The sequence below is a fragment of the Camellia sinensis genome, chromosome 13, assembly GCF_055761805.1.
Source record: "Camellia sinensis isolate YWXY chromosome 13, ASM5576180v1, whole genome shotgun sequence".
In the NCBI taxonomy this organism is placed as follows: Eukaryota; Viridiplantae; Streptophyta; class Magnoliopsida; order Ericales; family Theaceae; genus Camellia; species Camellia sinensis.
Window position 1 is genome coordinate 127081402 of NC_138973.1, and position 72089 is coordinate 127153490.

Here is a 72089-nt window from a genome sequence, read left to right on the forward strand (position 1 = left end):
TACAAATGTATATGAATTGGAGAAAAATGGGTGAATGTTGGAAAGAGGTGTGTATCACCAAAGTAAGTTGGACTGAGTGTCCAGGGTGAAAATTCGAAAAAACGCGCATATACATCGGTGCCAATTTCCGCGGAAAAATTGTTCGTAAAATGGCAATACTAGCGCTTAAATAGGTTACGTTTACATGGGTATCGTTTGACGGCTTCTTGCGGACGAAATATCCGTGAAAGGTTTTACCGGTTGAGAATTTCCCCCTTGTTTTTCTACGGTAATGAACACGATTTTGAAATTGTGATATGAACTAAGCATGGCATGGTTTTGGGAAAGAAAGATAAAACGTTTTGGCATGAGCATTGCATATGCATTTCATCCTTATATCTTTGTTAAGCTTAATATATTATGTTAGATTATTTCTACTGGCCTTTGGCTCACCTTATTTGAGGAAAACTATTTTCAGGTGCTGGTGATATGCCACCACCAAGGACTTAGCTTGGGAGGACTGTGGAGCTAAAGTCTCAGTTTTGTTATTTTGTATTCACTTTTGTATAATGTAGGACTTTATTTGAATTGAGCTTAAGACTTACTTTTGATGTATTCAAGCTTTGATTGGAAAAGATGTAAGCCTTTAGGGCATATGATTACCTGTTTAACTTTTATTTCTTCTTACTATTTTGTAACAAATGCTGTAGATTCATGACATACTATTTATGAATGTATATCACATGTGTCACCTCCCTTATACGGCTGCATCTTATGTAATAGAAAGATAGTATACTTTGATTTATTTGGTTATTTAATTATCGTTTATGGATGGTTTATTGAATTTGTTTCGGTTACATTCTCTTTATTTTCAATTAAAGAAATAAAAAAGTTAACACCTTAGAAGGACAAACATTCCAAGAGAGAGTCCAAAAACAAGTGGGGAAGAGGTTGGCAGAAGGACAAATTATAGTTTGCTCCTAGGTAAATTGAAAGAATAATGTTTTAGAGCACTAAATTGGGAGTTCTAGAGCATCACTAATGATGTGGCACAGTGGCCCCCACCAAAATGATGTAATGTTTTGGCTTGAGTTTGTTTTTAAACTCATTAGAACTATTTGTGGTCTAAAAATTAATAAGATGAATCACCACTCAAATTTAAATGGTGCTCCAGCATATAATTTATTGACTAAAATAATAGGTCTCATCAATTTTTTATATCTCATGTAAAAGGCAACATAATAAATGCCATGATTTATGAAACAATAGTACTGAACCACTAATAAGTTCTCTAGCAGAAGGGGTAGGGTGAGAGATGAAATGACATGAAATGAAATAAATGCTTATAACAGACATGACTTTGACATTTCAGATTCTTCCCACAGCCCTTCTTCTCCATCCAGCTCCCAACCCAACCCCAGTGTACTGTTCTTTTCTGAGAAAAAAAACAAAAACAATTTCCTTTGGATTTATTGTAAAAAACCACTGCAACACATACCTTACCTGCAGATCCCTACGACATTTAGTCATTCAGTGTTTCACTATCTCACCTCTTCAATTCAGCATCTTTGAAAATAAAAACTAATTCTATTGTAAAAAAATAATTGAGAACATTAAAAATTGTGCTTTAATAATACCATTAATAATGTAATAGTGAACTCTGTCTATTATCTATACCTTGTTTTTTTTTTACATTTTCAATGCATTAATATTATTAATATATTTTTTTTTAATGGTATGAATGATTATAGTTCTATCGGGTATCCCAACCCAACCCCAGTGTACTGTTCTTTTCTGAAAAAAGAAAAAAACAAAAACAATTGCCTTTGGATTTATTGTAAAAAAGCACTGCAACACATACCTACCTGCAGATCCCTAGGACATTTAGTCATTCAGTGTTTCACTGTCTCACCTCTTGAATTCAGCATCTTTGAAAATAAAAAACTAATTCTATTGTGTATCCAATTTATTTTACTCGTCTAGAATATTAGTCATTTATTTTATTTATTTTATTATTTTAAAATATTATTCATTTAAAAAAAAATTAAAGAATAAAATAATATAAATTTTTTATTTTGTTATTTTTTAAAATTCATTAACAGTATAAAAATTATAATTATGACAATTGATATTTTTTAAAAAATATACTATCAAAAATAATTTCGAAAATTTAATATTTTTAAACTCTAATAATTGTACTATAAAAAAAAGTTAAATTATCTAAAAAAAATTATTATATTGAGACGGATGGAATAATTAAATGAGTTTTCAAGCATAAACTACATGGTACTAGACATGAATATTGTCATTTGCTCTGTTTGGTTGTGCATATTATTTTTTGTTTTCTATTTTCATAGGGGAAAAAAAAAATTTGTTTGGCAAATTATATTTGGAAAGATTTCTGAAAGCAGCCACTTTTGTTAATGCAAACATAAAAACAAAGCACGATTCTTTGTATTTTTAACCAAAAAAAAAAAAAAACCAAAATAGTATATCGTTTGTATAGTGCTAAGTTTGGGTAAGGTAAACCCAATTGTTATCTCTTCTTGTTGCAGCAGCGTTCATACTTGAACCCACAAACTTTATGTATAATACCTTTTATTTTCATTTTTATTTATTTTATTTATTTTTTATTTTTTGAAGTAGAGTTTTGGTAAACAAACTTAAAGATTGCATATATTTTTTTTTATACATAATTGTGTGATTTATTGTGGTTGTTTCATTTATAAACACAAGGCCAATCTTTAAGAATATAATTTAGGGATAATTTCATTTCAGTGTATATTTAGAAAAATAGTTACAGATTAATGATGAACATTATACATATTAAAAAGTAAAATTATAAGCTTTACCATGCATTTGTAATTAATTTTTACAAAACCTCTGACATGATATTTTCCCTATTATTCACAAGTATGTCAATATCAAATTATTTTAAAAGTATATTATATGTATAAAATTTTTAGTTGTATAGCATTTTTCTTTCAAATAACACCACATCAAACATAATATTCGTATTATATATATATATATATATATATATATATATCGATTAGATACTTGTGTCCACATGATGCGTGTGCAAAACATGATTTGTAGTGGTCGAAAGTAAAAAATTGCATTAGTTTGCAACATCAATTGATTGTGTATTCTCATATTTATATTTATTTTTATTGTTATTTATTTTTACTTATTTTTCATTGCAAATGGAAACATTTGTAAAAAATGTGAAAATTAATTTTTAACTTAACAATTTTGGCATTAGATTTTGTGTTACGTTATTTTTGATTACATTAAACCACATGTAGAATTCCTATCACTAATGTATAAAAGAATATTATGAATTGAATAGCTTAATCTTGAATGGTGGTTAGCCTGTATATATACACTAAGGAAGGATTGTGCAGAGGGTCAAAAGTTAAGGTCAAAATTAAGTATGAATCTAAGTACAGATGTCACCCTGTTAGGCAACCATAAATGATTAAAGGAGTATGGGCCAAAAGCCTAAGGAAAGTGGGTTAACAGTAAACCGGAGTAGGTTTGACTAACCAAAGGTCAGAACAAGCTCCATGAAGAAAAATGTCCAAGTCAAGTTGTGGAGGCAACGCTTGCAGAGGTCAAGTTGCTAAGACACTTTGTCTCAGCGCTGTCATTCTTAGTATTATCGGCACCACCATCTCAAGTATTGTCGGCGCCGCCATTTGAAGTTGTTGAGGGAAAGAGAAAATCGGAACAACCAAGTTGTAGAGGTAGCACTTGCAGTAGCCAAGTTGCAAAGATACTTTCTCGGTGTCACCATTTGAACTTGTTATGGGAAACAGCCGCGGCAACAACTATAACCATTGCAACCAACTTGCGGAGGGAATGCTCCACTAAGGTGATAGTAGTCTTTGAGAGAAACTTTCCCTCCACAAGTAGAGGCTAATGCTTGGTGCTGATAACAGGCCCCAAGGCATTACTAGCCTAGGGCTGATAGTAGACCCCTAAAGTTATCACTAGCTCGACGTTGATAGAAGGCCCGAAGCTCACTAGCTTGGCATTGATAGCAGGCCACAAAGCTTACTGATTGGAGCTGATAGTAAACCGAAAAGCTGGTCGGCCGACCAGTTTCTGCCCCTGGTTTCTGGTTTTTCTGCAACAAAGGCAAGAGAGACAGAAGGCAAGGTATTTTCAACATATGTGTGCATGACCACTCCCCCCATCATTGCATAAGCTCTAGGGAGCGCAGTCCTCGATCCTCGAGCCACCAATCACGCATCCCGATGCATGATGGCCGAGGAGTCGGATTGCACGACTCAATGTGAAATGAATGCACATATGAAGAAAATAAATGCCTAAACTCCATCATGTGTTAGTCAAGAGTGTCGGCGACCGGGAATCGGGGCACGTTTCATCACTTGGAGTATGAAACGTCCCTCATTTCCCGTGTTTGGACTAACTCCTATTCCAAACACAATGCAACAAGTAGAATGGCATGCACAGTGCGACCTCAAACATGCAATCCTAAGGCGATGCAACCAAGTCATGCAAACATGCAAAGGATGACGTGCAAACATGCAAACTAGCATGTGCAATGCTACGAACTAACAGTGGCATACTCAATGCACATGATACTATATGTCATACACAATGCACATGTGAAGACTATCATACACAATGAAGTGAACAAGGCATGCGCAATGCAATGATCAAACATGTGACAACGTGGCATACTCAATGCTATGAACTTCAATGGCATACTCGATGCAAAATGGACTTAAACCAAGATGAATGAGCCTCAGCCACACCCAAATCAGTGGCCATACATGATGAAAATGAGGCAACCAAACACATGCAAACATGCAAGATGCAAGGGCCCAAAGTTTAGGGCACAAGATACAACTGTGTGAAAGCATGGAAATGATGAAATATGGCATACAACAACACATGTTCCAGCTCTGAAATGACATACAAAATGGTCCCGAATCATGCAAACAACTCATGTTATGCATGTTGAATGACTCAAATACCGAAACTAGTGAAGTCCATTATAGTAAAGGTATGCAAAGCAATGCCCAAATGAGAAAACAAACCCCAAAGTCCCTATGAAGGCCCAAAACAGTGGCAAAATGGACTAAGATGATGGCTTGAAGTGCACAAAAATGAAGGTCATGCAATGACCCATAAATGAGGTATACAAGCACAACTCTCAAACGCATTTAAAGAGTGAAAAACATGGGAACATGGCACACGTATAGGCTCTGAAATAACATTCTCAATGATGCCAAGATATGGAAACACCTCAAGTTAAGCATGCAAGGGGCTCCAAAACTCAAGGCCAGGCAAGGATATTACACTACAAGTATGCATGGCAAGCATCATTCAACCAAGTGGACTCAAAATAGAGCTAAGGCAGCCCAAAATATGAATAAAATTAGTTTGAAGTATGGCCAAAATATGTTAGAATCAATGGCCAAAACAACATGTAATGTAAGCTAGTGAGCATGGTTTACACTACAAGCATGTGAAGCATTGAAGAGGCCATTAAACCAGCCAAAGGAAGAGCAATGACATGCCAAGGAATGACCAAAAACCCACTGAAACATGACCAATACATGCAAGAATGACATGCTCCTTTGATAAGCTATGAAGAGGATTATTCTACACATGCAAGAGGCAAACATGAGGTGACCAAACCAGTCTTAGGCAGAGTCTAGGCAAGTCCTAAAAGTCACTAAAAATGGTCTGAACCAAGGCTAGGAACTATGAAAATATAGGCTCCTTGGAAAGGCCAAATATGCAAACAAATAAGGCCAAAAGAGAGAGGGTCTCCCCTCTCTGATTTTGGCCCTCAAAACTACATTCCAACCCCTGAAAATCAGCTGGATTTCAGTGGCTGAAATTCCAAGACAATATCAATAGAAAGGCCTCATGGCATGGCTCAAAACAAGGCTAAATAGAGCATGCCAGAGGGTAGATGACTCTCAACACTAAAATAGAATTAAACAAACATAAAAATACTTAAATATGAACCTTTTTTCAGTTGACAACAAAGCTCAAATAAGCATGCAAATGAGGCTATGAGAAGGATCAAAATAGTGCTTAAAAGAGGGAAAATTGATCACCCTTGAAGCTTAGCAAAACCATCTTACTTTGGGACCAAAAACTAGACCTTTAACCTCTGAAAATGACCTCCAAGGACCTCAAAGCAATGGTGGAAGTGTATGGCTATGAGGTGTAGTGTAAAAAGGTCAAGAACCATGCACTTTTGGAGCCAAAATGTAGAGACATAGAGAGAGATATATTTTTTTTTGCCTTAGAGGAAATCTGAACCCTCACAAAGGAGGGGGAGGCCTTCCTTTATAGACAAAGGAGGCCAAAGCTTCTCAAAAAACCTAAAAACCAAGGCCAAAGACCCTATGGAGGATGCAGTCTGTGCCTTCCAGCTGGCATAGCTGGCAACAACTCACAGAGACAAAACAGGAGGGAGCTGGCCGACCAGACAGGGTGGTCGGCCGACCACTTCCCCTGGTCGGTCGACCAGGGCAAGTGGTCTCCCAAGACAAAGGGTGGTCGGTGGCCCCATTTGGTGGTCTCCACCTTGAAAGCAAGCTAGTGGTGTGGTGGGAGACCAGTAATTGTGGCTCAAAGATCAGGGAGACCAGTTTCCCGACAAGAAAATCAGCCGGCGAGGGAAAAGTGGTCTACCAGGAGAAAATGTGGTCTCCCACCCTTGTACCACCTTTCAAACAATGAAAACAAGGTTCATGCCAAAAATGAACCAACACCGATGCAAAACGAGGGTTCGGAGGGCAAAACGCGCGGCCGGGTGCCCCGAAAACAGACTATTAAGCACCAAAAGTTGCGTGCGACCACAAAGGTGGTCTCCCGAGCCACAGTGTCCCTCTAGACAGAGGAAACAAGGTGTGTGCCAAAAACCATGCCAAACGGAGAATATTAAGCGATCTCGAACTGAGGTGCGCGGCCGACGGCTCCGAAAATCGAAAACTAGTCTCCAAATGGGAACAGTGGCCTGCGACCACGAAAAGTAGCCTACGGCCACTGAGAGATGGTTTACAAGACCTCTTCCTCCCTCCAGGAAGAGAAAGCAAGACTTGGTCCGTAAACCGAGGCAAAGCATAAAAGGGTCTCGAGGTCCGGGAGGTAAGGACCTCAGCCGAAACTCCGAAACCTCAGAATGAGCACAACATGCGCAATCACCGAGCGCTCAATCATTGACGTCTGAGTCTTAAGGTCGGTCAAAAATGTGGTGTCCACAATTGCCCCTCTTTGACAGAACTTGAAAGTCATAAGTGATGGGAGTGAATGTCAAAGCCCAGAGACGACCTATTTTTGACAAGGCCGAAGACCTAGACAAACATGCAAGATAAACAAAGAGATATGCCCGCTGGCAGGGGAAAAATGTAAAAGGGTATGTTCAAAGCCGAACATAACTTATGATCATGCAAATCACGCTGTATTGAAGCAAATATACACAATAAATGCAACAGTGTAAGCGAATGTTATACAAAGCAAGTTAACACGAGCCAAACCACATCTCATGCACAAAAGATGTAAGAAAATTATACAATTCTCATTGCGTCCCATGCGGAGAAGGCTAAAAGTGACTACTGAGAACACCCGGAGTCTCAAACGAAACAACTCTCAACGTATCAAACGCAAAAGGAGAAAGCGAACAAATGGACACCGAAACGCATCTGAGTGCTCGAAACCGAAGACGTCCTAACGCACTACATGCGTGAGGAGAAAAGGTATGAAAGAACACCGAAACTCATCCGAGTGTTCGAAACCGAAGATGTCCTAACGCACTGCATGCGAGAGGAGAAAAGGTATGAATGAACACCAAAACTCATCCGAGTGTTCGAAACCGAAGATGTCCTAATGCACCGCATGCGAGAGGAGAAAAGGTATGAAAGAACACCGGGACTCATCCGAGTGTTCGAAGCTGAAGATGTCCTAACACACCGCATGCGAGAGGAGAAAAGGTATGAATGAACTGAACCGGAACTTCTCTTGAATGAACCGTACATACAATATCGTGCCTGTAAGAGAAAGAAACTTAATAGGTACAATAAGTTAGCAACATATGTTCAAAGCTATATCAAACGCGGACACGTATGGTGCCGATGGAAAAGTGTATGACGATGCAAGTGAAACGTGCACGACGACGCATGCAAAGCATGGAGGCATGATAATACCAATGAAATGTGCACAACAATGCAAGTGGTGTGCATAACAACGCAAGATAAGTACAACTTCAAAAGCATGCTTGAAACAAAATGCTGAGTAAAGAAGTACAAGCCTCAAAGAGAGCAACTCAAATGCGACCTCCGATTTACCTCTCGGAGGGGTTGCAATGTACTCGAAAAGGATACACCTTGCTCTTGGCGATTAACAATGAGCCATAGGTCGAAGACTTGAATTGAAGTTCCGGCGGAGGCATTTCGTGCCGAAAAGTGCACTTTTCTTGTACTTTCTCGAGAGCCGAGGACTCCAATCATCACCAAAATTCACAGGGAGAACAAAGGGACCTGGGAGACCACCAAGGAGGGCCACCGACCATCTACCAGTGCCACCGACCAGTTTTTGCCCAGGGGGTCGTCGGCCTTCCAGAAAACCTGGTTGGCCGACCAGTTTACCAAAACTGGGGCAGTTTGGTCCTTTTATACTCGGTTCTTTAAATACACAACTCCAAAACCCTTTTCCTCACACACCCACTACCGAAATCACCTCCTCTTGCTCCCTAGACCATTTTCCCCCTCAGATCTGTGCTTTATACGCGTTTTCCAACGCCCTACGCAAAGTTATTTTGCGAAAACTTTCGATTTTCTTCACTTTGAACCGATTAAAATTTGATTTCGGAGCTTCTTTCTCCATTTTCACCACTTGAGGTATGTTTGTCTCGAAGTTTGGCACATTTTCTCGGGAGTTGACTTTTGTTGACTTTTTCCTTTCCCGAGAGTTGACTTTTGTTGTCTTTTTGCAATTTTGGCTCATTTCGTTCATTCTTGCTCATTTTTGCCGATTTCTCTGGATGGTGGATCATTTCCATCACAGGGGAGGTTCTCCACATGTCTGCGGCGAGCCAGACATTATGTCATTGCCTCCGAGGATTCGGTCTTTTGACCCCGAGAGGTACGACCCTCCAGAGCATGTCTTACCTCCTACCACTTTTTATCATTTTACTGACTTCGAGCGGCGAGCACCTGCGGACCTATTGCTGCGGGAGCCAGAGTCTCATCTATCCCACCAGGCGCGAGAGGTACATACTTCCTTTTATGTTTTTCGTAATGTATTCTGCCTTTCCTGCACATTTCATGCCCTTGCAATATATTTTATCTGCTCGTTCTGAACACATTCATATGCACAGTGCTTCTGCTTATTCTGGCACACGGCTCACAAATAGCACAATATTGATTTGGCACACAGTTCACAGCACAATATTCTGTTAATCTGGCATACAGCTCACTCTGAACACACGGTTCATCCTGACCACACGGTATATCTCGAGCACGCAGCACATTCTCGGGCACACAGCTCGTTTTTAGGCACATAACTCATGCTTTGGGCACGCAGCTCATTTTTAGGCACACAGCACATTCTTTGGGCACGCAGCTCATTCTCGGACACATAGCTCGTTTTCCTGGCACACAGCTCATTCTTTGGGTATGCAGCTCATTTTCGGGCACACAGCTCATTTTCCTGGCACACAGCTCATTCTTTGGGCACGCAGCTCATTTTCGGGCACACGGCTCGTTCTTTGGGCACACAGCTCGTTTTCGGGCACACAGCTCGTACTGAACACGCAGTCCATAACACCCTGTTTGATTTGGTTTGCACACAGCTCATATTGAACATGCAGTCCATAACACAGTGTCTGATTTGATTTGCACACAGCTCATATCGAACACGCAGTCCATATGTTTCCTTCATTTCTGAACACACAATTCATCTACTTCATTTGCACGCAGCTCATACATTTCATTTTAAACTGAATGCATTTGTTCATTCTGAATGCATGCATCTTCCCATTCCACACGGGGCTATGGGTCAATCCTGGCTAGGGAGTGGTATGCGAAGCTCCCAGATGCTGTACACCACATTGTGGATGAGGTGGGATTTGGACCTTTCTGCGCGGGGATATCACGTTACCCGGTGAGCAGGACCCTTATGGGGGGCACTCGTGGCAAGGTGGTGGGACACCACCAACTCATTCCACTTTTCAGCTACTGGGGACATGACGATGACCCCATTTGACTTTGCCATGCTAACTGGCCTTGACGTAGCCGGCTGACCGGTCCCTTATGATGCAGATATGGGCGAGTGGGAGGCGGCTTGGATTTATCTACTGGGAGTCCGCCCGCCGATTGACAAATCATCGGGTAGAGTCAGGTACACTTGCTTTCCCATGCAGTACAAGGGGACTTTGTAGACGTCCCCGAACGCCCCGGGAGGAACGAGCTCCCGTTCTGTTCATATTGGGGTCACTACAGCTCAGGACTCTCAAATTTGTCACGGTTCTAAGTCTGAACCAAAGAGTCCAAATCCGACAAATCGTTTTGAGAAAACAGATTTTTGAAAGAAGTGCCAAACATGGACTGCTTTGCCAGATGCAGAGTCGCCACCTAAATGTTTTTTTTTAAATGGGAAATTTAGGAAACCCTAACTCGGTGCCAAAGGCCACGTGTCCGTCATCACCAAAGTTGCCTCGGCTCGGGAACTTGGGTACGATTGGGGAAGGTCACTTCGTGAGCACCCCCGCTCGCCCGATCAAAGATCGGCCTCTACTAACCATGATATCAATTTTTGAAAACTTTATGTGTCCTTATTTCGGTTTATTAGCCTAGGTTACTATGTGATGCACACAGCATACAAGTATAGACCAGGTCGCCTGGATTGGAACAAAACATCTCATGTTTGTTTATTTTGAAAGGTGGTTTGCTACTCGCAAGTAGGCTTAAAATGCAGATTTTGCCACCCTCGGGTGGGCTTAGAGAAGATGGTTTTGCCACTATCTAGTGGGCTTAAAACAAATAGTTGATGATTTATTCCAATCCAAATAACCCAACCTTCACCCACAGGCATTCAGGCAGTTATATCACATAAGCAATTAGTCTCATGGTAAGCATGCTATTCATGGCAGTCACTCACACGCATGCAAGGATGCTAAAGCATAGAACTTACTGAGTACTCCAAGCTAAAAAAGGAAGTTTATTAGAAATCATGCATGATCCTAAGTATACAGAAATGCCTAATACAACACATGCAAAAATGCGACTATAGCAGGCTCGGCTATTCTAAACATGGCACATGAAATGCTACAACTAACATGTATTCAATTTGGAATTGAAAGTACGATGCAGTTAGTATGGTGCGCCGAGCCCGGTGCATGCAATATAGATGAATGAATGCAAACATGCTATCATACTGTATGTTAATTGAAATATGCCCTGATCTAACCATCATAAGCGGATAAATAAAAGGGAGAAAGACGTGGGGTTGGAAGACATACAACACACACACGCACACTTATTACAGTTATGCCCTCGCGCAGAGGGTCCGAATAAATAATACAGTCCCAAATGAAAGAATAGTACAGTCCAAATATTACAGTCCGAAAAATATACAAATTCTTACTTAATTAACAAATTAACTAAGAAAGCTGTAAAACTGGCGTGCAAGCCAGGGACTGCCTCGCTTCTGATGAATGATGACTCTGAAAAGTTGTTGATTCTTTATTTTGCTGCAACAGAGAGCAGGAAAGGGGCATGGCAATGTATTTTCACAGATATATACATGCCTCGATCCTCGTGCCACCAATCACGCATATCAAGGCATGATGGCCGAGGAGTCGAAATGCACAATTCAATATAGGATGAATGCACATGAAAACACAGCTAAAACCTAACTCCATCATGGATAATCCGGAGTGTCGGTGACTAGGGAATTGAGATACATTCCGTCACTCGGAGTACGGAATGCACCTCGTTTCCCGTGCTCAGGCTAATTCCTATTCCGAACATGATGCAATGTGCATGACATGCATGAAATGCAACTAAGATACAATTCTAACATACACAATGTTATGCAATGAGATGCCTCGAAATGCATGCACACGGGCACGCAAACCGAGGAAATGCATGAATGCGATCTAAGATACAACCTAGTATGCACTATGCTGTGAAAATGAGATGCCTCGAAATGCGTGCACACGGGCACGCAAATCGAGAAAATGACATACGCAATGCAAATGACATGGAAATATGATATGGGCTTACACTAACATGAGAGAGCCTCAGCCACACTCACATAAGAGGCCGATAGATGAAAATGAAGTGCCTCGAAATGCGTGCACACGGGCACGCAAACCGAGACAATGGCATACGCAATGCAATGGCATGGAAATGACATATAGAATGCAACATGGACTTATACTAACATGAGAGAGCCTCAGCCACACTCACATAAGAGGCCGATAGATGAAAATGAAGTGCCTCGAAATGCGTGCACACGGGCACGCAAACCGAGGCAATGGCATACGCAATGCTATGGCATGAAAATATGATATGGGCTTACATTAACATGAGAGAGCCTCAGCCACACTCACATAAGAGGCCGATAGATGAAAATGAAGTGCCTCGAAATGCGTGCACACGGGCACGCAAACCGAGGCAATGGCATACGCAATGCAATGGCATGGAAATGACATATAGAATGCAACATGGACTTATACTAACATGAGAGAGCCTCAGCCACACTCACATAAGAGGCCGATAGATGAAAATGAAGTGCCTCAAAATGCGTGCACACGGGCACGCAAACTGAGGCAATGGCATACGCAATGCAATGGCATGGAAATGATATGAAAACATGCTAAGGGAATTTCAGCACTGAAATGTGGGGGAAAATAGCCCCGGGATGAGGCGAAAACACACCCGATGCATGGAATCTCTCCCGAAATGCAAATTTAGGCGCATAGAATGAACTACAGCTATACAAAGCATGCATAATTGGTACATGGAATGAAAAGACAGAAGCAAGGCAGCCTCAAAATAAGCATTTTTCCAGTACAAATCATGGCCAAACAGCAAGCAAGGATAGGGCAACAATGGCATGCAAAAATGGCCCTAAACATGAGGTTATGAAGCAACTCACGGCTGCTAACTCCAAACAGGTTAGGGCCAAAGCATGCAAGAAAATGGCATTCAAGGAGGATATTGAAGCAAGTGCAATATGGAGGGCTCAAACAGGGTTGAGCCCTTAATGAAACAAGAAAATGAGCTTAAAAGAAGGCCATTTTCAGTTTTGATCGGAGCTCAAATCAATAAGCATGTATGGCTTAGAAATGTTACAAAAATAAGCTCAAAAAGGGGGAAAGTGGACTTACCTTTGAAGGCTTGACTTTGGTTGCCTCTTGGCTTGAGTTTGTGGCTTCTTAGGCCTTGGAGAACACCTTCACACTTCTGGAATGGAGGATGTAAGGGTGGGGGGTGGTGGTGTAGAAGAAATGGTGGTGTTGGACTTGGAGGTTTTCAAGGAAATGAGAGAGATAGAGGATGAACTTTGCATCAAGGCTTGAAGATGATTTTCTCCAACCCCTTAATAAAACATGGCCTGCTGGTTATATGGACCAAAAGGAGAGGGAGTATGGAAGGAAAGGGTGGGGGAAAAGGATCAAGACTTTCCCCCACAAAATATCCCCCAGATACAGATATTTTCTGGGGGAAAGGGCTACACAGCTGTAAAGTGGAAGGAGAGAGGAACATGGCCGGCCACCTATTGGGCTTGGAAGTGGCCGGCCGGCCACCCCCCCTAGCCGGCCGGCTAGGGGTCAAAAGGGTCAACTTGAAATAGTGGCCGGCCACCACATAATGGTGTCCTCCCATGCTTCCTCATCACAACCCTGTGGTTCGAATTTGGAAATTCTAAAACAGGAGAGAGAACAAGCCAATTTTAGGAGGGGTTCAAAAGGGTCAAAAGGAAATAGTGGCCGGCCATATGATATTAGGATCCTCCCATGTGTGTACAACACAAATATGTGGTTCAAAGTTCAAGAAAAAGGGCCCAGGTTGTTCAACATTGGCTCGGAATGAGGAGTTCAAAAGGGTCAATTGGATTTTCTGGCCGGCCATGAACTTTTAGGGTCCTCCCATGTGTGTACATCACAAATATGTGGTTTGGGGTTGAAGAAAGTAGCTCCAAGGTGTTCAACATTGGCTCGGAAGTGCGAAAAGCGGGTGTCGGAGGGCGAAAATGGAATATAACTGGTTGCCAAGATAATTGCTGGCCTCCCACCCTCCAGTGACCTCCCTGGTGATAAAACAGAGGCACCTGCCAAGAATGAACGAAAACCGTTGCAAAACGAATGCTCGGGGGCCAAAACACGCAGTTTGGGGTCCCGAGAATGGGCTGCTAAGCACCAAAAGTGGCGTTCGGCCACGAAGTGGGTTTCTCAGACCCCAGTGTCCCTCAAAAGGGAGAAAATAAGATGTATGCCAAAATTTAGAGCAAACGGAGATGGTTAGGCGGTCTCGAACCGAGGCATACGGCCAACGGTCCCGAAAAACCGGAAACCGGGCTCCGAAATGGGAAAAATGGCCGAAAAACCGGAAACCGGGCTCCGAAATGGGAAAAATGGCCTACGGCCACAAAATGTAGCCCACGACCACTAAGAGATGGTCTACAGGACCTCTCCCTCCCCTCAGGAAAAGAAACAGAGAAAATCTAGTCTGGTTCGCAAACCGAGGCAAGGCACAGAAGAGGGTTCGAAAGTCCGGAGGCAGGGCTCACGGCCGCGACTCTGAAACTTCTGAACGAGCGCGATATGCAACATCACCAAGCGCTCAATCGGTGACATCTGAGTCTTAAGGTCGGTCAAAAATGGGGTGTCTACAGACTTCGCCCGAGACTGTCGAGGAGATAGAGCAGTATGCCCGGGGGTTTTTGATGTTCCTTCTCGGGACCACTTTGTTCTCCGACAGGGGGAACATAGTTGGACTTTATTTGTTTAGTGCTTTAGTAGACCTATCCTAGGTCAGTCAGTATGGCTGGGGCGGCGCCGGCCACGCTACCCTTTATTGTTATATGAGTGAGACCTCCCGCGGGTGGGGAAACATAGTCGGTGGCTATTGTAGAGCCTGGGAGGTACTTTCTTTCCTCTTGACTTACACTCCTACTTTTCATTATCTGTACACTGTACACACGACACATTTTTCATTCTATACTCTACATTCTGCGCTCAGCATTCTGTATTTTCCATATATTCTGTATTCGCATTATGCACTCAGCATTCTGTATTTTGTATACATTCTGTATTCTGATGGCCATTGTTCTGTTTTTCATAGCTATGGGTTTATGCATAATTGCCAACGTTGTCCCCAGAGCTCGAGGTGGAGGCACCTCTTGAGATCCCCTACTCTCACAGATTTGAGGGTTGGTGTCGGCCGAGGACTCGGGAGACTTTGCCCTTCCTTCGGCAATTCTTTGATACTGTGCGGGCGACCGAGGTAATCTAGAACTCTCAGTTCTTTGGCAGTGTTTTGGTTCATCTTGCCCATTTATGACATCTAATCAGTTTGTGAACTTGTTATCTGCAGATCATTTGGCAGCCATGGGCATCCTTGTCAGGAGATGCCTGGTATCGATTCCCTGAGGCGTGGACCTCTTCTCGATATAGGACTTTATTTGAGGGGCCAATTGGCAGGGCCTGGTATCTGGGGGATAGTTTCATGCGTCAGACGATGGTCATCCCCGATCAAGGTATCCTCTCAGCACCTCCAGATGACATGCGATCCACTGAGAGACTCACTCCCCGGGAGGTCGAGGTGCTCATGTTGGGTACTGACGCAATTCTGCTCTTGGAGGAGGGGGAGTACGCGATCTATCGCCATACATACTTGATGCCTCCGCTGTCAGATGTCTGTGTCCCCAGGAGGAGGGCTGCTGGCGTGCCTTCCTCGAGCCGCACCCGAGCTAGAGACATTTCTTCGACCAACAGAGCCGGCACATCGAGGGGTGGGGCTAGAGAGATCCCCCCGACTTATCAGTATGCTGGGCGGCCGGATCTTCCGATCGAGCTGACAGGCTGTCAGTATGGGACATCCTACCCGATTCCATTAGAGCCTCCATTGCCTGATCACCGATACGTCAGAGACCCTGACTCGCCATCGATATGCTTTACAGTTTTGATTTATCACTCAGATATTTGGGCATTCATTTATTCACTGATAACTTGCACTTGCATCTGCAGCCTCCCATAGAGTATCACGAGGGGTTACTCGGAGTGGTGGCTTCACTCGAGAGCATGGTCCTGCGGAGAGAGACGCAGCTGTTCATCGCCGGCGTCTTGGTACTTTTTGATTTCTTTACATTTATCATACTTCTGATGACATGCTGAATTTGACTATTTCACTGCATTGGTTGACGGTATGTGTAGAGCGCATCTGACACACACCATATTAATATATCGTATCTATATACACCCATTCCATGTAGCTTTCTTGTCTCTGCATCTGGTATACATGTCGGCTAATGTATTCAAATTGCCCTCTTTTTTCAGATGCCACCGCTACAGGCTGGGCCATCTAGGCCTTCTCGAGGAGCTGGGAGAGGGGATTTGACTCGCAGCCGAGGCAGGCGTAGAGCGCCTATCAGAGATGTTGAGGAGTCTAGCGAGGAGGAGGAGTTTGCGCATCCTCAGTCAGAGACATCTGCTGGCAGAGAGGATGACTCTGGGTCCGGTTCTGAGGACGGAGGTGATGCTGAGGAGGATTCCGAGGGCGGTGGCTCCGATTTGGATGGTGATGGCACAGAGGTTGCTCAGTCGAAGAGGACAAAGAGGGCCTCTCAGTCTTACGCTTGATAGCACTGATGCAGATGTTCTTGCTTTATTTTATTTTATTACTAGTAGTTGTAGCACATTAGCTTTTAGACAGTTTTATTTTCTTTAAAACTTGTACTCTGTTGTACAATGTTGTAACAAAAGAAGCTATGATGGAATGAAACAGCTTTTGTCCAAAAAGTATTGTCCTTTGTATTCTTAGCATCGCATCGCATCAGTTTGCACAAAAATGAGATTGAATGGAAATTGAGCACCGTGTATTGCCAAGTTAGGTAGTGAACCAATACAACAAACTGAACAACTTAACTTACTAAGAAATAACAAAACCTTAGCAAGTTTACAACTCGATAAGCAAAACACGACAATGTTGATTGAACAAAGAATAACAACTCGATGCCCAAAACTCGACAACTCGATAAGGAAACTTAACAACTCGATAAACAAAACTTAACAACAACTCGATAAGAAAATGCATTTCGGACAATCCGGGCGACGGAACGCATCCGAAATAGAGGTAAACGCGGACCTTCAATACTCCTAACACGCGGAAAGGCTAGGAGCTCTCTTCTAGAGACTAGGAAAAGGCCAAAACCCAATTTTCCTCCATGGCCGACCACCAAAGAACGCTGGCTGACCAGCTTTCTGCCTTGGAGACCAGTTGTGTGGTCGGCCGACCATAAAAACTGGCTAGCCGACCAAAAACAGTGGTCGGCCCACCAATTGGCCCGGCGACCTCCAGATTTTGACACATGTCTCCCGAACAGTGCCATATCCTCCATAAAGGTTCCAGCTTCGTGGTTCTCTCATTCCATCTCAGTTTCGTATCAAAATGGAGGCATTTCTCATCCAAAATCTCACAGCTTGGATTGCTACTTTACACGGCTTGGAAAAGTTAAACTTCTGGGGCTTCGGCATAAATGCATTATTCATGCTGAGTCGCTCTCTGCTGCACTTTCCATTTCTCCATGCCGTGGCAAGATTTTGGAATCTGGTAACTCATGTCTTTAGGTTTGGCGGGCAAGAGGTGTGTCCTACCTTTGAAGATTTTCAATCTTTGATGGAATCCAAGCGCAACGAAGAAATCTTGCCCCAGCTCTGCTTCGGCAACGCCCAAGCCTTAGGTCGAATGTGTGGGCTTACTATGCACGACGCTCGGTCTCTGATCCGTGACGGAGAATTGGACATCCTCAGCCTGATTCACCGCTTTTCTGATGCTGGTGACCGCGGTGATCACCATTGGCAAGGTTTTCGGCGACATGCCCTTTGCTTGTGCATGCTATCTCACTTTTTGCTTGCCCCAGGCTTCAGCGGGTCTAGCATTCGTCTGATCGAAGTTGCTCAAGGCTTGAAAGATGGAAAGAGCTGTATTGCCATGACATTGGCCGAGACATTGATGGGCTTGGATGCTTTCCATCGCCGAGAGATGACCAGATTCGCGGGGAGTTCACTGTTGCTGCAGGTAATGTTTCCCACCCTATCTCGCATGTGTGTTGCTCACACCACTCGGCCCTCAGGCTCGGTTTTTCTCACAAAACCCGTTTCTCACTTTTCTCTCAAGATACACCTCTCTATTCTTTAATCTCTCATTTTTCATCCCTCTCCAGGTGTGGTTGATGGACAAATTGCAGGTTGTGGACTCTTGCCCAACATACTCAGCTCGCGGCTACTTCTTCAAATGTCGCCTAGTCGATGCACATGATGAGGGATGGTGGTTTGATTGGATGTGCAATTTGTCTGCAGACCGCATTGCTTGGCGCTGTCCTTGGCTCAATCTACTGGCAATGAGCTATAGCATGTCCCGGCAGCCTGGGATTCAGTTGTTTGGCCTGACACACTGCGTGTTCTACTTTCCTTTCCGGTTCCAGCGCCAGTTTGGCCATGATCAGATTTTCCTGGCAGAGGGGATAGAATACCTGGCTGCATTTTCGGTCTGAGGCACGCAGCTTGCTCGGTATACCACAGCATGGAGGACTAGAGAGCTCTTGGCCCCCGCTCTCACTTTCAGTTGCACTTTGTCTGACGAGTGCGTAGATTGGCTCAATGAAGATGCACAGGTTGGGCCCAGCTTGGCATCAGAGGCTTTGACCAGCTCTAGAAGGGGGCACAGGAACACATGACTTATCTATGCCCCAGATTTATTGCTTAATCAGTACTCTCAAGTTTTCTTTATGAGTGTAATAAAAAGAAACTTCAATTTGTAATCAGGAGTAGGAGAACTCTATATTGAAATCAATGAAATTGAAGGTTGTGGGTACTGAAAAATTTTCGTTTGGTCCAAAAATGGTCTAAGTTGTAAAAAGATTAATTTGAGCAAAATCAACTTTTATTAAAACTTTTCAAAACCATTTTCAATATGGATCAAAACTGGACATGCCTGAGATCAGTCACTGAGATGCACAACCCCGGATCCCAACAACTGGAAAGTTGCCCCTAGTCTGAATAGCACTGCACCGGAGATGACAACTGAGCTTTTGAATGCAGAATAGACAAAGATGGCCAAACATGATCACACGGACAAAGTTGATCAGGGAAGTGTTTATGGCTGGACGTCAGAATGAAGTTGCCTACGTATCCCAAAGATGAGAATCAAGCCTTACGTAGTTCGGCTCAGGTTCACTCGTGTATTAACCCTCACCTTTTACGCTCTAACTTTTGCCAAGGCCGCCCTTTGCGGGTTTTCAACCTTGCGAGCTCAGTTTATATAATTTCGAATTTTCTGTGCTCTAACTTTTGCCTAGGTCGCCCTTTCGGGTTTTCGGCCTAGCGAGCCTCTCAGGGGTAATATTTCTTCAACTTGTCCATGTTGATCGTTTGTGAGAACTCTAGGCCATCTAGGTCCATCAGAACGACAGCTCCACCCGACCAAATAGACTTAATGATGTAGGGACCAGTCCAATTAGGTCTGAACTTGCCCCTGGGGTCATGGATGGGGGCTTGGTTGTCTTTGAGCACCAAATCTCCTTCCTTCAAATTTATGAACTTAACCTTCTTGTTGAAAGCCCTGGCGATTCTTCGTTGATAACCTTGAACATGGTACAGTGCTTTCAGCTTTCTCTCATCAAAGAGCATGAGTTCCTCAAATTTTCTCTGCTGCCAATCTGCCTCAGCTATCTAACACTCAGCCAGTACTTGTAATGACGGAACCTCAATTTCGATAGGTAGAACGGCCTTTATCCCATAAACCAATGAATACGGAGTCGCTCTAGTAGAAGTTCTAATTGAAGTCCGGTAGCCCCACAGAGCAAATGCCAGCTTATCTGGCCAGTCCTGGCAGGTTTCCACCATCTTCCGCAAAATGTGTTTGATGTTCTTGTTGGCGGCCTCGACTGCTCCATTGGTCTGCGGCCGATATGTGAATGACTTATGAAAAGCCACGTTGTATTTCTCTAGCAAGTCAATCACTTCCTTCTTGAAGTGGGAACCATTATCTGAGATAATCTCGTTTGGGGCCCCATATCGACAGATGATGTTGTTCCTGATAAACTTTGCAATGTGCGACGCCTTTAACACCGCATAAGATTGGGCCTCAACCCACTTTGTGAAATAGTCTATCGCGACCAGAATGAACTCATGCCCATTAGACCCCTTTGGAGTGACAGCCCCGATCACATCGATTCCCCAAACTGAAAATGGCCATGGCGAAGTCATATTGTACAGCTTCGATGGCGGGATGTTCATGCAGTTTGCATGGATCTAACATTTATGGCATCGCCGAACAAAGTCGATACAATCCTCCTCCATAGTGGACCAGTAGTAATCCTGTCTGAGGATTTTCCGGGCTAGCATCACCCCGTTCACATGTGCTCCGCATTCTCCTCCATGGATGGCCTCCATTAGGCGCTTCGACTCTTCAGTCTCAACACACAGCTTATGCATTCCCAGATGACCTCTCTTATATAGTTTTCCTCCGCAGATGATGAATTGAGCAGCCATTCATTGGATTGCCCTCTTGTCTTTGGCATTTGCCCTTGGTGGATACGCTTCTTTCTCCAAGAAGTTCCAGACATTGTAATACCAGGTGTTCTCATCTTGAACCTCTTCTATGGAAGAAATTGACTCATAGGATGGTGCAAACTTCTGGTCAATGATGATCGGACGCATCCGGACTCCAAAAGGGATGTCTATCATAGAAGATAGAGTTGCTAATGAATCTACGAACTTGTTGTTTTCTCTAAGTAGATGAGCGAAGTTCAGCTTCTCAAACCGAGGAATCATCAGGTCCAAGGTGTGGTAGTACATTCTCATCTTTTCTTCTTTGACTTTCCAATCTCCTTTTGCTTGAGACGCAACAAGGTTCGAGTCGCCAATGACGTCCAACCGCTTTGCCCTTAGTTCTAGGGCTGCTTCTAGACCGGCAATGCATGCTTCGTACTCTGCTTCATTGTTCGAGACTTTGAACCGGAGTTTGAATGCTAGAGGGATACGGGAATTGTCGGGTGCTATCAGCAACACCCCTATCCCATACCCGTACTAGTTTGACGCTCCGTCAAAATACATCATCCAAAACTCATCTTCGATATGCAAAATAGCCTCGTCTGGAAATAAGTACTCAACTGCTTCATCCCCCTCAACTGGATGATCGGCTAGGAACTCCGCTACCGCTCTCCCCTTTACTGACTTGCGAGTCACATACTTCAGATTGAATTCGGAAAGCAGAAGCAACCAACGAGCTAGCCTACCCGCAAAGGTCGGTTTCTCGAAGAGATATTTGATGGGATCTAATCTTGAAACCAACATTATGGAGTGAGCTAACAGGTAGTGCCGTAGCTTCCTGGTAGCCCATACCAAGGCCAAACAAGCCTTCTCGAGTGGAGTGTAGCGGGTCTCGTAATCCAACATCCTCTTTCTTGGATAGTAGATAGCTTTCTCCACTTTATCCTCTGATTCCTGCGCAAGCATGCAGCCCATCGTAGTTTCAGTCACTGAAGGGTACAAAATCAACGGTTTTCCCAGCTCAGGCGGTGGCAACACGGGTGAGTTCTGTACGTATTCCTCGATCTGTTCAAAAGTAGCTTGGCATAGACCGTCCCATTAGAACTTCTTTCCTTTCTTTAGGAGACCAAAAAGTGGTTCACAAGTCAAGGTTAGTTTTGAAATAAATCGTCTTATAAATTGCACTTTACCCATAAAGCCTTTCACCTCCTTTTCAGTCCTCGGTGGTGGCATTTCTAAGATGGCCTTGATTTTGGAAGGGTCGACTTCGATACCTCTCTGTGTAATCAAGAACCCCAGCATTTTCCCTGCTGTAACACCAAACGTACACTTCCGAGGATTCAACTATAACCGAAATTCTCTGATCCTTTGAAAAAACTTTTGCAAGGTGGTGTAGTGGCCCTTTCTTTCTTTGGACTTGACAATCATGTCGTCCACGTACACCTCAACCTCTTTATGGATCATGTCAGGAAATATCGTGGTTGCGGCCCATTGATATATAGCTCCAGCATTCTTTAACACAAATGGCATCACCCTATAGCACTAAGTCCCCCACGGAGTGGTGAAAGAAGTCTTCTCCCGGTCTTCAGGTGCCATCACTATCTGATTGTAGCCTGAGAATCTATCCATGAATGAAAGCAAAGCATGCCCCGCTGCGAAGTCCACTAACTCGTCGATATGAGGTAAAGGAAAGACGTCCTTCGGACTGGGTCTGTTCAAATCCCTGAAATCCATGCATACCCGGATCCTGCCATCCTTATTCGACACCGGAACGATGTTGGCCAACCAAGTTGGGTACTCAGATACCAGCAGGAACCCTGCGTCAATTTGCTTGGTGACCTCTTCTTTAATTTTGAGAGCCCAGTCCGGGTGGATCCTTCTGAGTTTCTGTTTAATGGGTCGGGCCTCTGGGTCAAGAGGGATCCGGTGCTGTACAATCTCAGGATCGATTCCAGGCATGTCTTCGTAGGATCACGCGAAAACATCTTTGAAATCTTTTAATAATGCGACTAAGCGCTCGCGCTCCTCCGAAGACAACGTGGACCCGATCTGGACTAGCCACGGGTCCTCCTCAGTACCCACATTAACTGTAGTGATTTCATCAACCAAGAGTTTAACAAATCTCTCCTGCTCTTGATCAATTAGACGTTGTAAAATCGGAGGAATTTCTTCCTCATCGTTTTCATCAAAATTTTGAATGTCCTGATTAATACAATAAATCAAAGGCACTGAAAAGTACTCAGAAACCACAGTGATTCCATTCTCATTAAGCATATCCAAATCGTCCGATTTCTCTGTTACAACAGACTCAAAAGAGAAAGAAAAAGACGACCTAGACAGGACTGTGATATCCGGGTTATCACCCCCAGGATTACCAGACTCAGACTCAGACTCAGACGAGCTGGAACCTGATTCCGACTCTACAGACTCGGTGGAATCAGATTCTGGCTCACTACCTGACCCGGTGCTACTTGACAAAAATCCTTTCTCGTATTGCCAGATGAGAGACGGTGCGATGGATGCATCCAAAATGCTTGAAGATGGGCTCGCAGCTGTTTCATTCCCAATCATGGACACCGAGAAGTTATCCCCCAAGCACTTCTGTATGATCGGAGGATCTGAAAGTAGACAAGCCAGTGCTACCCCCATTTCAATCTCGGTGTTCTCAGAATCTACTTCCTCATTCTACTCAACCTCAACTGATGGGTCTGTCTGCTCCTCGGCAACATCATCCCCGGATAACTGCAGGTCAAAGAAGATCTCAAACCCTGGCAAATGCCTCATCTCGGCATTCAGCCATGGCTCTGGGAAGCCATAAAATGGAAAGTCCTCTCACTCCCGGACGAAGCGTTCGTTTAGGGTACCCTAGATAGGTCGGTGCATCAACTCAAAAGGCTTCCCCGCCTGCTTCGCTCTGGCTCTCCCAGCCATCTCCTTACCTTTCCTCACCCAATCCTCTTTGGTGGGCAGATAAACCAAGCCAAAGGTATGTGGGCTGTGTGGCACTTCGTCCGATACTGCAATGCCTTTCCGACCACTCTTCCCTAATCCCATCCCGGGGATGTGTTGGAGCTTGTTCATGAGGTACACTGATTGAGCGCTAACATACAACCCCTCATCAACAGCCAAGATGTTTTGTACAACCCGAGCCTCGGCTAAGGTAAAACCCGACAAGAACACATCCTCCATACGATGCTCGGTTTCCAAAAATGGCAGAGATACTTCTGGCTGTGGATGAATCGATGAATTCCGAAAAACAATAGCCACCCCCTTCCCGTGAGGGTATTTCAACATCTGGTGCAAGGTGGAAGAGACTGCCTTTACCTGGTGCAGCCACGGCCGCCCCAAAAGTAGGTTAAAGGTTGCGGGAATGTCCAAGAGATGAAAGTCAATCTCGTGTTGTCTCGGACCAACCTGGGTCTAAATTTTCACAGTCCCCATCACCTCTCTGCTTGTGTTATCATACGCCCTTATCACCTGGGCTGTTGGCACAAAGTCCACGGGCTTCAACCCGATTGTATATGTCGTCCTTGACGGGCACAAGTTAATAGCGGATCCTGTGTCGACAAGAACTACCGGTATCCATTTGCTTCTACATTCCACGGAGATGTAGAGCGGTTTGTTGTGATTCGCGCCCTCAGGCAGTAATTCCTTGTCAGAAAAGGTCAACATCGGGGAAGCCCCTCCCGGAAAAACCAATCCCACTAGCTATTCGGGCGTGCTGTCTATTGAGAGTTTGGCCTTGTCCATTGCCGATAAGACAGCTTGTCTATGAACACGTGAAGCCATAAGTAGTCCCCAGATGGAGATGTTTACTTGTATCTTTTTCAACTGCTTTAGCACGACCTCTTCTTCAAGTAGCTTCTCTTTCTGCTTCTCCGACTCCTTGTCCTTCCTGGACGCCTCTGGTTGTTCTAGGTGCGGGGGCTTGAAATACCGCCCGCTCCTAGTCATATGATCAACTTCACCAATGTACCAGGTATTGTCCGGTCGGTTACTCCCCCAATCCTCATCTATGTGGGCAAGACATAAATCATCGTCTTCCCACCACATGTCATCGGCAGCCGATAGACACCTGTCCGGCTCCGTTGCAACTATCCTTGTACTCACAGTACCTTCCGTCCATGTGCTCGCAGCACGCTTTATCTTTGCGCACACAGCAGGTTCAGTACCCACAGGGGCCTTGGCTTTTCTGGCTCTCTCAGAGTCCTCGATTCCTTCCGGTTCTAACTACGTCAATGCAGCCTGCTGTTCAAAATTTCCTATATTCAAAATGCCCAAGTCCCAAGCAAAATTCTTGGCACCGGCGCTCTCCGGCGATGCATTCTGATCCCCGGCCCTTCCGGCCACAGTTGATGTCCTTGCCCCTGACGGGCCCTTTTCCAGTTGAGCTTCTTCAACAATATCTAGTTGGTCGTCAAGCCACCTTGTGACCTCTGTTGACTCCTCAAAATTGAACCAGTTGACTGTCATGTCTCCCGGATCTTGTTCGTTGAAAATTTAAAGGTCAGCAATGTCCCCTTCCAGAACTGCTAAGTCATCTATCCTCTGATCAAGTCTATCCCTCCGTAGTACACAAATTTCTGCTCCCACTGGCAATTCCACATTTGGCCTAATCTGACCCGCTGACACAATGTAGCCACTCGGACCATATACCTCCTCTGCACAGCTCCCAATTTCCTCAGATCCTGATTCAACAACCCCACTTTCCTCCGAAATTATCCCTGTTCCATCTTAAATGATCACCACCATTGGTTCAGGTTGGGCTCGGGAGATGTTTAACATGCAGAAGTCAGTGCTGTCAGGAATGAACACCTCCGGCTTCGGTAGGTGAGACGGGGTGATATATATGCTAGGATCATATGACACGACCCCAATTTGGATTGAGTTGATGCGTTTGGGAGGTAGGGCTTGGTTGTGTGGTGGGAAAGGGTTGGTTGTGACGTTCGGCTTCTCTGGAGGCACGGTCACCCTGTTGTCAACGAGATCTTGAATCTCGTGACGCAATCTAAAGCAATAGTCGGTGTCATGACCATGTTGCTGGTGAAAGGCGCAATATTTGGCTGGGCTATGGAAGGGGGGAAGTGTTTCTGGGAATGGCTGTGGCTCCAGGGGCTTCAAGTGCCCTTTCTTGATTAAAACCCCCAGAGCTTTGGATAGGGGCATATATAACGGAGTGAAGGTTCTTTGGCCTCGAGGTTGGTGTTTGGGTGTTTTCGAGCTACTTCGGGACGCACCAGAGAATGGTGTAGCCGCAAGGGTTTTTGGGGGAGTGGTGGTGACCAAGCTTACTTCTGAAGCTCTGGCAGTTGCGGCGTTGCTTGTGCCTGTATTGGTGTTACGGTTGAAGGTTCTCCTGGGTTGCTGTAGACTCGCCCGCATGAGGCCTGCGTGCTATAGTTCGGACTCTCAGATGTCACGGTTCTTAATCTGAACCAAAGAGTCCAAATCCGGCAAATCGTTTTGAGAAACAGATTTTTGAAAAGAAGTGCCAAACATGGACTGCTTTGCCAGATACAGAGTCGCCACCTAAATATTTTTTTATGGGGGAATTTAGGAAACCCTGACTCGGTGTCAAAGGCCACGTGTCCGTCATCACCAAAGTTGCCTCGGCTCGGGAGCTAGGGTACGATTGGGGAAGATCAGCTATGAGCACCCCCTCTCGCTCGATCTGAAGATCGGGCTCTACTAATCGTGATATCCGTTTTTGAAAACGTTATGTGTTCTTATTCCATTTATTAGCCTAGAATTACTATGTTATGCGCGCAGCAAACAAGTATAGACCAAATCGCCTAAATTAGAACAAAACATTGCATGTTCGTTTTGAAGATGGTTTGCTACTTGCAAGTAGGCTAAAATGCAGGTTTTGCCACTCTCAAGTGGGCTTTAGAAAAGATGGTTTTTGCCACTATCTAGTGGGCTTAAAACTCACAGTTTTTAGTGCATTATTCTAATTTAGGCAGTTCAACCTCCATCCACAAGCATTCAAGCAGTTATATCATATAAGCAGCTAGCCTCATGGTAATCATGCTATTATGGCAACACTCACACGCATGCGGTATGTGTAACGACCCCAAAATCCGTATCTGAAATTACCCTTATACCATTGTGGGTTAATGCCTTTTTAATTTAATGATATCTGTTTGAATGAAAGAATTATCTGTTGGGTCACGACTTTAAAATTGAAATTACCGACCTTTACAGGTTCAACAATCACAATTGAGTACTTGGGTATGTTAATGGGAATTTTTAGACCTATTTGGAAAAATTAATTGGAAATCCAACTTGTCTGATTCGTTTATGTACGTTTGGGTGGTTAACTTAATACTGCCAATTGAAGGCCTTAGAGGCTTCAGAAACCAGAACAGAGGACATGTTTATGATTAGCTCAATTTTTAGAGTAACCTGGGAAGTTTAATTGAAATTTGATTTTATGCGATTCGTAAGGGCGTGTTTGGCCTCCTTATTGTGAAGAGCTTAAGTGTGTGTGCATATTTATATATGGAGGCATGTTATTTGTGTTGGGGAACTCAAGATATTTGAGCCAAAAATATCTAAGGTAGAAGAGAAGAGAAACGTGAGAGAGAAAGAGGGAAAGAGACCAAGATTCTTGAAGAAAAGAAAAAAACAACCCAACAATCATTGGGGTTTGGAGATGATTAAGGGGAATTGAAGAAAGAGAAGGGGAATCAACCATGGAGGCTTGAGGAAATGGAGGAGATGAGAGGAAGACCAAGATTGAACTAAGGTATGATAATTTATCTTGAATCCTTGTGTTTAAGACATTAATTTCATGAAATCATAATGATATGGAAAGATTTGAGACCATTTAAGTTAAGGTTCTAAGCATGTATTTAATTGAATTCAATTTAAGGAATGAGACCATGGGTCTATGCTTTGTTTATGATTGGGGCTCAATCTTATGAATACTATATGAAATGCACTTTAGAATTGTCCAAAGAATAAAATCAAGCAAGAATTAAGTGAATTTGTTTGAAGACCCTTGAGGATTATGAAAGATTAAGCTTGAAGATTATGAAAGATTAAGCATGAATCTTGAACCTTGAAGCAAAGATTGATTTGTTTGAAATGAAAATACATTTGGTTAATGTTAAATTATCATGTTATGGGGCAATTTTACATGTTTTTAAGTGATTTATATTAGAAATTAAGCTTAAGAATGGAAGAACCAAGTGTTGGAGCAAAAATAGCCATTTTCGGACTCCAAACTGCCCAGAGCCGCACGTGCGGCGGGTCTTCCCGCACGTGCGGAGCTACAGTACCAAAACCAAAAATTGAATCTGCTAAAAAAGCACGTTCTCCCGCACGTGCGGCCCTGTTTCCCGCACGTGCGGGGAGACAGCTCTGTTCAGCCAACTTTGAACAAGCATATCGTTTGCATCCGGACTCCGTTTTGAGTGATTCTTGAGCCTAAAATGAAGCCCCGGAAGTCTAGTTTCCAATGGTGGTGGTCTCACTCCCAAATTCTAAATACAGAAATAGTTATGCCCAAATTAGTGAGAGTTGCTCACTTTCTATCTACCGATTTTGTACCGTTTCTTCGTCGGAACCTTTCTCCTATCGCTTCCTCTTATCTTGAGGCATGGATTATAACCTATGGAGGACTAATGAGTCTAGAACTACCATGGCTATTGATTAAAGAATAAGAAAGAGATTGGTTTTATTTTCATAATCTGTTATGTGCATTATGTTTGTAGGTCAAGACGAGGACATCGTTCCACCGCTTCAGAGACCTACCACTGTGAGTAATACTACGGAAATGTACATTTTATTTACCATTGATAATTATTGTCACTAATGCTCTGTTCTTCGTAAGTGATACATGAACATTTATGACGATTGGAAGTCAATGTGAACGTTGAAAGATTGGCATACATCGGTATGACTTTAAAATCATTATGTCCTGTCAATAGCTAATAAATGGAACTATGGTATTCTGGTATCTCTGGAATCCTTCAATCGGTAAAATGTGTTTACCTTTCGTTAATATTTATCAAGAACGTTCTGTTAAACTTAAGTTAACTGCATTAACTCAGGTGAATGATGCAATGGTTACCAGTAATACTCTGTTAGTTGCGGGTCAACCATATTAACATATATGAATGATTAAATAAAGGTGTATGTTACTGATTAATAGCTCAAGTGAACCATACCATTTCTTAATGAATAAAGAGACTTTGTGTTCATCTTCGAAGAATCAGAATAATTGGAAAGTTATGTAAATCCATATGAACTCAAAGTGATTTCGAATCTGCAACATGAATGCAAAAGTTTAGCATCATTAAGTGACCCACATGAGAATGTGAATTATTCCATTTTGTTAAGCGCACGATAATGACATGATATAACAAGAAATGCCCTATTACGTTATGAGTTAATGAATGATTATCCATATATGTAAAAGTATTCATGGCATCCTAAGCACAAGGCCCTTGCCCGGGGGTAATAATACCGTGGTTCAAGTAAGTTACGAGATATCTCTTGCCACCGACGGTCTTGTACGGGTGGGTTATGTTTTGCCATCGACGGTCTTGTATGGATGGTACCACCGACGGTCTTGTACGGGTGGGTTATGTTTTGCCATCGACGGTCTTGTACGGATGGTACCACCGACGGTCTTGTACGGGTGGGTTATGTTTTGCATCGACGGTCTTGTACGGATGGTACCACCGACGGTCTTGTACGGGTGGGTTATGTTTTGCCATCGACGGTCTTGTACGGATGGTACCACCGACGGTCTTGTACGGGTGGGTTATGTTTTTCCATCGACGGTCTTGTACGGATGGTACCACCGACGGTCTTGTACGGGTGGGTTATATTCAAGCATGAACTCTGATTTCTGTTTCTGATTCAAGCATAATTAAGAATATGTATGAATATGTTTCTATTTATCCATTCCGTTTATGCTATGTTATAACATGATATGAATTGATCGGTCTTTAAGACCTAATGATTTCTGGTATGGAACAAAGTGCTACACGGAACTAAATGCTACGACGTGAGTCACCTCTAGAATCCGTGTGAGACACCTCTTGGGTTCATACAAGTATGTTCAAGGGCTATATGCCAACATGTGTAAAGCTTAATGTTAATACGTTCAAGGGCTTAATGCCATTCTGTTAAAGGGCTTAATGCCATTCTGTTTAAGGGCTTAACGCCACTCTGTTCAAGGGCTTAAAGCCATTATGTTTAAAGACTGGGCCTAAGGCTGTCCTGAAATTAGTACAAAATCAGATTAACTATAAGTTCTCTATATTTATATACCTTCTGATTCAAGTCAGTTATTGGATTATCACGTACTATTATTCATTGAGCCTTGCTCACTCTGTTTTTATTCATGTTTATGTAGGTGAGCCATCGGGGATTGACACTAGAATTGTATTGGGGTCGACCTGTTTGCCAAGCCGCCTGGGGTACGCCTCCATGTTGAGGCCTTACTTTTGATTACTGGGAGTTATGTAATTTTTGGAGTCTTATTTAAGTTTGTGTGAGATCTGCATAATTTTGTGTTTGTATATGTAATTATAGGAATGTATGTAAATGCTAAATTAATTAAGCCATCATGTATGCACAAGCTCAATGGATGTTGCATTTTATTGTTATTGCTTCCGCTTAAGGCCCCATATGTGGTTAAATATTATTCTAAAATTTCTGTTTGAGGCCTACGTACAGGTCGTTCATGGACCAAACTATTAGGGGCGGGTCTGGGTCATGACAGTATGCTAAAGCATAAATACTTACAATGTACTCCGAGCCAAAATAGGGAACTCATTAGCAAATCAATGTATGATCCAAGTCCATGTTAAGTGCCTAATGCAATGCATACAAAATGTCACTAGAATGGGCTCGGCTAGTCTATGAATGACATGTGAAAATGCACAAGTAGCATGTATTCAAGTTAGATTTGAAATACTAATGCAGTTAGCATGATGCGCCGAGCCCGGTGCATGCAATACTGATGAATGATGCACGCATGCATAGCATAAGGTGCTAAATTAAACATGACCTATTACTAACCATCAAAGCAGGTAAGTAAAAGGGAGAAAGAAGTGGGGGTTGGAAGACATGCACACACTCACCCACACTTATTACAGATTCGCCCTCGCTCGGAGGGACCAAAAGAATAATACAATTCGAATAATGAATTAACTACCCTAGCTAATTAATTATTACAGACCGACTAAATTAATTAAACAAATTAATTAATTTAAGAAAGCAAGAAAAAGGACCTCGGGAAGAGGGCTCAATGCACGCGTGCTCGGGCCTTGCTCGGAAGTCCACTGCCATGCGTAGGCTGCCTCTGTTTTCCCTGCTCTGCCCCTCTGAAAACTGCCAAAGTCTTAGAATTGCTTCCCTGGACATTGGGAGACACCACCGGCTGAGGAGAATGGCCACCGGCCGCGGGGAATGATCACCGGCTACATTTTGATATATCGGCTGCAAATTCCTGGCCGGTCGGCACTATATGTAGCCGACCGGCCAAAACTTCCTACAGAACCTGCAATTGACAGCAGCAGAGGGCAAGCAGTGTATGGCATGGAATTTTCAAAGCAATGTACGCATGGCCACTCTCCCAATCATGTAATGGACTCAAGGGAGTATGCCCCTCGACCCTCGGGCCATCAATTATGCATGATGGCCTAAGAGGCCAAGTTTTGCAACTTCGATATCAAATGAAATGCAAGCACAAAACACATCAAAGGGCCCCAACCCCTATCATGATCAATGAAATGCAACCTAGGCATGGAGGCTAAGTATGCAACATGAACATGCAAATGAGCAATGTATACTAGGCGTGCAACCTAAACATGTAAGCAAACATGGCATGCAACAACATGCGATGATGGACTTAAAATAACATGGATAGCTCACAAGCATGCCAAAATCAGTGGCCATTAGATGAAAATGAGACACTCGAAATGCGTGCACGCATGCACGCAAATTAAGGACCGAACCTAAGGCATCAAATGCCACTCTACTAAAGCATGGCAAGGCATGGAATATGGTATGTAAACATGCAAATTTCAGCACTGAAATATAATACAAAATAGTCCTGAATCATGGAAATATGGCACCCGATGCATGAGATGAGCCCCGAAACTCAAAACTAGGCACATATGATGGCTAATAGCTATACAAAGCATGCATTATTTGACCATGAAGCATGAAGACAGAGTCAAGGAAGTCCCAAAACATGCATATTTCCAGTTCAAATCATGGCCAAAAGATGTTAGCAAGATGGACTAAAATAGCATGCAACATTGACTAGCAAACATGGGTTGTATGGCAAGTATATGATGCACATGGAATCTCACCAAACCATCAAAAATCAGTGAATAAAACATGTGAAAATAGGCCCAAATAACCACTGATATGCAACCATGGCATGCAAAAATGATGAGTTACTTTAGAGGGCCATGCAAGGAGTTATTAAGCACATGCAAGATAGACATTTAGCAAGACCAAATCAACTCTGAAAATGAGTTCCGAGGGTCTTAAAACCCACTGAAAAATGCCTGAACCGAGCTCAAGATGTGTGCAAACATAGGCCCCTTTGTAAGGCCAAAAATGCAAGTAATGAAGACAATAAGGAAAGGGTATGGTCCTCTCCTTATTAGGACCATAAGACACCCTCCTCACCACTGAAATCCCTTAAGATTTCAGTGGTGAGGAGGCCTAAACAAGGTGGTCCCGGAGCTCACAAAAAATGCATAAAAATGAGGCCAAACAAGGCCTAAGAGGGGGTAGACAACCCCAAACACAAAAATGTTCTTAAACAAACTTGAAAAGGAGCTAAAAGCAAGACTTTTTTCAGTTATACACTAAGCTCAAAACAGAGAGAAAGACAGGCTAAAAGTGTGTGCAAAAATGGGGAACAAAGAGGGAAAAGTGTGTTACCCTTGTAGCCAAAAGGTGACAGCAGCTCTTTGGCCCAGAAAATGAGCTCCTAGCCTCTGAAAATCAGCCTCAAGGTGTTTGAATGGATGGTGGAGGTAGTAGGCTTGGAGGTGTAGTGTAAAGGGCCAAGAACCTCACACTTTAGAGCCCTCTAACACACCCAAATGAGGAGAGAGAGGGAGATATAGAGAGAGAGGGGGATATATATCAGATACATATGTATAGGTCTGGTTTTTTGTTCAACCCATCAACCCTTAACAATGGAGGAGGAGAGGCCCGTAAATAGGCAATGGAAATGGCTCTAAGCTTATAAGACAAGCTTAAGAGAAAGGGTCAAGGGGGGCAAGAGGGCCAAGGCTTCTCACGGAAGCTAGGATAGCTGGTAAGCTTCTTGAGGAAGCCAAGATAAGGGGTCAAGGCTTCCTCAAGAAGCCTTGAGCAAAAGGTGCAAAAAAAGGGATCAAGGGCTCAAAACAACCACCTATGTGTATGGGGGGACGGGTTTGTGCATCCCAGCTGGCACAGCTGGCATGCACAATGCCTGGAAGGTGCAAAAAGGTCAAACCGGCCAGAAAAGGAGGTCGTCGGCCAAAATAAATGGCCGGTCGGCACAATAAATTGCCGGTCGGCTAAATAGATTGCCGATAGATGCTGCCAAGGTCAACAAGTGGCCGGTGGTTGTCCAAATTGAAGCCTCAGAAGTTAGCTTTCCAATGCCGCAAATCTTGCATTAAAATTCCTCCTGTGCAAAAAGTTATGCCCTTTTTGGTGAAGCCGTGCAGATTCGATCCCACTGGGATGATGCCCAACTTCAACCAACCATATCTCCCCCACCCAGACTTGGCTTTAGGAGATTCTTGAGTGCAAAACGAAGCCCCGGAAGTAAAATTTCCAACGGTGGTGGCCTCATAGCTAAAATCCAAGTATGCAGATGAATAACCCTGATTCAGCGAGGGTCGCTCGACTCTCTTCTACCCGGATCCTTGCCGAACTTCTTCTCCAACTTGTTTTCTCCCCTCTTCTCCTCTTTTCTTCAACTTCAAACCCCTAAGTAAGGTGTTTTGAAAGATTTTTCAAAGATTTCATCTCTCTTTCATTAATTTCCACTTTGTCCTTGCTCGATTTATCGAAAAGCGCATTATTTGTCAAAATGTGAGTCTTAGAGCATCGTAGGAATTTTATTTCAAAAATGTTTTGAAAGAGAGGGTTTTAAAGTCTAAAAACCATCCAAAATAGCTTTGGTCCAAAATGGGGTGTGAAGTTGAGATTTGGCTCTCTCCTTGCCGAAGAAACTGAACTTTTGCCCTGCACACCTTTCTCCACCAAGTAAACCATCAGTAACGCCCAAGTCTTAAGGGCGGTAAAAAATGGGGTGTCTACAGTTGCTCTCTGTCTTGGTCAATCAGACCCTGTTTCATAGCATCCTCAATTTGTACCCTCATCTCATGTAAAATTGAAAAGGTGGGGAAGGGGAGAACAATCAATTTCTGCATAAGCTTGGGCTGGAGATTGCGCACAATCATCCGAATCTGATCTTTGTCAGTGGGCCTAGTGGTCATCATTAAGGCCTCGACCCTTCACCGAGTTACGAAGTCAGAAAAACTCTCCTTAGGCTCCTGTCTAGTCATCTCGAGATCACGGGTTGTGATCTCGATCTGTGTATTATAGGAGTACTGAGCAACAAAAGCCTCGGCCATCTTATCCCAATTCCTCTTAACATCGTCTTCCAGTTTTACGTACCAGATGGCCGCCACACCCGACAGGGTCCGGACGAGTAAAGAAAGCTTCTGTAGTCTGGTGAGGCCCATCAGCCTTAATATGTCTGAAAACAGCCATAAGTGCACCATGGGATCCCCGGACCCGTCAAAGCAGTCAATATGTGGCATCTCAAATCTGTCCGGCAGCGTCACAGCTGCGTCGGTATACCCATCCTCGATGTCTGGGATGGACTTCACACCCTGAGATTTCTTGAACAGCTTTTCAAGCTTGCTCACTTTTAATGACGTGGGGTCCACCTCGAATTCAAAGGGAGAATCCGATTGATTGATAGGAGTGGGTGCCTTGGACAGTTGAGGTAGAATCGGGGGCAGAGCCGGCCCTGTTGGGATGTCTGTATCCTCCTAGACATTCTGGATATTCGCCGTCTCCCCGGGTATTGGAACTCTTGGTGGGGAAGGAGCTTGGTGTGAAGCTGATGCTCCGGCTTGCTGCTGTAGCCGGGTAATTAGCTCTGCCTGTTGGGCTATGACGACGGCCTGCTATTTGGCAAATTCTGCTTGATGAGCAATGTCTTCCTGCATGGTTCTCATGCTCTCCTGAAGCTGACGCATCATTTCTTCCATTCCTGCCATACTGCCTTGATCTATCTGAACTACCGGTATGTCTATCTCTGGAGTAACCTCGAGAATCCCAAACTGATTGTTCAAAGACCACTGATCTGGCAATCTCGGTACCGATACACTGTGTCTTCTCGACCTCCGCCTGACAACCGGTGGTAAGGAATAGAACACTGGTTGTCCGTCTACCAGATCCTCAGATCGATGGAGTCGACGACCTCTAGTCCAGAGTGCTTGGGGAATATCTGCTTGGTCGGAAGCAATTGTGCTAAACTACCTAGCAAAAAGATAAATAAAGCATAATAAGGAAATAAACAACCAGAAACGGACAGCATAACGACTTAAATAAACACAACACACAGTTGGCATGACAACACACAGTTGGCACGTGTAAGCTGAATATACTGTTCTCAAATACTGGTCATTGTTTCCCAAATCACTGCTCCAAATCTGAGTTTGACACCCGCAGATATACTGATTCTCAAAACATTGGTGCCCGCAGGCTTGATGCCCAAACTTGCAAACTGATACATGTATTCCTGTAGAGACACACTCTAAAGCACATAGCAAACAAGTGAGAGCCAAAACACCCCTATGGAGGGGTAGGGTTTCCCTGTCCTATTTTGTCTGGAGCTAAGGTTTCACTGCACATGCAGCAGTTTCAAACAACCTACAATCGGGTAAGCAACCTGTCATAGTTTGGAATGGTCATTATGGATTCCGAATATGCACTAGGTCGAATGGTCAAAAAGGGTGCCCTGGTAAAACTGGGGTTTCTGTTCCCATCGTGGCAGAGCCCGTAACTAGTCAGCCTTATGGCACACTTCTCAAAGCGAGCCTCCGGCAAACTATTTAGGAATAGCAGATGGCAAACACGGTGTCCTAAGCACACCAATGCAAATGCAATGCAAAGAAACACATAAGTGTAATCAAAACAAGATATCTTGAGTTCGAGTCAAGTTCTCTAAATCTCCAGCAGAGTCGCCAAAAACTGTAGACGTCCCCGAACGTCCCGGGAAAATCCCATTTTGTTCATTGGGCTCACTACAGCTCGGACTCGATGTCACGGTTCTGAATCTAATCTCGCAAAGTGCAATGCAAAATCGATAAATCACCAAAGAGTCCAAATCCGGCAAATCGTTTTGAAAAACTGATTTTAGAAAGAAGTGCCAAACATGGACTGCTTTGCCAGATACAGAGTCGCCACCTAAATATTTTATTTTGGGAGAATTTAGGAAACCCTGACTCGTGCCTAAGGCCACGTGTTTGTCATCACCAAAGTTGCCTCGGCTCGGGAACTTGGGTACGATTGGGGAAGGTCATTTCATGAGCACCCCCACTCGCCCGATCAAAGATCGGCCACTACTAAGCATGATATCTTATTTTTGAAAACATATGTGCACTTATTTCGGTTATTAACCTAGAATTACTATGCGATGCGCACAGCATACCAGTATAGACTAGATTGCCTAAGTTGGAACAAAGCATCGCATATCCGTTTGTTTTGATAATGGATTAAAGTTTGCTACTCGCAAGTAGGCTAAAACACGAGTTTCGATGAATTATTCCAATTCAAGCAACCCAACCTTCACCCACAGGCATTCAAACAATTATTATATAAGCACATAGCCTCATGGTAAGCATGCTATTGTGGCAGTCACTCACACGCATGCAAGGATGCTAAAGCATAAACACTTACCGAGTACTCCGAGCCACAGAAAGAAGCTAATTAGAAAACATGCATGAATCCTAACTATGCTGAGATGTCTAATGCAACACATGTAAGAATGCAACTAAGATAGGCTCGGCTATTCTAAGATGGCATATGAGATGCTACAGGTAACATGTATTCAACTTGGAATTGAAATACGATGCAGTTAGCATGATGTACCGAGTCCGGTGCATGCAAAACAGATGAATGGATGCAAACATACGAGCATAAGGATGCTAATTGAAACGTGCCCTAAAACTAACCATCGTAAGCTAGTAAATAAAAGGGAGAAAGACGTGGGGTTGGAAGACATACATCACACACACGCACACTTATTACAACATTGCCCTCTCTCGGAGGGTCCGAATAAATAATACAGAATCGAATTAACTAATTATTACACAACACTAGCTAATTAACAAATTAACTAAACTAGCATGCAAACTATGTAAAATGGGCTCCCTCAGCTCTTCTTTCGATGACAAAGGATGCATGCATGCGGGAATGGCATTGCTCGAAAAATCCATCGCAATGCCTCGACTCGCCTTTGTTTGCAATTGATCTCAAAAACTTGCACACAGCTCCAGAAAGGCTGAAACTACACCCTGGGAACCCATGGGAAGGCTGCCGACCAGCTCATGGCCTTGGAGACCACCTACCGACCACGTTTTGTGGGAGAAGACCAAAAGGGTGGTCGGCCTGCCCGAAAAGCTGGTCGGCCGACCAGTTTCTGCCCCTGGTTTCTAGTTTTTCTGCAACAAAGGCAAGAGAGAGAGAAGGCAAGATATTTTCAACATATGTGCGCATGACCACTCCCCCCATCATTACATAAGCTCTAGGGAGCATAGTCCTCGATCCTCAGGCCACCAATCACGCATCCCGATGCATGATGGCCAAGGAGTCGGATTGCACGACTCAATGTAAAATGAATGCACATATGAACACAATAAATGCCTAAACCCCATCATGTGTTAGTCAAGAGTGTCGACAACCGAGAACCGAGGCACGTTTCATCCCTTGGAGTATGAAACGTTCCTCGTTTCCCATGTTTGGACTAACTCCTATTCCAAACACAATGCAACAAGTAGAATGGCATGCACAATGCGACCTCAAGCATGCAATCCTAAGGCGATGCAACCAAGTCATACAAACATGCAAAGGATGACGTGCAAACATGCAAACTAGCATGTGTAATGCCACAAACTAACAATGGCATACTCAATGCACATGATACTATATGTCATACACAGTGCGCATGTGAAGACTATCATACACAATGAAGTGAACAAGGCATGCGCAATGCAATGATCAAACATGTGACAACGTGGCATACTCAATGCTATGAACTACAATGGCATACTCGATGCAAAATGGACTTAAACCAAGATGAATGAGCCTCAGCCACACCCAAATCAGTGGCCATACATGATGAAAATGAGGCAACAAAACACATGCAAACATGCAAGATGCAGTGGCCCAAAGCCTAGGGCACAAGATACAACTGTATGAAAGCATGGAAAAGATTAAATATGGCATACAACAACACATGTTCCAGCTCTGAAATGACATACAAAATGGTCCCGAATCATGCAAACAACTCATGTTATGCATGTTGAATGGCTCAAATATCGAAACTAGTGAAGTGCATTACACTAGAGGTATGCAAAGCAATATCCAAATGAGAAAACCAACCACAAACAGTCCCTATGCAGGCCCAAAACAGTGGCAAAATGGACTAAGATGATGGCTTGAAGTGCACAAAAATGAAGCTCATGCAATAGCCCATAAATGAGGCGTACAAGAACAACTCTCAAACGCATTTAAAGAGTGGAAAACATGGGAACATGGCACAAGTATAGGCTCTAAAATAACATGCTCAATGATGCCAAGACATGGAAACACCTCAAGTTAAGCATGCAAGGGGCTCCAAAACTCAAGGCTAGGCAAGGATATTACACTACAAGTATGCATAGCAAGCATCATTCAACCAAGAGGCCTCAAAATAGAGCTAAGGTAGCCCAAAATATGAACAAAATCAGTTTGAAGTATGGCCAAAATATGCTAGAATCAATGGCCAAAACAACATGCAATGTAAGCTAGTGAGCGTGGTTTACACTACAAGCATGTGAGGCATTCAAGAGACCACTAAACCAGCCAAAGAAAGACCTATGATATGCCAAGGAATGACCAAAAACCAACTGAAACATGACTAATACATGCAAGAATGACATGCTCCTTTGATAAGCTATGAAGAGGATTATTCTAGACATGCAAGAGGCAAACATGAGGTGACCAAACCAGCCATAGGAAGAGTCTAGGCAGGTCCTAAAAGTCACTAAAAATGGCCTGAACCAAGGCTAGGAAGTTTGAAAATATAGGCTCCTTGGAAAGGCCAAATATGCAAACAAACAAGGCCAAAAGAGAGAGGGTCTCCCCTCTCTAATTTTGGCCCTCAAAACTACATGCCAACCACTAAAAATCCTTTGGATTTCAGTGGCTAAAAGGCCAACCAAATATCAATAGAAAGGCCTCATGGCATGGCTCAAAACAAGGCTAAATAGAGCATCCAAGAGGGTAGATGACTCCCAACACTAAAATAGCCTTAAACAAACATGAAAATCACTTAAATATGAACTTTTTTTCAGTTGACAACAAAGCTCAAATAAGCATGCAAATGAGGCTATCAGAAGGATCAAAATAGTGCTTAAAAGAGGGAAAATTGATTACCCTTGAAGCTCAGCAAAACCAGCCAACTTTGGGACCAAAAACTAGACCTTTAACCTCTAAAAATGACCGCCAAGGACCTTAAAGCAATGGTTGAAGTGTATGGCTATGAGGTGTAGTGTAAAAGGGTCAAGAACCATGCACCTTTGGAGCCAAAATGTAGAGATATGGAGAGATATATTTTTTTGCCTTAGAGGAAATCTAAACCCTCACAAAGGAGGGGGAGGACTTCCTTTATAGACAAAGGAGGGCAAAGCTTCTTAAAGAAGCTAAAAACCAAGGCCAAAGATCCTCCATATACGTGTGTGGAGGATGCAGTCTATGCCTTCCAGCTGGCACAGCTGGCAACAACTCACAGAGACAAAATAGGAGGGAGTTGGCCGACCAGACAGGGTGGTCGGCCGACCACTTCCCCTAGTCGGCCGACCAGGGTAAGTGGTCTCCCAAGACAAAGGGTGGTCGGTGGCCCCATTTGGTGGTCTCCACCTTGAAAGCAAGCTAATGGTGTGGTGAGAGACCAGTAATTGTGGCTCAAAGATCAAGGAGACCAGTTTCCGGCCAAGAAAACCGGCTGGCGGGGGAAAAGTGGTCTCTCAGGAGAAAAGGTGGTCTCCCACCCTTGTACCACCTTTCAAACAATGAAAACAAGGTTCATGTCAAAAATAAACCAACACCGATGCAAAACGAGGGTTCGGGGGCAAAACGCGCGGCCCGGTGCCCCGAAAGCAGGCTGTTAAGCACCAAAAGTGGCGTGCGACCGCAAAGGTGGTCTCCCGGGCTACAGTGTCCCTCTAGACAGAGGAAACAAGGAGTGTGCCAAAAACCGTGCCAAACGGAGAATGTCAAGCAGTCCCGAACCGAGGCGCGCGGCCGACGGCTCCGAAAATCGAAAATTGGTCTCCAAACAGGAACAGTAGCCTGCGACCATGAAAAGTAGCCTACGGCCACTAAGAGATGGTTTACAAGACCTCTTCCTCCCTCTAGGAAAAGAAAGCAACACTTGGTCCGCAGACCGAGGAAAAGCATAAAAGGGTCCCGAGGTCCGAGGGTAAGGACCTCAACTGAAACTCCGAAACCTCAGAACGAGCACAACATGCGCAATCACCGAGCACTCAATCGATGACATCTGAGTCTTAAGGTCGGTAAAAAATGGGGTGTCTACACATACTTATTATATCTCACATCACACTTCATGTCATATGCCATAACGTTTACACACATACATTATATATACGTAACCTAGATGCAAAACTTATAACATTATAGACTATTCAAAACCCAAGCTTCTCAAGCTTGGCAAAAACACCACCATAGCCTCAACGTAGAGGTGCAACTTGGGTAGCTTTATAAACGGCTGACTTCGATGTGGTCTCTAATGTGGAACTCCCTGATGCTCACCTACATACATACAAATAAACAGAGTGAGCTGGAAGCCCAATGAGTAATCTCCATATAAGGGGTTAAATGAGTGAGCCTTATGTTTTATTTAATCAATATAAAGATCTTAGCATATTTAAAAATTGTTTCGAAAGCACATAGTATCAAATACCATTCATTGATCCTTTCATAGCTTGCCAAATAGCGAAGTTCATACTTTTCTTTTAATCACATTTACGGAACGGCCTCTGACCCAATGTATAACAAAATGGCCTCAAGCCCAACATATAACAAAATGACCTCGGGTCCAATATATCAAAATGGCCTCAGGCCCAATCATATATCACGGCATAAAAGAAACGACCTTTGGTCCACATTGCACATGTCATATAACTTTTACGAATTTCATCCATTTTGATCAAAACGCAATATTGGCACAATTTACCAATCATGGGTCAAAGTACACAATGAAGAACATATATGTACAATTGTGACACCCCTGTTCCGTAGTATGTTAATTGGTCCTTAACATGATGTGATTATGTATTTTGATATGATTTTGTGTTCCACTATGTGAAAATATGTGGTTTGAAATTTTATCTGTTCATCGTAGGAATATCTGTTTGAGTAGTCTGTTTTGGAAATTTAATTGAGGGCCTTATCGGCCACGGAACCCGAAATTGATTACGCCATTGTGGTTGGCATAATTTTTAGGGCCTACGGTGAAATTTAATTGAAATTTGATTCTGGTCAATTTAAACTGATTAAATTGAGAAATTAAGTACCCCATTATTTTATATTAAAATATTTGTTAGTGGGGCTTGTTGTATATTTGTATTGCACTCTCCTTTAGCTCTCTTAAAACTCAAAATCTGAGTTAGACAATTGAGAGTGAGAGAGAGGCCGGCCATGGAGAGAAAAAGGGAGAGATTTGTGTAATTTGGGCTCAAGACTTGGGAATTTGAAGATCTAGCTCAAGATTTGGCTAGGGCTTGAGTGTTGAAGCTCTTAGGTAAGTGATTTCATGAACTCTTACTTGTAATTTGTAAGTTCAAGGGTTGTTTGTGATCAAGAACATGTAATGAGTTGATTTTTGTTGAGATTGAAGTCTTAGAACTCATGCATGTAAGAAATTACTTTGAATTTGCATGTTTGAGCTTGAAACACATGATTCATGTGGAGTTTTGGGTAAAGCTCATATTGTAGTCACCATTTGTACCATCTAAGTTGAGAATGATGAGCATCTCCCACATGCATGTACAAATCATGGGAGTATAAGTCTTGAATGTTGAATTTGAGCATGTTGATGATGGGTTTGAGACAATTTGGGACATGCATGTAGATAATTCATGTAATTGAGCTTCCTAATGTTGTAATCTGCATTAGTAGCATGTTAGCATGTGTAAATGTGTAATTTGAACCATTGCATGCAAGAAATGTAGATGGAAAACTGATTTGGAGCTCAAGAACACGATCTGGGAAACCCAGATTTTTGAGGTCCGCTCGAGCGGGGTAATGGCCGCTCGAGCGGGAAAATCGTGCTCCCAGCATTTTTGCAGAGTTGGATGCCCGCTCGAGCGGGACATTTCACGCTCGAGCGTGGATTTTTGTAGACGGACCTTCAGCTCGAGCGCATCTTTTGTGCAACCAGTACCTTGCAGGCCTTAAGGGTCCGCTCGAGCGGAGAATCTTACGCTCGAGCGGGGACCCTGTTTCCTGGAATTTTGTTCATGCATTCTGTGATTCGTTTTCCGTTCTCTTTCACTTGTAAGCACTCCTAGGCATGTGTTAAGCATTGTAAATGAGTTAATGAGATAAGAACAAAGCCTAAAGAGGAATATGTGAATTAAAGAACGGATTGAACTGTTAGTGACCCTTTTGTATTCATGAAATGTGTAGGGTCAAGCTCCAGGGCGCATCCACAAGCCGATCACTGTGAGTAATATCAATATCTGAAAACTTGTCAATGTCCAATTGTTATTCCCCTATAAATATTATGAGTTGTTAATTGGGATTGTGGACAAAAGTTTGACATGAATGAATGGGCCAAAGGCCGTTTGACATGAATGAATGGGCCAAAGGCCGTTTGACATGAATGAATGGGCCAAAGGCCGTTTGACATGAATGAATGGGCCAAAGGCCGTTTGACATGAATGAATAGGCCAAAGGCCGTTTGACATGAACGAATGGGCCAAAGGCCGTTTGACATGAATGAATGGGCCAAAGGCCGTTTGACATGAATGAATGGGCCAAAGGCCGTTTGACATGAATGAATGGGCCAAAGGCCGTTTGACATGAATGAATGGGCCGAAGGCCGTTTTGCCATGAATGGAAACCCGGATGGGCCAAAGGCCAGAATGTTTGGAACTACAGTTACTTGACTTGCATTTCGTATAGTTATATATATATTTTGCTGTTAAACAGAAGTATGAATTGGGCCCAAGGCCGTTTGGAGCATGTTGTTCTACATATTGTTATGTAACTGTTATATTTGATATTATTCACTTGGCTATCGCTCACGCTCATTCATGTATTTGTAGGTGAGCCAAGGGAAGTCCAAACCCAGCCCCAGTGAAGTCTGCTAGGAACAACAGGAGTTTTGGGAGAGTCAGCCTTGTGCCTCGCGCATGAGACCATCCTTGCCCTTTTACTATGTACCTATGTTTTGTCTTGTTGGCAAGGACCCAGTGCATGTCTGTACGTAGTCTGTTATAGGTTGACTCGTTTTGGACGATCCTGTCTGTAATGAATTTTGTGAAGCTGTACTTTTGATGTGAGTTATTAACGTATTTGAGTATGGTTTGTTTGATGTGCATATAAGCACGGCTCTATGGACAAAGTTTTTAATTTTGCTTCCGTTTGGCCCCCATTAACTCTGTTAAAATACGTTTAGAACAGTTTGAGGCCGTAGGTAATCTCATGATTACTGGCCGGTTACGTCCTTAACCCACGGGGGCGGGTTCGGGTCGTGACAACAATACTATAGAAATTACTCACAATGATTTAGGCTTTAATTAACTTGTTGAATTACCATACAGGACAATCGTCAAAGATTCACTACAACAAAACTGACTTTTTATGGCACCACATTAATGACATACAATAAATGCACGCCATAGTTTCTCACTTTTACGACTTGCTTTTTTTGCACGTCGTAAATACTTTTCCAACCATGGTGTATCTATTGCGTAGGCCGTGAATGGTAATAAAGATGATTTTTTTATGGCTTGCAATGCATGCCGTAAAAAATAAAGCTTTCTACAACATAAATATGGTGTGCCGTTAATACAACAATTATACACGACGCACATACGCCAGCCATGAAAAGTGAAGACTTTTCACGGCGCACACAACGCTAGCCGCTAAAAGTATTGCACTTTTTACTATGCACACATCGACTGCCGTTAAAAATATTGCCTTTTTACAACGCACAATGCATATCGTGAATTGTATAATAAAAAAAAAAAAAGTGCCAAAATGAAATTTGGGGTGCCAATCATCAAAAATGAATAAATAAATAATAATAAAAAAATTAGAAATTTGAGTGGCAATAAAAAAACAAAATAAGTTACTTAATTTTTTTCCTCACATTTTGTCTATCTGTTTTCCTTCCCCCTCTCTCAAAACACACGCACAAGGCATGCAGTCAATATATCAAAATGCACAATCCAAGTCTTTGGCTTCTAATCAAAATGAACCTAGAAGGTTTCATTAAAATGGAGAAGGGTTTGAAGGGAGCTCGTCTCTCTGAATCGTATCATGAAGAAGGGTTACCTAGTACACACTGCTTTGTTGATTTCTATTAAAGTGATTACTCATTCTTTGTTTGATTTTGATTTCAGTTTTGATTTTGATCGTCTCATTGATTTCGATTTCAACTCTCTGGTGCAGATTCTCTTTCTTTTTTATGGTAAAATGTTACTACTTCTCTTTAACTCATTCTCTGACTCTCTCTCTCTCTCTCTATGAAGCTAGGGTTTCGAAACCACCACAGTCAAGAGGGGTTAATTGAACGAAGGTAGATTTTTTTTGTTTCTAGCCAAACTCTGTTCAGATTTTTCTATCACCATTTGTTCTATTTCATGTATAGGTATAGTGATTTGGGGACTTTAACTGAAAAAAAAAAAAATAAAAGTTTTGAGAAGTTAAGTTTTAAATTGAAAATTTGGGTTTTTTTTTTTTTTGGGGGGGGGGGGGGGAGGGGGGGTTTGATTGAAAAAATTAAGGTTTTGTTGTCATTCCCAATTTTTCAAGTAATTTTGATTTTTACTTCTAATGGTTCCTATTTTACTTTCACCATTTCTCTTTGTTCAAGATTTGTGCTAAGTTTTTGCTGGAAAGATTTTGTGTGATGCTTGCATATATTTGTATGTATCTAAATATTAACATATACCCAAAATCGTGACTCTCCATATCAAAATGATTTGTGTTATGTGTACGATGATTACTTATCTCTGTTTCTCTTTGTTGTTTTTGGCTGGGTATGTTTGTGAATCGATGTTTTCTTAGGTATCTCTATGTATCTCTATTTTATTTCTACTGTCCAGTAGAGAAGAAAACTATATATATGTTATTTATGCCTCCTAGGTGCTTGATAAAATGCCACTAAGAATGGGTGGCTCTTCCTATACTTTTATATTATTTTCTTGTGGGTGTTTTTTTAAATCTATCTATATCTATACTATTATTAAAAGTGAACACCTCACTTAATTTCTATGAATTCCTTTCTCTCCTTATGTCAAGTGTCAATTTCTCTATGCAAAAAGAGAAAAATAGTAGTTATACGAGGGTTATGAATTGGTGGGGTTTAGAGCTATGAATTGTACCTTTTTTTAGTGCTTTGTGTGTGTGGTGTAGAGGTAGTTGACCTGTGGGAGTGGAACTAATGGGCCATTTAGACTTAAGATGGGGTAGCATCAATTGTTCATGTATGGCTAGCTTCAGCTCTGTTTTGTTTCTCCTTGAGTGGCATGGACTTCTTTATTTCATAACCAAACCAAACCAAACCAAGCCTTAAGTCCCATCAAATGGGGTCGGCTACATGAATCCTTCTCCTCCACGTAGCCCTATCAAAGGCCATTTCATTAGTCAAATTAAGTAGATTCATATCTCTGTTTAAAATGCTAGTCAACGTTAATCTAGGCCTACCCTGTCCCCTAACACTTCCATCTACTGTTACAACATCGCATCTCTTCATTACTGCCACTATTGGTCTCCATTGAATATGACCAAACCATCTCAAATGATTCTCTCTCAACTTATCTTCTATCGGTGCTACTCCTACCTATTCTCGAATACACTCATTCGTAATCCTGTCTTGTCTAGTCTTACTACACATCCACCTTAGCATCCTCATCTCAGCCACACTCATCTTATCTACATGTTGTTTCTTGGTTGCCCAACAGTCTGTCCCATACAACATAGCTGGTCTAATAGCCGTTCTATAAAACTTAACTTTTAGTCTAGTGGGTATTCGTTTATCGCACAATACCCCAGACGCACTTCTCCACTTACACCATCCCGCCTTAATCCTATGGGCCACATCTGCATCAATCTCTCCCGCTGTTGTGATAATCGATCCTAAATAACAAAAATGTTCACTCTTACGCAATTCTTGGTTCTCAATCTTCACTTCTCCTCTGCTTTCATTGTTACTGTTACTAAATTTACACTCAATGTATTCTGTCTTAGTTCTGCTTATCCGGAATCCTTTAGATTCAAGAGTTTTTCTTCAAATCTCTAACTTTGTGTTAACTCCTTCTCTAGTCTCATCCACTAGCACAATATCGTCTGTAAAAAGCATGCACCATGGCACGTCATCCTGAATATTTATCGTCAACTCGTCCATAACTAACGCAAAAAGACAAGGACTTAAGGTAGATCCTTGGTGTAACCCTACTGTGATAGGAAATTCATTTGTCTCTCCAGCTGGCGATCTAATAGTGGTCACCACCCCTTCATATATGTCCCTAATCACGTCAATGTAACCTTTTGTCACCCCTTTCTTCTCTAACACCCACCATATTATATCCCGGGGCACTCTGTCATATGCTTTCTCAAGGTCGATAAACACCATATGAATGTCTCTTTTCTTTTCTTTATACTTTTCTATTACTCTCCTCAAAAGAAAGATCACTCCCATTGTTGACCTACCAGGCATAAACCCAAATTGATTCTCTGACACCTCTGTTATATCTCGCAATCGGTGTTCCATCACCCTCTCCCACACTTTCATTATATGACACATTAGCTTGATTCCACTATAGTTGTTACAATTCTGGACATCACCTTTATTCTTATAGATTGGCACTAAAATACTCTTCCTGCACTCATCTGGCATGTTCCTAATCAACAAAATTTTGCTAAACAACCTAGCCAACCAACCAACTCCCTTTTTACCCAAACACTTCCAAGCTTCAATAGGGATATCATCGGGTCCTAAAGCCTTATTTGAATAGTTATTAAATTAGATGTCATTATCTAATGACTCATAATTTTGAAATTGAAAAATGAAAACATTATTAAAAAAAATCTGAATAGTTGTACATAACTGATAATGTTTTTACCTTCATTTTCTATGCTAGTGAGATGGGCCATTTAGCCTCCACATGATACTCACTGTCAATGGACAGGTGTAATCCTATGGATCTTGTATATATATATATATATATATAAAGAAAATGGCTACATTTGAAACTTACCATGTTATATATGAGAAATCACCAAGGAGATGAAAAGTTTGGTGAAATAAAATGTGAATAAATCACAAACTATAATGCTTATTTAGCAAACATAAGCTTGATATGTTCTGTTTTGTGGATTTGCAGAGTTCTTACCCAAGTTGTATAGTTTGGTTCTTACTAACAATCAACTAACTAACTTGGTTGAGATTGATCCTCTTGCATCACTTGCTAAGTTGCAGTTCCTTACTCTTCTTGATAATAATATCACAAAGAAGCAATTACCACTTATATGTGATCCACAAGCTGAAATCATTGTGCTTGCTAGACTTCAAGAAAGTGAAACATAAGGTCAGTATGTTGCTGTCATTTACTCGTTAGTTTTGATTAACTTTGTTAGGCATGCTAGGGCTTAATTTTATGAAACCAAGCCTCTATTTGTTATGTGACATGATTGACTTTCAACTGTAGCAATGTTCCTATTCTTGAACTTTGCAAATGAGAAATTGTTATCCTTCTGCCTTTTTAAAAAGCATTGGGTTGAAGGTTTGGAGCTTAATCTTAGGGGGGAAAAAGAAAGAGAAAAAGTGAAAGCAGGTGCAGCAGTTTTGCATATCATGTTATTTTTTGGTTAAATGCTCCTTGACTTCAGTGGCTTCTACTAAAAATACACATCGATAGGAATATGCTAAAATCTAATTTGTTGTATGTGAATTTAAGTCTAATTTTTTTCTTTTTTCTCCCTTATAGAAATGTTATTACCAACAAACTAATTACTTTATATTTTCTAATATTTATTGGAATTTTTCTTCTAAAAGATCTAAATTGACTATGATCTTCTATTTGATGGTTTGGTGTAGGTCTTATTAGTTGTTTAGAATAGCAAATCCTGATGCTACACTTTTGGCTCATGAGAACACCATGGGTCGCATTCGAAAAGGTTACAATTTTCTTTTGTTTAAACTCCCTATTCCTTTGAGGCCTTTGCTTGATTTTTTGTTTTGGTATAGAATTTTGATCAAGGCCATGTGTGCATAACTATTTCTTTATTTTAGAAGTTAACTCCCTTGGCATCTTAATTTTCCTTGTTGTCTACATATATATTTTAGATTTTGTTTATTTATTTATTGTTTTTGAGGTGGGGCCTAGACTGAAGACTTTTGTAAGGTTTAGGAAGTTAGTTTGTGAATGTGGGAAAGACTATAACACTGGTGTTTGGAGATTGCTTGGTCATGTTGCGATTAAGATATTGGATTGGACTATTTAAGATCAATGGCTAATATATTTTGAAGTTGGGGGTATTCATTAAAATATGCACAATACTTTGTCACATGAAACAAAATCAGCGATTTAATTGAAAACACGAAATAAAGTTCTGTGAGGGTGATCCAAAAATAGTGTCTTTTGCAGATGCGGTTCTAATCTTGTGTCACATCATCAACAAGTGCTTTAATCCTTTCAGAAATCCAAAAGTAGTGTTAACATTCTGGGCTCCTTGTTTCAGTAGATAATGTCATCTATCCTCACTATTTTCCATGTGGCATATCATTATCATTGTGGAAATCTATTATCTGGAAATAGTAGTAGATACTATATGGGAAAATTGTTGATGTTTATTTGTGGGACATATTCTTATCATGCATATGTTCGTTTCTTTCATTGTGGCAAAAATGGAATTTTATTGCTCGAGGTCAACAGGATGCTACGTGCAGGAGGATACTTTGCTTGGGCAGCACAGCCTATTTATAAGCATAAATTAGCCCTTGAAGAACAGTGAGAAGGTATGACTAAGCAGAATTTGTTTATAAAATAACATGAACAATTATTATAATTTTAGTGAGTCTATAAACAATTTTGAGTTTGAGTTTTGAATGTTTGCACATCTTTCTGTTTTACCCTTACATGAAAAATTGTGCGCCTTAGTTTGCATTTGATCTCCCTGTTGAATCCCAATTGCTTACAGAGTGACATTTGTAATGGTATATAACTTAAAAAAATTAAGGAATCTGAATTTGGTAACTACCCCCGCTTGGAGAACAAAACATTTGCAAACTAGTTATGGTACTTAGGCCTCGTTTGGGAATAGGCTATTTTGGTAATATTTTGACTTTTTGGGTAAAATATGAGATAAAAAAAACTAATATGTTTGGAATGACTTTTTAATTTTTTACGAAAAGATATGCAAAAAGTAGACAGAAAAGGAAATCTATGACTTGTTGGTATAGGTTATAGGCTTTTTGATTTTTTTAGTAACTTTTTTGCTTTTTGGCTAAAACACTCACATGCCAAACGAGGCCTTAGATAAAATTGCAAGGAAATGTCATACCATAATTTGTTTAATGAAGGTCAATCTTCCAATGCACCCAAATGAAGTGTTTCCATTGCATTTTATTGATGGTCTAAATAAGAGTAACATGTGTAGCACATCAGACAACAAGTTTTGTTTACTAATCGTTTGTCTTCTTTCATCTTTAGTGATGATTAATCTTACAAGTCGCCTTTGTTGGAATCTTGTGAAGAAGGAGGGATATATTGCAATTTGGTAGAAGCCCTTAAACAACAATTACTACTTAAGGCATGAGGCAGGGATGCAACCCCCACTGTGTGATTCAGATGATGATCCAGACAGTGTTTGGTATATTAACTATCCTCTTTCTGGTATATTTTGGTGATGCAAATAATACATTAAACTGCCTTGAATAGTTAAAGCTTTAGATCTCTATTTCACACTGCTATGTCTGTAAGGCTTCTGAAGCATATTCAGTAGTATGACATGCTAACTTGATGTATTGTAGCCCTACAGCTACTGTAAATTATGTGTAACCATTGACATGAAATATTGACATGCTTTATGTTTAGATCATCAACAGTAAAAAATGGGACTGTAAACCCTATTAACTTTAAGCACTTGGCCTAGTAATGACATGGGCCCCTGCTAACCCTAGTAATGACTATAAAGCCTAGTAATGACAGGGTTCCCTGTGACTTTTTCTCATCCTGCCTTATCTTTTACTGAGTTAATACTTCAAACCCAGCTTTTCATGGATAAGGAATGGTTCTAATTTCTGCTAATAAATATAAAGTGGAATAGGTTGTGGTAAAAAGGTTGCTTTTGGACCCACGTGTGAGTGGATGGACTGCTAAACTTATATCTTTTCTGATTGATCTTAATTATACAATTTCCATGCCTATCCGAAGAGGAATGGGTTATAAATACCACACTCGGTCTTAAGTATTGGTTTTGATTTTGATTTTTTTTTAAATTAATTGTTGATGAAACTCTTAACAATGAATTGTAGGATTTAAGGGTTGGAAATTTGCCGTGTAGTTTAATTGACACCCTTACTGCAGATTTTAGGCATAAATGGTATCTGACTAATATGCCTTATAATTTAGTGGGTGGCAGTACTGATCTTCAGTATAATGTATTAGCATTCTTCTGCTGAAATAATTTCAGTCTTTTTTGTTTTGTTTTGTTTTTTTTTTTTTTTATTTTTGTTTGAAACATTTCTACCCAAGAGATTCTAATTTGTGAGTATATTGAGATGTTTATGACTTTCTGTCGTGGGGTTCAAGATATAAATTGCTGCGTGGCTGGAGGTGGTCATGTTAGCCTTCCTTTTTTATGGTATCTTTGTACCCAAGACTTTATGTAAGGAAGCACGTTTCATAGTGATAGCTGCTTGGGACAAAGTACTGATGGTTTGTCACCGGATTAGCAGGAAGTGAACTTTTCCATAGAACTGTAGATGTGCTTATGGGAAACTGTGAACGGTGAATCAACATATACTGTCTTCCTTATCATTTCTCCTTCCTCCATGGTATTTTGTGTAGCCTAATCTAGCACTGACACTTTGTTATGTCATTCATGGATTATGGCAATATTGTGAGTACACAGTCTATGAATGTATGGCTGAGGAAAGGATGCACATTCGTGGAGGTGATGCCCCATTTATTATTCTGATGAATTGTATAAAAAGGAAACAAAATTTATGTAAAAAAAAATTAAAAGATATGTGTTTTGAGTTGAGAACCAAGTGCTCAGAACTTTTGACCTTTCACTTTTTCCATTTTTATATAATAAAAATTTCTTAAAAGGAAAATACTAAGTTTTTTGATTTATATATTGAACTTGTCTCCAATTAGATCTAGGCCTATATATTAAACTAAAGCCTTTCACAGGTGAACCACATTTGTGAGAGCTAAGGAAGAAGTCCAAACTTGAATACAATGGTGACATCCCTTTAATCTAGGCCTGAATCAAGGTGCTATGGTCACTTTCACTATCACAATGTGCCTACTAATATTTGTAAACACTTTAATCTAATTTGTGATATTCTAATAATAGCCAACCTCCACAACCACCTACCTTCCTTTATGCAATCAGCATTGCCAACCTCTAACATTAATATAACAACACCTTTTCTTTCATCATACTACAGGTGGGGTGTGGACATGAGTTGGGTTCACGTTGGGCCTAAACTTGAAATTATGTTTTATTTTTTCCTATGTAGGAGTGAATTGAAGAAAAAAAAGATCTATTTTCTTCAGAAGAAGTTGAAGAACAAGCTAAAAAGGAATCTGCAAAGACATTTGTACCTAGTGAGGCTCCAAGTACCCCAGAGGAAGAAAAAGATTTGCTTAGGGATTATTCTTATAGTTCCTTATATTATGTATTTGCTCCTAAGCACTTAGGTAGAATTACATTACATTGTCCCAAAAAGCTCCTAAAGCTACTAAAACTTACCTAAATTTCTTCTATAATGGATTGAAAGTTTCTTTTTAAACTTGTAAATAATATATACTCTAATTTGACTTGGACTCTTTATTTTCAAACTTACAATGGTAATGGATAAAACCAATACAAACCTAAGCCTCATACATAGAGATCTTTTAACATAATTATGCAAGTCCCAAGTTGGTGCTGCATTGAAGTAGATTAATTCCACCTCTTCCTCTTTTTAAATTTAATTTTTCTCTTGAGCTTCTTATGGCCTGGATTTAGTAGCAAACTATATTTTCCCGTACAAACTTAATGGTTTGTTTGAAGATTCCTACTCATTTCCCTCTAGAAACATTACAACAAAATAGGTAACTTCATTTGTGGTATGAAAAAAAAGGTTGTGCTTTATGTGGATTTTATTTGCATATACGTTGAGACTATTGAGATCTTGAATTTTTGCTAATTTTTCATTATAACATTCCTTTTATGGGGCCATTGAATTATCTTATTAATTTTGGAAATGTTTCGTTGATGTTTTAAAATTTCTTGATCATTTCTTAATACCTTAAGAAATATTTTTGTCCATGAGTTGGTGGTTTCTGTACTTATGTGAAGTTTTCTTTGTCATGCAGATAAGAAATGCAACAAGGTTAGTTGATCCAGCTGTTGTCGCGGGTTTAGGTGACACATACATTGGGCACCCTTGTCCCTGTGATAGGAGCAAGTGGATTTGCTACAACTACAGCTGCAGCTGCTATAGGAACTGTTGTCGGTAGTTTTAGATAATCTTTTAATAGCTGTCGATATGTTTAGAAAGTTAGATATGCATAGTTTTGAATGGTTTAAACTTTTTGTACAGTTTAGAACTTAAGTATATAGTTTTCGAATGTTTGGAATGTATAGACAATTATTGAATGTTTATAATTTATGGATATAGTTTCTTTTTGATGTTTCAAACAATATTTTGGTGGTTGATTGGTGTTTTGTGATGCTTGTTTGTAATATTTATTAGACTGTACAAAATTGGTTAAATAAAACCTGCTGAATTTGAAAAAAAAAAAAAAAAAACTACACATTCTACGACAGGCATAATAAGTCGTATTACAAATTTTACGGCGCACAATCAGTGTCGTTATTTGTCTCACCAATTAATAGCGTGCAAAAGTAGTTATAGAAAAAGTACCAACGACGCACAAAATCGGTTGTCGAATAGTTTTTAACGCCGTACTATAGCATGTCATAGAAAAAGTAACAATGATACATAAAAACTGCCGTTAAATAGCTTTTAATGGCGTACGAAGCATGTCATTGAAAATGAATGACTTTCCATGACTGATCATAATATGACGCGCGTTGCACGTCGTAAAAGGGTTTTTACAGTGTGCATTACACGCCGTAAAAACCTTTTTTTGTGTTGTAGTGATTGACATCACACAGAACGTTTATAACGAATCATTAGCTTATACAAAACATCCAAGACGGACCATAGACCAATAACAGTTACTGACGGTCAAAGTACATTTTCCCAATTTATCATAATCGTTACTTAAAAGGAAACTCATTCATTCTTATCCAAACATTCTTTCGGAAACTTGCCATAGTATAACTACTTTGAAGATTTCAAGCATATTTTATCATTTCAGAAACACTCATCAAGGCACATAATTTATACAAAGCATAAGTTTCACAATTCCAAAGTATTTCATATGAAAATACTGTTACAAAGAAAATTACTCACCGTGATTTAGAGAAATGGTTGACCGGTCCTCGAATCATGACCTGCAAACACAATGCACATGGCACAACACATCGGAACATAGAATTACTCTCTTGATCAAATTTACTTCTCTTAATCTTTTCTTAACCAAATAAATCAATCCCTTACTTTGTTCCTTAACCAATTATTTTTTTTGGTTCTAAACTCATTAGTCCTCAATGGGTCATAATCCGTATCTAGGAAAATAGGAAGAAATGAAAGGAAACTGAGTTAGGAGAGGCAATAGCATGAAACGGTTAGAAAGAAAGTGAACAGTCTTCACTAATTTGAAATATCTATTTGTGTAATTAGAATTTGGATGTGAGACTACCACCATTGGAAACTAGACTTCCAGGGCTTGAATTTAGGCTCTAGAATTGCTTAAAGCGGAGTCTGGATGAAGGAGATATGCCTTTTTGAAGATGGGCTGAAACAGGGGTTCCGCATGTGTGGAAGTCTTCACCGCTCGTGCGGCCCAAATCCGCTTGAACGGAAACACCGACTGCTCAAGTGCACAAGGAGTAGAATCAAAACCTCTTTTTTTCTTCATGTTCTGCTCGTGCGGAGCTCGTGGCCGCTCATGCGGTCTGGGCAAACTCAGACAGCCCGAAAATTCATCAAACATTGAGTTTTCAACCCAAGATTTCATGTAATCTTCCTTTAAAAGACGAAATACTAGCCTTACACAAGTGTAATCACAACTCGAACACATCAATCTTGCTTAGAGTTCAAAAATCAAAAGCTTAACTTTCTTAATCTTAAGAGTTTCAAAAAATAACCTCACAAATGCACTTGTACATGGAAGATCCTTGCATAAATCTTGTTGAATGGACAATCAAGAGTTCATTTCATACATTATTCACAAGATTGAAATCCAATCATGCAAAATCAAAACATTCAAGTCCCAATTTCTTAGTTTAGGTCAAATAAACACAATCCAAAACCCTAACCCAAAAAGGTTTCAAATCTTCAATAGATGAGTTGTATACAAGAATTCCAAGTAAATTTGCATACCTTAGCTCAAATCTAGGGTTTTCCCCTTCAATCTCCACCAAATCTCTAGCTTCTCCTCTTTTTCTCTCTCTAACTCACCCTCTAGCAAAGCTTTCGAAAAAATGATGAACTCAAGAACTAGAGAGATATATAATATAGGCTAATTAAAATATAACGAATCGTAATTTTATAAAATTTCATCGCAGGCTCTAAAAATCATGCTAATCACAGATATAAAGTCAGCTTTGGTTTATCGTGCCTCTAAGACTTTCAATTTTCATTTCAAAGTTCTAATTGCAACAGATTTTCCTACATTCGACAGATTCAAAAATCCAAAATCACATATTTCACATACTTAACTTGCAAATTCATATTAAACATATAAACACGTGTATAATTAAGCATAACACGGGTTGGGTTATCATAGTCTTCCCGCATTTAGGAAGTTTGGTCCTCCAAACTTGTGTACTCGTACGGGAAACAAATTTTATGTCTCGATCCCGTTACTTCTCCCTATTTCCTCCAGCAATTTCTTTACCTTTCGATGTTCTCATCACATAAATTCATCTCATCCTCATTAAATGGTTAATAACCCAAATTTGTGATCCGGCCCATTGGATATTGGTATGAAAGGCTACTCAGCCAGTCTCGGAATCAACCTCATAACATCAAGCCACAAATGTACAATCATGACACATTATTCTCATCTATTACATCACTTTAGATATTCCTATTTAAATAACCACATATCGTTTAACAATTACATGACTCTAAAGAACCCACATGCCGCCAAATAGTTGAGGATTAATCCCAAATGATGCTTATGATCCTACTTAACTTCAAATAAATCAAAATACTCCTCCATTGACATCTCATATGAAGTCTTCCAAATAAATAAGTGTTGATACACAATATCAATAGAAAATCTAACATCTCGGTCCACCAATACCTTTGCAACAATAATCTGGATGTGCATTCTTAAACACTTCGCAAGTCGTCAATAGCAAATCAAAAGGGTGGGGATTTACTCCATTAGTTCCACAAGAAAAGTCAATTATCCTCAGAAGTCAAAGACAACTCACATAGGCATATGATTAATATTTACTTATCATGTTCAAAGGTACATCTTAATAATTCATAACAAAAGTATTGAGTCAAATTCATAGTATAACACTTCCAAATAATATGGATCCTTCGGATAATGATGAGACACATAACATATAACATTAGCCTCAATGATCAACTCATTTACAACCAAATCGGTCGAAATAAACGAATAGGGTTTGAATCAATCATCATACAAACGTTTGTTCACATATAATAAAAATGTTCAATAGTTATCTTGGCAAATCTAAGTATTCTCATCCCAATTGTTTTAGCAACCTCAAATTAAGTTTCAAATGCCCAAGTGGTCGAGTTATAACTTTACCAATAATTGATTACGCAACCATAAGGAATTCAATTCTAGTTCAAATCTCCTCACACTTTATGAAACATATTCTTGTTGATCTCTTCCCACACACTCCTAAGTTAGCAGGGATAACACTGAATCAATTAATCACATGACATGTGTAATTCTCACAACCCCGTAGCACCAATTACAATTCAAATACTCCCAAACAGTTAATGTTTTTCTCAAGTAGTGTTCATCAACACATAATTCACGAGTAACAATTCTTATAGCATCAAGTCAAAACACGGTAACACAGAAGTAGGAATTTGGTAAATCAATCAGTTGCCAGCCTCGTATAACCTACTTCACCCATACTACATATCTGCCCCATAGCTGAATGTTGGTGCTGAATAGGGTTCATATCTGTTGCTGGCAATCTACACGAGGTCCTTATCACAATATAACCCAATCATTGCTTGCTAACAATTCATAACTCATCTAGAACGAAAACAAACTAAATAGAGATTCTCATCAAATCAAATCAGATAAAGGTTCTATCACATCATTCTCAAACATGGTATGTTTGGTTCCAAGGGTTTAATTAGTTTGTCTAGAGATTCCGACCAAAGTCGCACAATCATGTTAAGTTAATTTGTTCTCTAGATTAGGCAACATAATGGTTCATATCAAAGTGGCTGAGGTTCTATACCATATAGTTTCCTTCGAATAAGTTCACAAGAAGATACACGGGCACATAGTTGTTCATAACATAAAGTGTTTACATAATATAGAATTTGGTATACAGAAATTCCAAGTAGATTATATCATCACAAATTCATTATTCTAAGAACCCAATCAAATAATCAAATTCACGTTAACTAAGTAGGGTATGTAATCACAACTAATATGGGGTTTATTATACGGGGTTTCCAATCTAGCCACATAGTTGTAGCGTTAGCTCTAATGGTCTAGGATGTGGGGATAAGTACTATAACAATCATCTCGAGCAAAAGTACAGAGAGATATTCATCCACAATCAATTAACATTCCAAGCAATGGTGCATGTATATAAGAGTCCCTAGTCAACTAACACATAAGCATTCACTCATAAATAGTGATGGTACCTGGAACAACGGTCCTAGTATTCTGAGTGTTTTCTGGGACGAGTGCAGTTACTCTACCTTGGCTTACGATTCCACTTGTCGTAACAGATCTTGCCATTGGTACAAAATTGATTAAGGTAGCAGGTCCATTCACACTTTGTTCGATCTTGGGACAATCCCCTACCTTATAACTCATTTCGCCACATCTATAACAAAGTTGCATATGTGGGTTCACGTAAATCATATAACTCTCATGTTCGTATACCCATGTTTACATAAGTCACTCATTTATATTGAAATCCAAATTACTCATCAATTCACATAACTTCTGTTCATACTCATAACACATAGGCTACTTCTCATGCTGAGATTAGAAACGTACACAAGGTTTCACAATTTTCATGTTCATGCCCAAATAAAACCATACTTGCTCAAACAGTAATCATACTTACACATGTACTCTCATATACTTTATATTCCATAAGAAGTTTAGAAAGCACATTCGTATTCATATCTTTCATGCTCATGCTCATATAAAGATCATGAGTTCACACGTTATCTCATACACTTGTAGTGGAAAATGCAAATGTTCCTAATTCTTTTCTGGACTCCTTATTGCTCAATTGGACTTGTGTGTGAGGTATTTACTCGTGCTCTGATACCATTATGTCATGACCCGAACCTGCCCCTAAAATTTTAGGTCATAACCGGCCAGTAATCCGTGGATTACCAAAGGCCTCAAACGAACATACAAAATATTTATGTTAATGGGGCCATAACGGAAACATATATTGAGAAGGAGTCCATTAAGCTATGCATACATGCCATGATCAGAAACATACACATTATATCTCACATCACACTTCATGTCATATGCCATAACATTTACACACATACATTATATATACATAACCCAGAAGCAAAACTTATAACATCATAGACTATTCAAAACCCAAGCTTCTCAAGCTTGGCCAAAACACTGCCAGAACCTCGACGTAGAGGTGCAACTTGGGTGGCTTTATAAAAGCCTGACTCTGATGTGGTCTCTAATGTGGAACTCCCTGATGCTCACCTACATACATACAAATAAACAGAGTGAGCTGGAAGCCCAATGAGTAATCTCCATATAAGGGGTTAAATGAATGAGCCTCATGCTTTATTTAATCAATATAAAGATCTTGGCATATTTAAAAATCGTTTCGAAAGCACATAGTATCAAATACCATTCATTGATCCTTTCATAGCTTACCAAATAAGTTCATACTTTTCTTTTAATCACATTTAGAGAACGGCCTCGAGCCCAACGTATAACAAAAAGGCCTCAGGCCCAACATATAACAAAACGACCTTGGGTCCAATATATCAAAATGGCCTTGGGCCCAATCATATATCAAAACGGCCTCAGGCCCAACATATAACAAAACGACCTCGGGTCCAATATATCAAAACGGCCTCGGGCTCGATCATATATCAAAACGACCTAGGTCTACATTGCACATGTCATATAACTTATACAAATTTCATTCATTTCGATGAAAACACAATATTGGTATAATTCACCATTCATGGCTCAAAGTACACAATGAAGAACATATATGTACAATACTATAGAAATTACTCACCATGATTTAGGCTTTAATTAACTTGCTGAATTACTATATAGGACAATCATCAAAGATTGACATCATGCAGAATGTTTATAGCGAATCATTAGCTTATACAAAACATCCAAGACGGACTATAGACCAATAACAATTACTAAGGGTCAAAGTAAATTTTCTTAATTTGTCATAATCATTAGTCAAAAGGAAACTCATTCATTCTTATCCAAACATTCTTTCGGAAACTTGCCATAGCATAATTACTCTGAAGATTTCAAGCATATTTTATCATTTCGGAAACACTCGTCAAGGCACATAATTTATACAAAGCATAGGTTTCACAATTCCAGAGTATTTCATATGAAAATACAGTTACAAACAAAATTACTCACTATGATTTAGAGAAATGGTTGACCGGTCCTCAAATCATGACCTGCAAACACAATGCGCATGGCACAACATATTGGAACACAAAATTACTCTCTTGATCAAATTTACTTCTCCTAATATTTTCTTAACCAAATAAATCAATCCCTTACTTTACTCCTTAACCAATTATTTTTGTTGGTTCTAAACTCATTAGTCCTCAATGGGTCATAATCCGTATCTAGGAAAATAGGAAGAAACGAAAGGAAACTGGGTTAGAAGAGGCAATAACATGAAACGGTTAGAGAGAAAGTGAACATTTTTCACTAATTTGAATATATCTATTTGTGTATTTAGAATTTGGATGTGAGACTGCCACCATTAGAAACTAGACTTCCGGGGATTGAATTTAGGCTCAACAATCACTTAAAATGGAGTTTGGATGAAGAAGATATGCCTTTTTGAAATTGGGCTAAAACAGGGGTTCCGCACGTGCGGAAGTATTCACCGCTCATTCGTCCCAAATCCGCTTGAGCAGAAACACCGGCCACTCGAGTGCCCAAGGAGTAGAATCAAAACCTCTTTTTTTCTTCATGTTCTGCTCGTGCGGTCTGGGTAAACTCAGACAGCCCGAAAATTCATCAAAGATTGAGTTTTCAACCCAATTTGAAGCCAAGATTTCATGTAATCTTCATTTAAAAGATGAAATACTAACCTTACACAAGAGTAATCACAGCTCAAACACATCAATCTTGGTTAGAGTTCAAAAATCAAAAGCTCAACTTTCATAATCTTAAGAGTTTCAAAACGTAACCTCACAAATGCACTTGTACATGAAGATCCTTGCATAAATCTTGTTGTATGGACAATCTAGAGTTCATTTCATACATTATTCACAAGATTGAACTCCAATCATGCAAAATCAAAACATTCAAGTCCCAATTTCTTAGTTTAGCTCAAATAAACACATAGCCCAAAACCCTAACCCAAAAAGGTTTCAAATCTTCAAATCTCTATATGTTTTCAAGCAATAGATGAGTTGTATACAAGAATTCCAAGTAAATTTCCATACCTTAGCTCAAATCTAGGGTTTACCCCTTCAATCTCCACCAAATCTCTAGCTTCTCCTCTTCTTCTCTCTCTAACTCACCCTCTAGCAAAGCTTTCCCAAAAATGATGAACACAAGAACTAGTGAGATATATAATATAGGCTAATTAAAACATTACAAATCGTAATTTTACAAAATTTCATTGTAGGGCCTAAAAATCATGCTAAGCACAGCTATGAAGTCGGCTTTGGTTTATCGCGCCTCTAAGACTTTCAATTTTCAGTTCAAAGTTCTAATTGCAACAGATTTTCCTACATTCAACAAATTCAAAAATCCTAAATCACATAGATCATATACTTGCAAATTCATATTAAACACATAAAAACGTGTATAATTAAGCATAATATGGGTTGGGTTATCACGTGCAGTCCTTTCAGGATACGCCGAGGGAGATTTTCATGGCCTTCCAAACTCTGACCGAAGCTATTATGGCCATGGCGTCCAGGCCAGCTCCAGCACAGGCACCTTAGCTTGTAGCAGCCCTAAACCTAATGCGTAACCCACTCCTTGAGACGCTGTAGGAAATTCGGAGTTTAAAAAACACCGCTACACGTGTAAAAAATGTCGTTAATTCTTTTTGTGATGCTCAGTAGCAAACACCGAAGACGCAACTGTCATTGTAACCTTATGGCACTTAAGAAAAGTCGTTATATTACAATCGGCAGCGTTTTAAAAACAACGTCATAGATGTATTTCTATTTTAAAAATCAAACCATTGGCAGTATAGTGACATTTGAAAAACACCGTTATAGATTTTTTTTTTTTTTTAAAAAAAAATTTTCCAATAGCCCTTTTTTTTTCTTTTTTGAAAATTATGCTAATTCTATGTGATTGAACTAAAAATATACCTTTAATAAAGGTAAAAAAATAGCAATAATATGGATAAAAATTTGTTGCTATTTCAATGACTAAATGTAAGCAAACATTGCATGATTATTCTAAACCAAAATCAGGCAACAAACCTATCAAATGACAAATACAACAAGGAGATTATCATAAATTTCAACAGAACTTCCACATAAATTTGCCCTCAACAAATAAACAACCATGGGAATATCATAACCATCATCATTAGTCCAGAACACCAAACAAACACAGATTATTAAAAAAAACATAACAGAGACACAAACCATAAAAAATACAAATCTAAAAAGCAAATTGCAAACCAAATTGTAAACCAATTGAGTCTATTGGTTTCGATTCAAACAAGCAATAAGCCTAGTGCTCATCACCCTCATCATCTTCTCCTTCAGCAGACTGAGCCCCTACTTTCTCATAGTCCTCTAAAGCAACCAAGTCCTCCCTAGCCTCAGTGATGCAAATAGAAATTGTATCATTATTCTAGGGGAAAAAACTAGGGCTAGATAATAAAAATTACATTTAAACCCAGAATTAAAAAATGTAACAGATCTTGAATTCATGAGTAAATAACATCCACAACATGTTCAATTGGCATGTATTTATAGCACCCCCAACAACAAAAAAAAAAAAAAAAAAAGGAAAAGAAAAAAAAATAACCATAACACAATTAAAAAAAATAAGTTTTAGAACTCTTACTAGAACATATATAGTGGATAAATATAACATAATCAAGTGACTAATAGCAAAAAGAAACAAATTAATTAAAATAGAGGGATACCCATATCAGTTTGTTCCAACACCAATACTAGAGCCCCTAAGTCAGAAGAAAAAGTAAAAAAACCACACATTATTTCTTTCTCCAAGTTCTTTATAAAAAAAAATAAAAAAAAAAAGAAGCTAAATTACCAAGTTGTTAAATTCTCCAAATTACTAGGATAGACCGATCTATAGACCATCATTTTAAGATAGCACAACACACTATACCCTCCAAGCTTAATTTATCACATAACAACAGATTATGTACTGCAGCCTCCCTTGTGACAATCTTACCAAGCAAAGCTACCCAACAAAAAAACCTTGGATATATACATATATGGCAGAGATCTCCTAAAATTCATATTCCAATTCCAACAATTATCTATTTTAATGACTCATCCTCAGTAATTTTAATATTATTAACACTCTGTAGACACCCCATTTTTGACCGTCCTCAAGACTTGGACGTCACCGTTTGAACACTAGGTGATCATCCATGTTCGTGTTCGTCTTGAGTTCTTGAAGGTTTCGCGCGCCTTGCCTCAAGACCTCTCGACTTGTTTTTTTTGTGCTTGGTTGTACACCAAACACTTGTGTTTTTGCTTCTGAGGGCAGGGAATGGCATTTTGGCCATCCCCACACCTCACCGGCCTTGGCTTGAGGCCACCGGTCCTGTTTTCTTGCTACCGGCCTAATATTTTTGTCGGTCGGTAATGTTTTTGGTCGGTCGGACATTTTTATTGGTCAATCGGCCATATTTTCCAGCTGACCCCTATTCATCTGCTTTATGCAGATATTTAGTGCCAGTTGGAACTCAAAATTCACCCCCTCCATACACGTGTATGAAGGGATTTGCCTCTTGGGTTAGCTTCCCTTAGAAGCATTAGAATTGAACCTCTATAAGAGGAGAGCCCCTCCTCCCTCCTCCAAGGTTCAAAGAATTAGGGTTAGAAATAGTTGTATCTATCTATCTCTATATCTCCATCTCTTTACATATTTGTGTGTGTATAAGGTTGTTTTGTTCATACTTTTGCACACAAACACCTAGCATTACACCATCCCCTTGGAGCTGAGGTCCTTGGAGGTTGATTTTGGTGTTCTTGGGTTGCTTTGGACTCAAAAAACCTGCTGGACCATTGTTCTTGATGAAGGTCTACAAGGGTGAGTGTTCTTGCTTTAGTTTTCCCATTTTTGCACAAGCTTTTACCCTATCTTGCTTATTGTTTTAAGCTTCGACTATAACTGATAAAAGTTCTGATTTTGTGTGCTCCAGAACTTTTCTTAAGGTCACTTTGAGGTTTGGGGTTGTCTCCCCCCTCCAAGGCCTTGTTGGGCCTTGTTTTAGGCCATACCTTTTGGCCATTGTTCTTGGCTTTGTATGACCTCTCTAACACTGAAATCTAGAGGATTTTCAGTGGTGGAGAGGTGGTTTTGGTGTCCTAAATAGGAGAGGGTCATCCCCTGTCCTTGTTGTCTTTGATGCTTGCACAAATGGCTTGTGTTGTAGCTTGTATGCCTAGCTTGCTTTAGCTTCATTTCTGTAGGTATTAGGCTTTGTTTTTCCATGTTATACCTTTATTTCAAGTTGGTTTAGACATGCCATGTATGCTTCATACACTTGGCTTGTAATCCCATGTTTTAGCCTTAACATGCATCATGTTGTAACATGTGTTTTTAGCATGATTTTGGCTCAATCTCATGAAGCTTCTAGCTTTGTTTTAACATGCTAAAGCTCTAATTTTGGTTGTTTTGGTCATCCATGACTTGCTTTGTATAGCTACCATGTAATCTTGCTTGTTAGCTTCGAGTGTTGAATCCTCTAGCATGCTCCATTTGGATCATTTCAGTGGTTTGACACCACTTATAATGCTATTTCAGTCCATATGTTATGCTTGTATGCTTGCATTTATAACTCCTTTAATGCTTTAAAGAGTTAGGGTTGTATGCCTCATGGTTGTGTCATTGTGTATGCTATCATGTCTAGGCATTTGGGATGCCATCTAAGTCGGTTTTTGGGTTCATTTTAGCGTGTCATATCTCTAATTTTGGTCGCCTAAATCATGCCATGTTTGGTTGTCTTAGGTGTAGTGTAACACCTCTTTGGTGGCCTTGTATGCCTCATGCCCTGCCCCTTTTGTTTTAGTTGGTTTTAGCTTTGGCCATTGCATGTTTTAGGCTTACTTTGGCATGATTTGGAACTGTTTTGGTCCACTTTAGTCATGTGCTTCATGTGTCACATGATCATGGTTTGAGCCTTTGGGCTAGTTTCAAGCTTTTTGTGCATGACTTATTTGCATTATTAGGTTGATTTGGCATCATCCTTTGCATGTTTTCAGAGCATTAAAATGCTTGCAATATGTCCATGTTTGTCCCTTTTAAGTGTCTTTAAAAGTTTCCCTTTTATGCTTAAGTGTTGGACCATTATACATGCATGTTTGTATGTCACTTTGTCCCTTATCCCTTAGCATATTGGCCGCTGATTTGGGCTTATTTGAGAGCTGCCCATATTGGTTTAAGACCATCCTTTGCATGTTGTTACATGCTTGTCATGCATGTTGTCGAATACTTGGCCCGTATGCATGTTGTTGCATGCTATGTATGTTTGTACGTCTAGATGATAGGACTATTAACATGTTGTTGCATGTTTAAGTGATATTGCATTTTGGCATGCATCTTTGATTAAGTTGCTTAACATGTTGCTACATGTCTTGCATGTTTGCATGTTTAAATTGCATCTTGCATGCTTGTTAGCTTGCATACTTGTTACATAGTTGCATGTTTGCATGCTTGTTCACATGCTCATATTGCATGCTTAGCTCGCATGCTTAGGTTGCATAGCATTGTGCATGCATCCCATCCCTCTTGATAAAAAATGATAGAGATTGGAGGGACCCTTTGTATGTTTTGTGTGCATTTCATTTAATATCAAATTGCACACTTGGCCTCCTTGGCCATTATGCATCGAAACGCGTGATTGATGGCCTGAGGGTCGAGAACCATACTCCTTCGAGTCTCAAACATGATGAGGAGGGTGGTGGTGCAAACATTGCTTTGAAATGTATTGCCATGTCTTGTCTGTCCTCTGTTGCAGCACACCAGTATTCTGCAGGAAGAAATGGCCGGTCGGCAACTTTCAATGCTGGCCGACTATCAATACGGAGCCAGTGATATAATTTTTGGTCGATGACCATAATTCCATGGCCGGTGGTGCTCCCTCTTGGTCGGTGGCCTCCCATAACTCTTAGGGAGTATTTGAGAAGCAATTTGGAAACTTGTGCACTCTTCAGAAGGGGAAAACAGTGCAAACATAGGCAACATGTGACATGGCGGTGGATTTCCGAGCGGAGCCAAGCGTGCATGCATTCGTCCCTCTTCCCAGGGCTGTTTTACTACTTTCATTAATTTAATTAATTTGTTTAATTAATTAAGGGTCTGTAATATTTAATTAGCTTGTTAGTTAATTAATTTGTATTATTCATTCGGACCCTCCGAGAGAGGGCAATTTTGTAATAAGTGTGCGTGTGTGTGATGCATGTCTTCCAACCACCATTTCTTTCTCCGTTTTACTTAACCGCTTATGATGGTTAGTTCTAGGGCACGTTTCAATTAGCATCCTTATGCTATGCATGTTTGCATCATTCATCTGTATTGCATGCACCGGGCTCAGCGCATCATACTAACTACATAGTATTTCAAATTCCAAGTTGAATACGTGTATCGAGTTGTTGCATTTCATATGCCATCCTTTGATTAGCTGAGCCTATTCTAGTTGCATTTTGTATGCGATGCATTAACCATCTTAACATGGACTTGGATCATATATTTTACTAGTAACACGTTCCTTGTTTTGGCTCGGAGTACACTGTGAGTATTTATGCTTTAGCATCTTGCATGTGTGTAAGTGTTAACATGACAACATGCTTACCATGAGGTCATTTGCTTATGTGATATAACTGCCTGAATGCCTGTGGGTGAAGGTTGGATTGCTTGAATTGGAACAATTCATTGGAATCCGTGTTTTAGCCTACTTGCGAGTAGCACCTTCAAACCATTTTTCAAAATGAACATGAGATGTTTTGTTCCAATTCAGGCGACCCAATCTATACTTGTATGCTGTGCGCATGACATAGTAATTCTAGGCTAATAACCAGAATAAGAGCACATATGTTTTCATAACTCGATATCATGCTTAGTAGTGGCCGATCTTTGATCGGGCGAGCGGGGGTGCTCATAGCTGACCTTCCCCAATCGTACCCAAGTTCTCGAGCCGAGGCAACTTTGGTGATGACGGACACGTGGCCTTAGGCACGAGTCAGGGTTTCCTAAATTCTCCCAAAATAAAGTATTTAGGTGGCGACTCTGTATCTGGCAAAGCAGTCCATGTTTGGCACTTCTTTCTAAAAATTAGTTTTCCAAAACCATTTGCCGGATTTGGACTCTTTGGTGATTTATCAATCTCACATCGCACATTGTGAGATCAGATTAAGAACCGTGACATTTGAGTCCGAACTGTAGTGAGCCCAAATGAACAAAACGGGATTCCCTCCCGGGATGTTCGGGGACATCAACAATTTCTGGGGACTCTACTGGGGATTTAGAGAACTTGACTCGAACTCATGATATCTTGTTTTGACTACACTTATGTGTTTCGTTGCATTGCATGTGCATTTGTGCGCCTAGGACACCATCTTTTCCATCTGCTATTCCTGAATGGTTTGTCGAAGGCTCGTTTTGAGAAGCGTGCCACAAGGTTGACCGGTTATGGGCTTTGCCACGATGGGAACACAAACCCCGATTTTTACCGGGGCACCCTTTTTGACCATTTGACCTGGTGTATATCGAAATCCGTAGTGACCATTCCAAGCTAGGATAGGTTGCTTACCCGATTATAGGTTGTTTGAAACTACTGTGTACGTAGTGAAACCCTAGCTCCTGACAAAATAGGACAGGGAAACCCTATCCCAACATAGGGGTGTTTTGGGCTCTCACTTGCTTGCAATGTGCTTTTAGAGTGTGTCTCTACAGGAACACATGTATCAGTTTGCAAGTCTGAGTATCAGGCCTAAGCGCACCAATATTTGGGAATCAGTTTTACCTGAGGGTATCAATTTACAGGAAGAATTTGGGGTAGAATTCGGTAGAGAGCACAGTCATTCAGCTTTGCTCATATCTGTTTTGGTGAAATCAGGCTGAGATGCTGCCTATTTTCTTCTTTTTGCAAGGTAGTCTTAGAACCATAGCTTCAGAAGGCTCCAATATCTCCTGGTACATTGGGCTTGTGCTGATAGACTTTGTCAGGCCAGAGATTCAGTTCAAGGGCAAATCAGTGTTCCTTCGCCAGAGGCAGGGTAAAAAGGCTAGTCAGGCACAGATCACCAATTCAACAGTGTCCAGCTCAGCAATCATTATCCACCTCACCTCTGCGCAGTTGGGGCTGAGATATCTGCTTCCACCTCAGAGAGGGGATAAAAACCTATCTAGTAAAATCCACAGTTTTCAGTTAATATGGAGGACATGATGCGTCAGCTCCAAAAACCATGCAGGCTATGCAATAGGATGCTGCGCGCCAGGCAGAAGTGGCTGCACGTCAAGCAGAAGTAGTGGCCCAACAGGCAGAGTTAACTGTCAGGTTACAACAGCAAATCGGAGCATCTATTTCTCACCAAGCCCCTCCCCCACCAGGAGTTCTAGCAGCCGAGGAGGCACCAAATGTCCAGGGAGATGCGGACATTCCGACAGGGCCGGCTCCGCTCCCAATCCTATCCTAATTATCCAAAACCCCAACCAACCTGCCGGATTCTCCCTTTGAGTTCGAGGTGGACCCCATAGCATTGAAGGTGAGCAAGCTTGAAAAGCTGTTCCAGAAATCTCAAGGTGTGAAGTCCATTCTGGACATTGAGGATGGGTATACCGATGCGGCTGTAACTTTCCCGGACCAGTTTAAGATGCCACACATTGACCGTTTTGATGGATCCGGCGATCCTATGGTACATCTGCGGTTGTTTTCGGACATACTAAGGCCGATGGGCCTCACTAGATTATAGAAGCTTTCTTTATTCAGCCGAACCCTGTCGGGTGTAGCGGCCATCAAGTATGCAAAACTGGAAGATTCGGTCGAAAGAAGTTAGGAGGAGATGGCTGAGGCCTTCATAGCTCAATACTCCTATAACATGCAGATTGAGACTACAACCCGTGATCTTGAGACAACTAGGCAAGAGCCGAAGGAGAGTTTCTCCGATTTTGTAACCCAGTGGAGAGGCCTCGATGATGACCATCAGGCCTGTTGACAAAGATCAGATTCAGATGGTTATGCGCAACCTCCAGCCCATGCTCATGCTGAAGATGATCGTTCTCCCCCTCCCTACCTTTGTAGATCTACATGAGATTGGGGTACAGATCGAGGACGCTATGAAGCAAAGCCTCATTGACCAGGAGAAGGAGAAGCCCAGGATGGTGTTTTCCCGCAGTTCGAATGCGACCACCAGTGGTAATGCAGCTGTAAGATCTTCTGAAGTGGGCATGGTCACCACCACCGCATCAAAAACAACTACCCCATCCACCGGTGCATCCGTAAGTAGATCACAAACAACCAAATATCCACTTCGAGTGAAGAGGGTTTTTACCCCACTTTATATGCCTTTGTCAAAGGCTCTAGAGGTCTTACTCCGGAAAGGACATCTGAAACTGTTGGAACAGCGGCCTCTACCCGATCCTATCCCTCTAAAGCATGACCACACTAAATACTATGCCTACCATCAACAAACCAGTCATGACACTGATAGTTGCTTTCGTCTTCGCCATGATGTACAAGATCTGTTTGACAACAAGGTCATCGCCGCACCAACTCAGCAAAGTCTATTGCCACTGGATCAGTGAAATTGGGCGATAATGTGATTATGTGATCGGGGGATGAACCACCTGCAGATGGCACTCAGATTACTCCAGCCATGGTGGATGGCATGCACCGTTTTGAGCATTGTACAAATGCTGTTAATTTTGCTTTTTGACTTGGGTATTGAGTCTGTCCCATTGTATAGAGTTAGTATTTTCATACTGAGTCAGTTGGGTGTGTCTTGTTGTATCGAGTCAGTCCTGTTTTGTTAGATTCGGGGGATCCTTAGGGCGTTGCCTTGGATATCACTATTTTGTTTTGTGTTTGTCCTTTCGCTTTCTTTTGAGTTTGTTTCTGCCGGGGAGCCAGTTACACCAGAAGATCTAATTGAAACAACTGTGGTTTTCCTGCTTTTGTGCTGGTTTCTGCTTTGAGCCTGTTGTGCCAGCAAACTTGAATGAAACGACAGTACTTTTTGCCTACTTTTCTGTGCCTCGAACTCATTGCATTGACCTAAGTTTTCCAAAACTTTTCAAACACTATGATGAAAACGAAAAGGGAGGAATTCCTCGGGTTTTGCAAAGTTTGATCAATTGAGAGAAAGAGAGGCATGCTAAGCCCTTAATGAATGAAATCATGTTTGTTAATGTGAGTACTGAGAAGGACCCTAGCTTGATCCAGATTGGTTCCGCACTGTCTTCAGCGCGAGCGACTAGTCGTTTTCTTAAAAGATTTCAAAAAATGTTTTGCGCGGTCCTACGATGAACTGTGTGGAATCGCTCTTGAGATTGTGCAGCTTAGGATCGCTCTCAGCCTCGAGACTCAACCCCTTTGCTTCCAAACCTTGAACCTTAATTCAGAATGTTCAACAGTCAACCACAATGTAAGGCCCGTGTGGCTAAATTAGAAGCAGCCCATGAACTAGGGGCGAGAATATCAGATGTGATTAAAGGAAGCTTGCGAAGCTAGATCAAAAGCAACCCTTGAACTAGGGGAAAAAATTTCAGATGCGCTCGAAGAGTCAAAGATGAGTCTTTTTTGCAAACCAGGGAAGACTGGCAAGAATGCCAAATCCCAAAAGAGGGAAAGAAGAAAGTATTACTGAAGGACAACCAATTTCCTATCCACAACACTAGGGCCAAATTCACCCTCCATTGGATGGACTTCTACATCATCAGCAAACAACAACCATTCTCCTGGATTCAGATGACTTCAGGATCTGAAAACCATTTGACATGGACAAAGCTACACTTTTATCCTTGAGAGGCTCACTGGGCCGAAAACCCGGAAGGGCGACCCAGGCAAAAGTTAGAGCAAGAAAAAGAAGAAAAAGAACAAAAAAAAGAAAAATGCAAAGAATGAAAAAAAAAAGAAAGAAGAAAAATGAAGAAAATGAAAAGAAAAGATGAAAAAGAAAAAAGAAGAACAGAAATGAAAAGAATTGAAAAGAAAAGAAGAACAAAGCTCGCAAGGTTGAAAACCCAGAAAGGGCGGCCTTGGCAAAAGTTAGAGCGCAAAAGGAGAGGCTAATACCCGAGTGTACCTTAACCCCGAGCTACGTAAGGCTTGATTCCCATCTTTGGGATACGTAGGCAACTTCATTCTGAAATCCAGCCGTAAAACCCTTCAAATTCGACTTTGTCCATGTGATGGTTCTGGTCATCTTTGTCTTCTCTGTATCCGAGAATTTGGTTGTAATTGCCACTGTGAGGACTGGTTACCACGTGCTGCGGCGCTATTCAGACTAGGGGCAACTTTCCGTTGCCATGCAGTGTGCTGCGGTGCTATTCAAACAAGGGGCAACTTTCTGTTGCCGTGCAGTGTCCTTCAGACAAGGGGCAATTTTCCATTGTTTCGAATCTGAGGTTGTGCATCTCAAGAGTAAATCCTGCGTTGGTCGAGCAGTGGCCGTTTGCAAAAATAGTTTTTGAGAATTTTTAATGAGGTTGACTAATTCTCTCGAAAATTATTCTATTTTTCTAAAACAGGACCATTTCTTGGACCCAAAAAAGGAAAATTTTCAGTGCTCATAGCCTGACTTGAATGATTTTAAATCAGAAAATTGAACAAGCACGTTAATGTAACTCTCATTTTGGTCAAAATGGTTTTAGTAGAAAACCAAAACAAAAATGGTCAAAATGATGAACTAGGGGCACAGTTGAGTCAGGCTTCCTATCTTTCCCCCGTTGTCAATGCATTTGCCAGAAAGGACACCATACTTGCTGGAAAGGGTACCATATTCTCCAAGAAGGGCACAACTGAAGTTAACAACAAAGGGCTGAAAGCTCTCTTATCCTCCAAGCAGCGAGGTTTCAAGCCGAGTGCGAAGCACGAATTGGAATGGATCAAGATACTCCACTCCTTCATCTGGGGCATCGACTAAATCTCACCGAAGGAAATAGCCGTGAGCTGATAACGTTGGGCATTAACCCGCAACTTCTTGTTTATCCATCAACCACCCAGGGGAGGGGTAAAAAATGAGAGATTGAAGAATAGAGAGATGTGCGTTGAGAGAAAAAGTGAGGAAAATGGCTTTTTCAGAGAAGAAAAAAGAGCCTGAGGGCCGAGTGATGTGAGAATCACAAATGAGAAATTGTGGGAAACAATACCCAGAGAAACAGGCTCCCTATGCACGTCTAAGTGTCGTGTCTTTTTGTTTTATCTCGATTCTTGTTTTGAATCGTTTTAAGTGTTACTCGATGTGTTTAGGTTGTTTACCTTTTGTTTTCTGTTGTTGAGCCATAGTGCGCTGTGTTCAGTGGTAGGCTCAATACCCCGGTCAAGAACTCATCTCTTAATTCTAAAAATAAAATTGGTTTGCGCTCCGAGTGCCGTGCCGTTCTCCACATCTGTGCAAAACAAGATTCATTCTTTCGCAAAATCGTCGGGTTCAACCCAGGTCATGCAGGAATAGTAAAACAAGGACCTATCTGAAGCTATATAGGTTCCAGTCTGCAAAGCAAATGAAAAGAGGGAAAATGTCAGTTATCTGAGTTTGTTTCAACTTCAGTAAGTTCCGAGATTGCATTCCATGTGTACCTCTTCAGGTCTTGCCAATGCTCCGAAGTATGAGTGTGCCTCTGCCTCAAGCTCAAGA